Here is a 72,089-nt window from a genome sequence, read left to right on the forward strand (position 1 = left end):
TCGCTGGCATTAAGTGCATTACAAATGAACAATTACATAAACAAATACAAAATTAGTCTAGTAGCATCTATCAGCATTGATTATGCTGGCAACAGATGATGGGAGTTGTAGTCCAAAACATCTGGAGAGCCAAAGGTGGCAGACCCTTGGGTGGTGGAATTTTCGGCCCGCCTTATGAAGGGGGACAAAGCTCACTAATTATTGACTTGACTGTGTTTTTTAAATAATTGTTTGTTGTAATATCTGGACCTAAGTCTTAGGTTGATTCATGTATGTAAATATGACATTGGTTGTTTATGCTTTCATGTTCATATGCTGTGAAAGGTTTGATTAAAACCAAATATCTTTAACTCTGCAATCAGAATCTATAGGTTCACACGCGTTCACCAAGGAGTAGTCATGTTTTAGCTTTAGGAATGAAAAGCAAAATCTGAAAATGGTTCTCCTAATCCAAACCTTACTTTTTCAGGCAGTCAGGTGGGTGTTCGAACCTGAGATCTCAGTCTAGCAAAGTTTGATAGTCCGAGTCCTCGACAAGTAAAGTCTTGGTGCCAGAAACACTTACACAAGGAGGGTATCCTAGTCCGAGGCCTTGAGACTTTGAGTGCCGTCCCAGCCCCCAAGATCAGAGAGTGCACAAGTAATCAAAGTTGAAGGATCTTATTGTGAGTACCCCTCAGACTAAGATGGTCTCTGGGACAGAACTTTACTGGCACTGAGGGTCCCAGTGCCAAAGGCTCCCAGAAAAAGAGGGTGTCAAAATCAGAGCCACCCAGACTAAAAACGCATTGCAGTCGAACAAGTTACTTACCAACTGTAAAGTTCTTTCGACTGGATGTTCCTCCCACGTATTCCGTATCTTTGATAAATACACTTCCACCTTGCTGGCCTCTGAAAAAAAATTCCACAGTAAAGGGTGCTGCACATCGATGTCCCTGGAGTCGGTGTCCCTTCAGGGCCTCCGTATAGGCGCCGATGTCACCATAGGTATAAATAGTCTCGCGCAGCATCCATTGCTCAGTTCCACTTTGGGGTGTTGTGTTTGCCCAGTATGAGATGGTTAGTACCTTTGAAGGAGAGTAGGCTGCAACTACAAGGGAAGTTTTGCTGCAGGGAAGGATGGGAGGGGCGGTAAGGAATACCTGGGAGGAACATCCAGTCGAAAGAACATTACAGTTGGTAAGTAACTTGTTCTTCGAATGGATTGTGTCCTCCCACGTATTCCTTATCTTTGATAGACTCCCAAAGCAGTAATGTGTAATTGGAGGCGGGAGTAAAACATAATGATTTCTTTAAAGATGACAGAGTGCAACACAGCTTTCCCAAATTTAGTCTCCTGGCTAGTGGATGAATCTAGACTGTAGAATTTGGTGAAAGCATGTGCAGACGACCATGTGGCAGTCGCACATATGTCTTTAATTGCAACTCCTTTTTGGAGAGCTGATGAGGTTGCAATACCCCTGGTTGAATGAGCCCTGAGGTATTGAAGAGGACCCTTTCCTGCCAATTTATAGCACTCTATGATAGTCAGTATTATCCATCTTAAGATGGTCTGTTTCGTGATAGGTAAACCTAGTTTATGTCTGCATACCCCACAAACAACTGATCTGCTTGTCTAATCCTAGCAAGTCTGTTAATGTAAAAACTCAAGGCATGCCTTGGATCCAGCCTGTGCAATCTCTCTTCCTCTTTCCCTGGGTGAGGAGGAGGGTAAAATGAAGACAAGGTTATTTTTTTGTGTGATATGGAATTCTGAGACAACCTTTGGGAGGAAATTTGGCTTCACTTGAAGAGCTACTTTATCTTTGTGAAATACTGTATGTGGAGGCTTGCAAGATAAAACTTGTAGTTCACTCACTCTTCTGGCAGAAGTTAAAGCCACTAGGAAGACTGTTTTCAGAGTGAGGAACCTTAATGGACAGGAATGAAGAGGTTCAAATGGAGTACCCGTTAGAAATGTTAAGGCTAAATTTAAATCCCACAGGGGAACCTGAAAAGGAGTTGGGGGGAAGACATTAGTCAGCCCTTTCAGAAATTGAATGACTATGGGCAACTTGAAATATGAAGGTTCCTCAGCCGTGCGTTTAAAGATTGATAGCGCGGCGAGGTACCCCTTGATTGTGCCAACTTGAAGGCCTGAATTTGCCAAATATAGTAGAAAAGATAACACCATTGGTGTACTAGATGAGAAAGGGTCAATATCATCATCTCTACACCAGCTGCAGAATTAGTTCCAACTGCAGCGGTATAAAGATTTAGTTGCTGGACCTCTGGCTGAAATTGAGAACAAGTAACAGATTGACTACCCCTTCCTGTATGTACAACAGGGAAAGGTGTAGAGGGGCTACCTTATTGGTAGGTAGAACCTAGGACATATTTTCCCTATGTCATCTATGCATATATAACCAACTGTTATGCTTGAAGAAGATTTAAATTCTGATTTACCCTGCTATTGTATGAATTTTTGGTATGAATGGTGATCAAATGATCCAATGTTGAAATGTTTTTAAACATGTTTTTATGAAGAATTATTTAAGAGAAATGTATTTTGATAAAAACTCAGTGCTCAAATAATTGCCTTGACTGAGGTGCTGGTTCTACCTACCAATAAGGTAGCCCCTCTACACCTTTCCCTGTTGTACATACAGGACATTTAGAGAGGGGTAGTCAATCTGTTACTTGTTCTCAATATATGCCTAAACTCTCCCTCACCAAAAGATTGTCCCCCTGTCAACAAAAATTAGGGAGTACCCAATAATGTTTCCTTCTGGCTGAAAGCAACACCTCCATCACGTCATCCGTAAAGGTCCCAATCTTTGCATCTCAACCTTTCAGAAACCAAGCGTGAACGTTGAGAGTCTTTTTTAAAACATTTTTTAAATCTTTATTTATTTGACTTGACAACGCACAAATAAGTCGAGATACTCACAGTGTAACAATAAGGCATATCTCTACACAGGCATACTTCACAGTACAGATTTGGCATTTTGTGTACAGTTAGGACGAGTGGGATTTAGGCAGTGACACAGTTGCATGATACCATTTAGACAAATCGTGGGATAAGAAATGGAGGGGGAGAGGCGGAGACAGAGGATGCAGTGTCCGAGCTTGAGGTACTGGCGGACATATAGCTGCGAAATTTCCGCCAAATGTCTCTCGGTCTAGAATGTGGATGCAGCAGACCACCACAGGCTTCCTCAGTATCATGTGCCCATGTGACTGCTCTGAGCCACTGCGCATGCGTAGGTGCTCTAGCCCAAAACCAGTTCATTAAGATGCAGCGTACTGCTAGTAGCATACAGGGACCCAACTGGTGGAACTCGTGGAAGAGGCATCACAGCGGGGACGGATCTATGACGTGATCTAGTATAGCAGATAATATGGAACATATTTTGAACCAAAATTGTGACAGGCGTGGGCAGCTCCAGATCATGTGGATGTAGGAGGCATGGTCTGCACCACATCTGGGGCAGCTGGAGGGGAGTTTGTTGAACATATGATGAAGTCTGTTCGAGGTGTGATGAAATCTGTGTAATACCTTAAATTATATTAATTTAAACCTAGAGTTGTATGATACATTGTGGGTGCGAGCACACATTCGGGACCAGCGTTCATCAGCAATCTCAACTCTGAGATCCTCCTCCCACCTGCGTCTCAGTTCAGTGCAGGGGAGGGCAGTTCTAGCCTGAAGTAGAGCGAAAAGCCTTGATACCTTTCCCCTAAAGGAGTCGAAGGAGCACAGCTCTGCAAATATGGGCTCGTCAGATGGAATTGTAGGGAAGTCAGGGTATCTGGCTCTAAGATTTCTCCGGAGAGAGGAGTATTGCAGCCAGGCGGACGATTTCCACCTGAGGGGGGGTAGAAGGTCTGCCCATTTGAGGAAGTTGCCCTGTTCATAAACATCACGAAGCACCAGGAAGCCAGCATCAGCCCAACGGGACACAGTAGATTGCGGAATGTGAGGGACATCAGGGAAAAAGTTCCAAAGCGGGAGGTCGCCGTGAAAGGGGCACGGTGTGTCTACTAGTTTCCAAATCTTAGAGAGAGGCAGGGATGTGCTTGGAACCGGGTCCGTTGAATCAAGGTCAGTGGAAGCGGGTTTGAGAATAAGGGAGCCGATTACTCGATCACTGACCGTAAGTTTCTCTAAGTGGACAGGGGCGGGGGTGTCGGCGGTGTTGAACCAGGAGGAGGCGAATTGGGACTGAGCCACCAACCAATACTTGGTGAAGTCGGGAGCACCAAAGCCGCCATATTCCATCAGAGTTGTCAAAGTTGCCAATTTGAGTCGGACTGCACCGGAGCGCCATAGGAAGGAGTTCGTTATTTGGCGCAGTGTCCGTAAGAAATCATTGCCCGGCCACAGCGGTAAATTAGTGAATTGGTAGAGGAGTTGGGGTAGTAAAACCATTTTAAGTATACCAATCCGACTAGCCAAGGAAATAGGGAGTTTAGCCCAGCCATTAGTTTTGGTGGCCAGATATGTAAGGTAATTACTATAGTTGTCCTCGCGTAGTTCCGCCGTGTGTCGGGAGACCACCACACCCAGGTACGTGAAGTTAGATTGGGCCCATGAGAATCCCATGAGGTCAGAAGGGGGGAGTGTGCAGTCTGTAAGCGGGAATAGGATAGATTTAGAGCAGTTTACCCTACGCCCAGAGATGTATCCAAACCGAACCACATCCTCTAGAATCGGGGCTAAATTATTTTCAGGGGAACGGACATAAAGAAGGGCATCGTCGGCGTATAGGGAGATAATGTTGGATTGGCCTGCAGTACCTAAGCCTCTGTGGGAATGTAACTGGAGCATCATGTCAGCAAAGGGTTCCATGGCTAGGCGAATATTAGTGGGGAAAAAGGGCAGCCCTGTCTTGTTCTTCTGGCAATCTGAAAGGGAGTGGAGCACCTATCCTCCGTGCGGACTCTGGCCGACGGGCCGGTATAGAGCAGCTTAACTCAGGCTTGAAAGTTGGGGCCAAATTTACATTTCACTAGGACACATCACAAGTATTCCCACGACACTGAGTGAAATGCCTTCTGCATATCCAGGGAGGCAGCCACTGCCTGCACCTCAGGGCCGATCCTACTTATCACATTTAAGAGTCTGTGCAGATTGAGGGAGGTGGATCTACCTGGGATAAATCCCACTTGATCAGAGTGGATGATGTGTGGCATGAATGAGGATAGCGGAGTAGCTAATAGTTTAGTACATCTTTTAACGTTGCAGTTGATTCGCGAAAGGGGTTTGGGGGATGGTAAGAGCCACATTGAGTAGGGGGTTTGCCAGGTTTGAGGAGGACCGTTATCATTGCCTCACGAAGTGTAGGGGGGAGTATGCCTCTCTCACAGGACTCCTTCCATAGGGCTAGAAGATGTGGAACCAAGAGGGATTTGTACCGCTTATAAAAGACGATAGGAAGACAGTCCGGTTCAGGTGCCTTGCCCGACGCCAATGATTCAATGGCCACAGGGGTGAATGGCCTTTCAAGAGTAACGCAGGTGCCGGCGAAGAGGACCGAGAGGGGGAGGCTTTCTAAATAGGAATCTATTTCAGGTATCTGGGCGCCCTCGGTTTTTTAATTTAGGGGCGTATAAAATGCAAGAAATTCAGCATTGATGTCTTGTGGTGATGTCGCCAGTGTTCCATTGGGTCTCTCTATCGCTGGTATGTTGGGGGCTCCAAACTCTCGGCGTATCAACCTGGCTAACAAGCGGCCTGGCCGCTCACCCTCCTCATATTTCCTTACTGAGTGAGGGCTATCCAGGAATTTAACCTCACACTCGGCTAGAGTGCGGAATGTGTCTAGTTCTGTCCCTATGTGCGCTAATGTTTCAGGGGATTGATCTAGGGATTGGCTCTCAAGGGTAGCTAGGGTCGATTCACTGCTAGCAATATCCGAACGGATGCCCTTCAGTATACCGCACCCTTTGGATCTGGCAATGCCCCTAATGTGTGCCTTAAAGGACTCCCAGAGAATGGCCTGTGATGGTGCAGAGATGGTGTTAACCTCAAAAAATTCCTCGATGGAGGATTCAAATTCAGATGCAAAGACCTGGTCAAGTAGGGCATGAGGCCTCATTTTCCACTGTCTTTCACCCTTGTAGTATTGACCCCAATTCAAGGAGATGGTTACCGGCGAGTGGTCGGATAGAGTTCAAGGGAGGATCGCTAGATGAGTAAGGCATCTGATCAAAATATCTGATATGAGCCACCTATCTATTCTCGAGTGCGAGTCGTGCACTGAGGAATAATAGGAGTACGTGCGGGAGGTTGGGTACAAGAGCCGCCAAGCGTCGACAATACCGAAATGAGGGAGAGTTTTCAGGATAGTGTATGCCGCACTGGACAGCCGGCGGGGTCTGGAGCCTGACCTGTCCAGGTTGATGTCTAGTATAGTATGGAAGTCTCCACCCCATATAATCGGAATAAGGGGATAAGTCTCCAGCAAAGAGGCAGGATGTAGTCATGCTCTGGGTCATCTATGTTCCGGCCGTAGATATTCAACATAGCTACGTCTTGGTTTTGTAGCCTGCCCAGGATTAGCACATACCTCCCCTGCGGGTCTATATGCGAGTGGTCGCAGGTAAATTTAAGACTTTTGTGTATCAGGGTGAGGACCCCTCCACTTTGAGTGGAATAGTTAGTATAGAACCTCTGAGGACCCCACTGTTTAGCGAATATTTCGCATTGTTCAGAGCGGGCGTGAGTCTCCTGTAAGCATAAGATCTTAACACCATGACGTTCAGCGTAAAGTTGTATCTGCCGCATCTTTTTGTGATTGCCCAGACCCCTCACATTCCAGCTCATGAATGTCAAGTTACTATCCATCGTCTGTGTGGGGATGGTGGCTGAGTTCCGGTCTATGGAGTATCAGTGGCCAGTCCCACCCCAACTGGGCGGACATGTCAAAATACCAGCACGCCTGTGATCAAATAATGTGGTATGTGTAGCATCTCTTGTGGTTGTCAAGCCTCTTTTAACATAACGCCCGTACCACCTGCCCCCACCCACATCCCTCCCCCAAACAGAGGAATGATAGACCAACTTAACCATAACAACAACCATCTCATTGGCAACAATGCCTGGGGGCTTGTTAGTTGGCTTGGCGGCGTTGCCCCAGACCGAGGAAAAACAAGGAGATTTTCAATACCGAACAATTCAGCCTTATAATTGGATTGAAACTGGTAAGTGAAGGATCAACCATTCAGTAAAAGAACATTATCAAACTGTTAATGAGAACCCGTGGGACATTCCTACATCTGAAGATGCTGGCTTTGAAGGGCCTGTTCACAGGCAAGGACTTAGTGGGAAATGACTGGGCCGGCGTGGTTCCAACGTAAAGGGAGAAGATCAGCCAGGGAAGTGTTTGTCAATGAAATTTGAAGCCTCCTCCGGCATCGTAAAGAAAAAGGTCTGATTTGAGTGTTCAATCTGTAGCTTGGCGGGAAATAACATGGAGTATTTAACCCCCAGGTCTTGGAATCTTTTTTTAACTGATGAGAAGACCTTGCACTCCTGTTGCACCGCCACAGAGAAATCAGGGTAAAGGTGGATTCTAGCCGCACCCAGGCGCAGCTCACCCTTGACTCTGGCTGCTCTGAGGAGAGCCCTGCGGTCCCGGAAATTTAAGATTCTAGCTATGATGGGACGTGGGGGTGCGCCAGGTCTAGGCTTTGCAATCAGGGAGCGATGGGCTCTTTCAACTGCGAACTGTGGAGAGAGTTTCGGTGAATCTAGCACTGTCAACAACATATGTTCCACAAAGTCTTCCATGGGCTTGTTGATGTCATCCTCAGGTACTCCGATTATGCGCAGGTTGTTGCGCGAACGCGATTCTAGGTCGTCATTCCTCTTTTCAATCGCCAGCACCCGAGTGGAAAGCGAGGAGACCGTGGCACGTAGAGAGCCCAGTTCATCTTTGGTGGCGCCCACCCTTGTTTCAATCTCCGCCACCCGACCCTCCGTCTTCTCGATGTGCGCCTTAATAGAGATGGTGCCATTTATGTCATCAAGTTTGGTGTGTAGGGTGGTGAACCCTTCGCGGATGTACTCTAGCATCTTCTGCAAGTCGTCAGGGGCCAGAGTGGCTGATGTTGTAGGTGCTTCATCCTGCGCATCAGCAGCTGATTTAGCTGGGGTTCTTGTAAACATATTTAAGGAGCTTTGTTTTTTCCCAGCTCCCGCTCCCTTGGTTATGATGTCAGTGGAGAGGGGTTCTGGGAATGTGGGAACGTCCGAGTGAAAGGAAACGTCACAGTTATAATCCTACACTGCAAATAGGAGGCTGTTCAGAAGCGCTCTGGTCGGATTGCCAAGAGCCCTGCTTTGGGTCCACTCGAGCAGCACACACCCCCGGCCACTCAAGGGGGTGAGTGAGAATGCTGTAGCAGGTTTTGAATCTTCCCGCTATCTGCAGAACGATTCGCGCCAGGTGCCAGGGTTTGAGGAGTCCCACCTGACCAGGTGCCGGATAAGCAGTTAATTCAGTATGGCACAGGATCAGTAGGTAGGGCTCAGCCCGGGGCAGACTACCTCAGGGTGCCGGGCCAGGGGTCTCATCCCCAAGATGAGGCAACGGAGAGCCGGGCCCCAGTGCAGTTGTCCACGAGGTCAGCAAATGTTGGGCAGTGGGGGGGGGGCACCCCCAACCAAGTAGCAGGGCTGAACACCAGCGGCGTGTGTAGAGGGCCAAATCAATGGTTGCCAGTAAGGTTGTGGAGCGCCGGCAGCCCCTCGCAATGTCAGGTAGCCCCCCCAGCTCCTTACCGTGACCACAAGGGAGCGGGGCTCCTCCGTCATCTGGGGGGACAGGGATGGTTCGACAATCAGCGCGGCTCCCTCCGTGAGCCGCAACCCCACAGCGGGGCACCAGCAGAGCCGCGTCCCCCCGCCGGGCCAAACGTGAGCGGCTGGATCGAAGTTGGCATATGGGGGGGCAGCGGGCGTCCAACCACTGCCTCCAAGGTTCCGTGGGGCAGCCCTAGACCAGGCAGGTCTCCCCCGCTACCGTCAGCAGTTCCCCGGCAGAATGGCGCGCAGCGGAGGGTGAGCCGCCCCTCCCCCTCACAGGCCATAATGCAGCAGAGCCCAGCAGTAGGGCAGGCCGCACCTCCCGGAGCTGAAGAGCGGAGAGAGACAGGAAGGTCCCTCATCGGAATCGGGATCCGCCGATTCTCACCAGTCTCAGGACTACGGCCACTGTGGTTCAGCAGGGATCTTCTATGGGAGTCTGCCCATCGGCTTCAGGTACAAGATAGAAGATTATTGGTGAAAAGCCGGTGATATAATTGAAAGAGAGACACCACGGTCCAGAGCTCGGCTCTTAGGCAGCCATCACCATCGCACACAACAGCGCCCCCCCCAAGGTTGAGAGTCTTGATATCCGGATGGAGAACCTGACCTCCCTCTTACGAGAGAAGGTCTTCTCTTTGTGGAAGACAAATCGGAGGACAGATGGACATGTCTAGAAGATATGGGTACCACGTTCTCTTGGCCCAATCCGGGACAATTAGAATCATGGGTTTCCGGAATCTCCTCAACCTCCTGATCACTTGAGGAATGACGGAGACTGGAGGAAGTGCATACAGAAGTGGAAACTTCCAGTCCACCACAAACGCGTCCCCTAGAGCTCCTCTCGGGGGAAATTCCCTTGAGCAATACTGATTGCACTTCCAGTTAACACTGGTGGCGAACAGATTCACCTGAGGGGTTCCCCAAAGGGTGAAGATCTCTTGAAGGACTTCCTGAGGTAGTTACCTCTCGTGGGAGACTGTGTTCTGCCTGCTCAGAGGGTCCGCCATCAAGTTCTTCTCTCCGGCTAGGTGAACTGCTGATAGAGAGATGCCTTCTTGAATTGCCCAAAACCAGAGATGCATTGCCTCTCTGCACGGTGGCAGTGACCCTACGCCTCCTCTTTTGTTGAGGTAGTGCATGGCCACTGTGTTGTCCGTCATTATCAGGGACATTCTTTCCCTGTACTGATGGCAGGAAAGCCTTCAGCGCTAGTATGATCGCTCTCAGCTCTAATAGGTTGATGTGTAGTCTGGACTCCGATGGAGACCAACGACTGCTGATGGTCAAGTCGTTGGCATGGCTCCCCACCCCGTGAGTGAAGCATCCGTGACTACAGTTATCTCCGGCCATGGTTGCCAAAACTGTTCTCCTTTCAAGATGTTCTCCCGACAGGCCCACCACTGAAGGTCTCGAGCCACTCTGTCCGGGACTTGTAGGAGATCTGACATCCTCCCTGACAATTGTGACCACTGGGTCCTTAGCAACCACTGGAGGGATCTCATCCTCAGGCGAGCCTCTCGCACTAGGAAAATGCAGGATGCCAAGAGGCCGAGCAACCTCAAAAAGACGAAAGCTGGTAGACGTTGGGCATTTTGAAACCTGGTGCCCATCTGTAGAATATCTTGAGCCCTCACCTCTGGTGGCAAGGCTTTTCCCAGGGATGTGTCCAGGACTGCTCCAATGAACTGGAGTCTCTGTGATGGTATCATCTGTGACTTCTTTAAGTTGAGGGAGAAGCTCTGCTTGTGGAGGAAGTGGCAAACATAATCTAGATGAATCTGTGCTTGTTCTGGGGACACTGCTCTGATCAACCAGTCGTCCAGGTAGGGGTAGACATGAATCCCTTCCCACTTGCAGCCACATCCACCATTAGCTTGGTGAAGACCCTCGGGTGGAGGTCAGCCCAAATGGCAGAACCCGAAATTGATAGTGAGAACTGCCAATGACAAACCTCAGGTACTTCCTGTGCTTGTTATGGATTAGCACATGAAAATAAGCATCCTGAAGGACCAGAGATACCAACCAGTCCTGAAGCTGGAGGGCCTGAAGGATCTGAGAAAGAGGGACCATCTTGAACTTGTCCTTCCTGAGGAATTTGTTTAATTCTCTCAAGTCCAAGATGGGTCTCAATCCTCCGTCCTTCTTTGGTACTAGGACGTAGGGGGAATACCAACCCTTTTTCCTCTCTGCTACGGGTACCGGTTCTATGGCACCTTTCTCTAGAAGGTCTAAAATCTCCTGCATGAGGAGTGGGTCTGGAAGCTTCAAAGAGTTGTTCCCTGGTGGATGACTCTCTGACGTAATAGCCTGCCATTCTGTCAGATGTTGAGTTAACCTGCCTCCTACAGGTGTTTTGTGTCGGGAGACCTCAGAGGGGTTTAGAAGCGGCTGACGCAGATGCTGAGGGTATAGCGGCACCTGCTGATGCAGGTTTAACACCTTTGACCCATCCACCACGGGTGAAACGTCTCTGGCCCTTTTGAGCTGGCTACCCTCTGCCTTTCTGAATGTGGAGTAAAAATGAAAGGGCTTCCCCCTCCAGGACGTACCTGTGGGGCGACTTGGAGTTTGACGGATTGCAGCCCCAAGTGATTTTGTTTCCGCTTTGGAGGTTTGCAATTTCTCCAAACTGTCAGCAGCTTTCTTGCCAAATAGTGAGGTGCCATCAAAGGGCATATTCAGAAGTCTGGCTTGTACATCAGGAGCAAAATCAGATTTCCACAACCACGCAAATCTGCGGGTTGTGGTACTCGCCACCATGGCTCTGCTGATGCTGTCAGCAGAGTCGATTCCTGTTTGGAGGGACTCACACATCGCATCATTCCCATCCTTGATGATATTCAAGAATGCGTCTCATTCCTCCCCTTCTGGGAGACAGTCAGCCGCCGATGAAGCACCCTCCCAAAGGGTGTGGCTGAATCTCGCTAGCGTGCAAGTGGCATTAACAGACTTAAGTGCCATGCTGCATGCTGAAAAGATCTTTTTAGACATGGCATCACATTTTTGGTCGTCTCTATCTTGTGGTATAGTGGGGTATTCCGATTTACTACTTGATGACATCGCAGCCTGCACTACTAAACTCTCTGGGGTTGGGTGCTTACTTAAGTATCTGTACTTCGCAGAGAGCTTTTTATTTACTGCAGGGATAACCTCTGGTATTTCCCAGTTTGTAGCTATTTTCCTCTGTAAAGCTGCATAAAAAAGGGACTATAGGGTCTTCTTGAGGCCCTATATCTAAGATGTGTGTTAGGTCATCTTGTTGGAAAGAGGGTGCAGGTGTTGGCCACCCCATAAACTCCATAATTCTTGCCATAAGTGATCTGTGAAACATTTCTGCATGCTCCCCTGGTTCTGGTCTGTCAAAGTCAGCCTCTGGAGAGGTATCTACGCCACTGGCATCTTGTAAAGATTCCTGAAGATCTCTTAATCTAACTTCCTCAGATATTAGTTCCTCTGGAATAGGAACCCTTGTAGTCTGTAAGCCGAAAGACCTCTCATTATCAGAGTCTTCTCCTTCCTCATAGATAGAGGACAAAGCTCTGAATTAGTCAGAGCCTGGGTAAGGGGTAAAACCCATTTCAAGAAATGAGGGAGCCAAACTGGTCGACACTGCTTGAGAAAGGGTTGTAGTTGTCGATGTAGACTTCATAGGTCTCGACAAACTTACAAACGGCATTGATGTACTCGAGTATGATCTCAATGTCGTCGAGAGAATCGGAATTCTACTTGTTGGCATCGATATGATCGACGACTTTGAAAGATCCTTCGACGCCCCAAGTACCGATGGTGCAGTCGGGGCATGAGGCTTAGAAGGCCTCTCTTTCATCGGGTCGACGACGGTGTCAGTGACACAGTCTTGTGAGTCAAAGTCACCTTCGACCGTGGCTTCGATGAGGCCGTTTTATGCGAAGGGTCCTTGTCTTTACTCGAGGGTTCATGACACTCTTGAGGGTTTTTATTTGCTGAGATCGACGTCTCATGGAGTTTTTCTTTTTCGGGTCTTTCACCCGGGGTATCACCTCTAGGCATCTCCGAGGGGGACAAGGCCACGTTCTCGCAGACCCTTAGCATTTTTTTATGAAATTCCTCCCACTTAACTGGAGAGCTGTTTTTAGTAGGGCAGGTGACCCTTTCTGGAGAATTAGAAGATGAGGAAAGGGAAAAATTAAGCCCCGCACCCCCCTCCCCCCCAAAACCCACCTGAAATGACTATGTTTCCTGGCCATGGCGTCACGCATCCCTTTTCCAATCCTGTCTTTCCTTCTGTACCTTGGTCTGACGTGTAGCCGGCGCTAACTGTGAAAACTGTCTCAATGCTGGTGAAAAACACAACATTGGCCAAAATGCTGCACCGGGGCAGGAAGTGCACGCAACATATTCAGATTATGCAACATTACTTTTTGCAAATGGAATGTAGTGTTTCCCGAAAAAAAAAATTGAAATATGTAGAGGAATTCCCCTATATCGCTGTGTGGTGTCCCCCTAGTCCTTCAGCCTTAGAATCTGAACAGTACCTAAAGTTAGCCACCAGAGGGAGACAAACACCATAACATTTGACACTGCTCAGGATATTCCTCTTTATGGAAAACAAGCAGTCATTTCTTGAGTCGCGAGGGACGCAGCAGAACGCTGGAGGTGGCAGGCGAACAGGAAGGCGCAGGGCCATCTTAAGCACTTTGGGGGCCCGGGGCACAGACACCTCTGGGGCCCCCTCCAACAAACCAAAGGAATTAAGGAATATAGAATATCTAGTGCACCGCACCCCGTGTCACAATAACAACCCATAGCTTGATACGCTGCCTCGCAGAGATCAAAATAAGCATGGTAAACTCTGTTTCAGATACCTTAACCTCTTAATTCTGGTTGTAATCAGAGTGATAAACAAGTAGCATTTCAAGGGCAACATTAGCATTCTATGACGAGGGTACTTGTTTTGAAGCATAGGTACAGCAAAGATTTAATCAACAGTAGCCATGTGGAAGGTATTCTGGACATAGTATAATTGCAGGACACTGATTTTATGACAAAGGTACACATAATCCAGAATAGTCAGATGACTCAGATTAGCTGCCACAGAGAGAGTGAAAGTGCTTAAGCATGGATAAAGACGACCAATGGGAAGCAACACTATAACTACACATACCATAGCATAGAGAGTGGGTGACGATTTCAAGATACCAGGAAGGGGTCTGTATCCTATCAGACTGAGATTAGAAGTGGAAAATGGTTTTCAAGCAGTGTTGCCATTCGAGAGCAAAGAAACAGATGGCTGTGCTGTGTAATATATCAATTCTCTCTATTGTTATAGAGGAAACACTATATATAGCCAGTGGAACCATGAGTGAGTCTTTTTTAAAGATCATACCCTTAGAACGAAATCACTCTGAGGGGCTGACAAGGTTTAGGGATTTGCAATTTTGACAGAAAATACAAGATTAAATGATATAGCCAGGATCACGCATTGATTGAGAGGTGAAGCTGGGATTCGTACCACTCTGCAATTTCTGCTCTTTACCAATTTCTTTTCTAGTTTTTACCCTGAATAAAATGATTCAATTTTACAGAACTGATTTGGAAAATATGAAAATCACATAACCCAATATAAACATTTTAAAAAACAAAACGTTACAGAAACATATTATGCAAAATGGGAATGATTCTAGCTTCATTGTCTCCATCATCAAGTATATAAATACCAGCATACTAATGGTTGTGACCTTAAAAGATTTCAGATAGGTTTCTCTTTTATATTTGAAAGCTTTAAATACACCCCAATCACAGGCTTGTGCAATGGTATTTAAAAACGTGCAGGAAAACCTTTGAATTGTCAAGAAAGCAAACTGTTTTGTTGTCACATAAGCATACCTTAACATATGCTTCTAAAAAGCCTGCAATATCTGGCTTGCTCTCTTCTGTCTAGCACTCCTTCCACTCAAATGGCCTACATGATAGGAAAGATCAGGTAATTGGCCAAACAATGCCACCAATATGTGAGAAGCAAACCTTGTCATAGAAGGCACTACAGTACTGTCAGTGATATAAGATTTGTCCAGGATAACAGTATCATCCATGAACGCTTTGGTTCCACAGTCTGGAATTTGAATACATAAACATCTCTAACACTTTATTGTGATCATTGACATTGCCTGCTTGGTTTTACAACTTCCCATCTAAACAAACCAATTTCTAGACCTTCATCATACTGATACTATGGTAGTTTCTATAGCAAGCACTATCTGGTGCAGGTACATTGGTGATGATAACACCTGTAGTGCTATAAAAACAAAGTGCATATACATGCAGGCTTAACAACGGCATACATTCAAAACGCTGAGCCGGCTTTGATGGAATTTGGTATTGTAATCTTGCATATGAACGCATATCTCTGCAATGAGCTATCCTCTCCACTAGGCCGCGGCAGAAGTCTACAGGCCACAATTGCCCTATTTTCCTCCTACAGGTATGGTCTGATTTGCCAGAGCAGTTTGTTCAAGTATGCACATGATGTTTTTACATATGACGTTTGTTTATTAGACGTTAGGTGCGGGTCCAAGTATACTCCCAGCGTTTTGACATGCTGTGCCACTTGGTGATGGGGTTACCTGTAATTTTATGGCGGCTATTTTGTGAGTCCATTTTGTTTAGCCTTGGTGCAGTACCTAGGATGCTAGTTGTTCAGGGCCAGCGAGTTGTGAGCCATTCACGCCTGAATCGCTGAGTATGTTTGTTTTACCCTTTCCACGTCTGTGGAGTAGACCCCTGAGAGTTCAATCAGATTCTGTGTGCCATTCGCATAGTTGGCGAATTGCACATCGAGACTGTCCAGCCGGTCACAGAGTGGCTTGGTGTAGCTATTGAACAGGTGGGGGTAGAGGCATGATCCCTGTGGCACACCGCAGGTAAGTGATACGGCAGCAGATTGGCTGCCATTTTCTGTTACCTTGGTTTGTCTTGGGCCGAGAAACGATCTGAGCCATTTAGCGGCGGGTTGGGTCAATTACCTATTGTGACAAGTCCCTCAGACAGTAGATCATGATCCACCAGGTCCAAGGCGGCTGACCGCTTTTACAATATTAGATTTGAGGTCCACTAGTGCTGTTTCCGTCCCATGTTTAGAGCGAAATCCTGACTGACCCGGACTCGTTAATTGATGTTGTTCAACATACAGTACCGGGTGTAGGCAATTTCTGTCAAGGATTTTCAGCAGAAATGGTATGTTAGTTATGGTCTGAAATTGGATGCCGCTGCAGGGTCTACGTTATCCATTTTCAGAAGAGGAGTGATCATCGCCTCCAGAAAGCAAGTGGGTACCTGGGTTTCAGAGAAAGACATGTTGATTATTTTAAGCCATGATAGGAGTTGGGTAAGACAGGGCCTCATTAGGACCCTGGCGGTACCATAATGAACGGTGCCGGTACGGGACCGGCACTGTTCCTTACGGGCTGCCCTATTATGAGGACTGCTGCGGGTCCCGCTAAGGAACGCCTGGTCAGACCAGGCGTCCTTAGCGAGTCCCGCAAGCAGTCAAGATGCTAACAACGGGCACGTCATTAACGGGGCCGTTGTTAGTACCCTCCCCATTCCCATTTGAACCCTATTGGGGCTCAAATGGGAATGGGGATGTACCGGGTCCGGGTCCTGCGAAAGGGATTTGCCGGGCCTTCCAAGGTCAGAATGGCCCAGTAATTACTCATTTGCGGGATCTGGACCTGGTACCCGATATGGAGGCCCACAGTCTTTGAATAGCGATGCACGGAGGATGTTGCCTTTGCAGGAGACTGGTTTGAGGGATTGCACAATTTATTGAACCTCTAGTTCAGAGAGTTTTTTTTTAACACAAATGGTGTCACAGTGTTGAGGTGTTTACCTCTGGCACACCTTGCTTGTGGGTCAGCGGTTTGCGTCCCTATGGAGGAGACACGTTTGGCAATAGCATGTTGGTGGCAGGCCACCTTTCTTGCATATCTGTTTTGTATGTTTTAGCACCAATCATCAGGAATAAACCCTAAACCCTTCTCACTTCTAATCACTCCCTGCCAGTCACATTTCTAAAGGGGCAAGAGTCCCTGCTATTAGTCCCACTTCCCTCCCATCAGTGCCTAATGGCTCACATTGTAAAACAGAGCAACGTGAGAGCCCCATGCTGGCCAGAGCTCCTTGGACATAGTCCTGGCAGCGGCACACCTCTCCCGTTCTGAAAGGGTAAGGTGCCCTGCTGCCCGGGCAATGAGCGTGCTGAGCAGGGATTGCTCGGCACACATTGTCCTGGTAGCGGGACACCTTTCCCATTGGTCATCCCCATTGAGCGACCGAATGGGAGAAGTCTCCCACTGACAAATGTCCCGTTCTGCCTCTTAAAAGAGCCACAGGGAAGCAGCTTGCCCACCCTGCTCCCCCCTGCTCAGTACGCCACTGAGGGCAACCCAAATACTCAAGCTGCATCGGGGTCCATTGGGTTACCAACCACTGCATTCCCATGAACTGGAGCCCGATATGATTAAAAACAAGTGTCAGCGCCCTCACGGATGGAACCCCACCTGCACGGTAGTCCATGGGTAGGCCTCTGTGCGGGCAGTCTTCCGGCAGTGTCTGAGGACTGATAGAGGGATCGGCAGCAATTTGACCTAAAAACATTTGACCTTTTGACCAAATTGACCTCCATTGTTAAGGATGCAGAGGACCCCCCCCCCCCCCCGCACCTCATGTTCAGGTAAGTAGCTATTTACCTATTTGACCTAAAACAAAAAGGTCCATTTGGACCGGATGCAAAAAAAAGGTCAATTTGGACCACTCAGAAAAGGTCAATTTGGTCAAAAGGTCAAATGTTTTAGGTCAAATACGCAAACCCCTTGCAACGCGGCTCGGGATCTTCCTCTCATCCTGTTGAAAAGGGGGTTGGGCTACCAATGCTCGCATGTCTGACCTGTCTGCTCGCCATGCACGTGCTGAGCCGTTGGAATGGTTTTCGCCGGGCGGGCACACGCTTCCCCCATTGCCACCCTCCACGAGGTGCAGAACTAGATGTTTGCACACAGAAGCCCAATAGCCTGAAGGGTAGAGCATGGTTGCACCATTAGCAAGGTGCTGGGCTCACGCACGCAACGCCATTGAAATGTGAGCTGAGGGGCGGGGCTTCCACACATAGCTTTTTGTTAGTCAGTCAGGGGAGAGAAACCTTTCCTGAAACTGGTGTCTTTAGCAGAAAAATGTATTTGCAAAAATGCAGCAAAACGTTAAAGCTGCTTGTTTCAAGAAAGGCTCCCCTCGCCCCTCTGCCTAACAAAAATCAAATGCATGTATCAGCCAGCCCCTCCCCACGGATGCGAGCGACCATTTAACAATGTTATGTGTCCTTTCACATTCGAGGGGAGGGGGCTGATGTGCGCACGTGCTTCTTTTCTGAAACTAGCAGTGCTAAAGGGTGTTGCATGTTGGCTCATCATCTATGCATGTGTGCAAGGATTGTGCATGCAATGCGTGTGTGAATGAGCGCATAACGCATGCGGGTGCGCATTTAATGAGCAAGTGTATGGTGAATGGGATGTTTATATGAGTGAGTGGATGTGTCATTGTGTGTGTGAGTGCGCTGGCGCGCTTAGGTCTAATGCTGGCCCGCTATCATTTTATACTTGGGCCCGATGCCAGACAACCCTTAGGATAGAACAGAGGGGGGGGGGGAATTGAGTCTCCAGTTTGTCTCACCCGCTTTCTGAAGTGGCCCCTGCCATCACCAGTCAGCCTCCCCAAAGGTAGGTTTCGTTGCGCCCCTGGCTGGGCTCAAACTCAGTGCATGAAGGTCTTCTGGAAGAGGAAATGCAATTTTGCTTCTCGAACGAACTTTGGGTGGACTCTTCTGTCTTTCTACATGGGAGGGATAACGGACTAGAGTTTCTCTGCTCGCAGGGAGGACTCCCCCTTCTATCGCTTGAGCCGTGTTCTGCTCTCTGGGCCTGCGCCTCAGCAAGCTGGTGCTTCTGCGCCTGAGATTGGACCTGACTTCATGGTTGCAGCCTCGAGACTCCACTTGTGCTGATCCTGTCGCTGGTAGTGCCATGGGCAGTTTGTGAGAAACGTGTCCATTGCAGAATGCATCGTTCCCGCCATCCCAGTACTCACCTATGCGAGCTTGCCTCTCCAGGAACTTCCTCTTACCAAGCTTTTTTGCTTCTGGCTCCACCCCGCCCTGGAGATATAACCTCCTACTTACCCACCATTCCCAGTTTTTTGATTCTTCTGGTCCGGGTAACACCTACCTGCTATCCCAGTCTTCCTTCCTTTGCGGGACACAGGAGTGTGTGAGGGCACGGGGGCAATGGTTCCGTCTCCTCGCCTTCTCTACTCCGCTTGCAGGGCTTGGTGTAGATGTTGGCTGGAGGATGTCTGCCATTCCCATGCCTGGCAGAAGTAACACGCCACGCGGAGGATCCGGGAGAGGAATCCTCCAACGCGGCCTGCAGAGGACGCTACCGTGTCAACGCCACATGGATCCTCGGCAGGGCAGAAGGATCCGGTGGTTCGATGTTCCCAAGTGGTACTTGAGGCCACCTTGCTCAGCTCTCTGGGAGACAGGTAAGGAGGGGGGTGGGTCTCCAAGAGTAATGGGAGGCTGTGCCTCTTTTTTACATGAAAGCTGAATTCCCTGCACGGATGCCCCAAGGAGAGGGTCTCTCTGTGCCAGGAACAATAAAGATTGGACATTTAGGTCACGCCTTCCGGGGACGGTTCTTAGGCAACTCTCCTGGAGGGGTAGAAGCTCAGCAGACAATGAGTAAAAGGCCTGAGAAGTGCATGCATCTGTAGGAGATGGAAGTATCCTCCTCCAGAGGCAAACACGAGAAACCAAAAAGATCTTAGGAAAGGGAAAAAGTAAAGGAGGGCGTCTCCAAACAAGAATGAGAAGACCTCATGGTAGAGATACGCGTAGAACAAAGGGTGTCAAAAAGGAAGAGGATCCCTCTCCTTCAACCTCTTCTCAGTCATCTTCTCCATGCTCCTCTGCCCCTACTTCCTTGTCCTCCCAAGAGAAGGAGGAGGCCAAAGGGAAGAATTTTGATAGAGAGAATGTGGACCTGGGTCTTGCAACAAATGCACAACTTGATGGGGTTCACTGAGCTGCCGCGTACACCTTCATCAACTGACCCCAAAATAAAGCCATACAAGCCTGTCCCAAAGGCGTGCTTGCCTATGAACCTGAACATTAAGTATAGTGAGAGAGGGGGCGTGGCTAAGCGCCGTAGAAGATGGCCGCCTGACCGCTCTACTCCGTCTCATAACTTTTTTAAAAAATGCATTAGGCATACTCATATATAAATAAAACTTCCTTTTCCTCTGCAAGTATCCCGCGAAGAAGCTCGGAACACAACCGGGTATTTTTTCGGCAGCACTCCGAACAGCTGGAGGTGCCGCTCGGCTTGCAGCACCGCGCATCGACAAAACTCTGAGAAAGCGTGTGAGGAGCGCCGCCCTGCATGAAGAAAAGCTCGGCGTCGCGCTTCACGTGACGCGCCGGCCTGGGCCTAATACTACGGGTGCCTAAGAAGACGCTGCCACCTGGTGGGCACTTCTAAAAAAAAAAAAAAAAAAAAAATAAAGAATAAAAGAAAAGGAGGAAGCAATATTTAAACCGAACAAAGGATTGCTGAGGACGAAATATAATCAAAAAAGAAGAAACAAAGCGAAAGGAAATAACAAGGTGAGGAGTGGAGGAGGAAGGGATTGTTAAAAGGGGAGAAAGTAATTAGTTGAGAAATATATTTAGAGCATTATTACAAATAAAATCAGATTTCTCGAATTTTTTGCCACAATTACTTCAACAATCCTTATCAGTAAGCACCACAGCCTAGATTAGAGTTCTCCAGCCCCCAAAACTCCTCACCTCCATTACTAAACTGGCAGACTCCTCTTTAAATTATACACTGCACAGAAAGATTGCTTCTGGACTCCCTTATTTTGCCAACTATACCTGTAAAACATATTCAAAAAGTTTCTGTAGTATACGCCTTATTGTTCTTCTGTGTTTCCATTTTGGTCTCTTTACATAAGAGTAACATAGTACAAACAATATGGATGTAATAATTGTATACGACAGGCCGTCTTAAATGATATTCATAAAGAGCTTCTGCTAAATGCCTGCAAGCCTTCAAATCAACAAATCAACAAACCTCTCTATCTTTTTTATAATAAGGAGGAAATATAACTAAGGCAAACTATCCACTGAGCTGACATGTTCAAACTCATCTACAACTCTACGCAGCAATAAAGACTCTAAATACAAAGTCTAATTTACAATCTCCAACTATGGCAGCAAAAAAAGCTAACCAAAAAAACGCACCCTCTACTAAAGACACCACCACCTCCTCCACAACGAACCTGAAAAGACCTAAAAGTGAATCACCACCCCCACTAGGATTTTCCGATCCTGCTATTGAAGTCATCCTAGTGGAAATTAGGGCACTTAAACCCTTCATGGAAAACACCAACACTAAGCTACAGCAACTAGACGAAAAGTGGATGGGTGTTCATAACAGAGTGGAAGAAGTAGAGAAAAGAGTTGGAGTGCTTGAGGATATATCCCCTAAAGTAGCACAGTGGGAAAAATCTACTAAAGACCTCCAAAGGCATAACGAAGACTTGGGAAATCGCAGCAGGCGCAATAATCTACGCATTTCAGGTTTAACAGAAGGAGCTGAGGGATCCGACCCCATTACCTTCCTACAAAAAATTTTACCAGCTATTTTACATTTTGCCCTTGGACACAAAATTCAACATACAGCGGGCCCATAGAATAGGTCAACCTTCAGCTTCCTCCACATCTCGTCAGCTGCCTAGAACAATGATATTCTACCTATTGGAATACTCTCAACTACAACTTATTGTTTCAACTGCAAGGGAGCGTAAATCACTTATCTGGCATGGCAGTAAACTATATATCTCGCAGGATGTAGCCAGAAGCACGGCTCAGAGAAGAAAGACTTTCCTATCCTTCCGTCCCGCTCTAAAACAATTAAATATCCGATATGGCTTATACCACCCATGCTCCTTTAAGATAACACATGAAGGTCGTACAGCTATATTTGATGAACCATCTGACTTGAGATCCTTCATACAATCTCTAAAATGTGACAGAATGGATACATCCAATCCGCCAAGTACCTCAACATCAAGCACTACCTGAAATCTCGGTCTAAATTCTTGATAAAAATGTTTTATTATATGTTTGTTTATACTAGCAATTACCTAATGCAGCTTTTACCAAATTACTCTATATACATGAGGTGGGTACCGTTCAGGTGTCCTTCTTCCACTGATGGTCGCTCATTTCCTTTTGACGACCCAGTTGACGTTACCTATCCCTGGTATCTCTTTTATCCCTAATCCTTCTCCCATCTCCTGTTTGATCTCTATAACCTTTTGTATCACATTGTCTGAATTCTTCCAAAATATGATCAAACCCATTTTTCCCCTTCCTGACCCTCAATGTTCTACCCTTACGTATCAATGCTTGGGTATACATGTTTTTATCTACACTACTAAAGATCTGATTCTATTATCATACCACAGTCATAGGTTGCATGTTTATCATTATATATCTGACTGAATGACCTTCAAGTGCATAACCTGGAATATCAAAGGATGTAAAAATCCTATCAAAAGATGCAAAGTAATATCTCATCTAAACAGATTTAAGCCAACGGTAGCTTGCCTACAAGAAACACACTTGTCTATCAAAGAATCTATGAAACTTAAATCTCTCTGGGTTAAAGAGGTTATTTCCAGTCCTGCTATCTCCAAGAAAAATGGAGTGGCTATACTAATTAGTAAAAAACAACCCTGCAAAATTCTTGATCAAGATGCAGATACAAATGGCAGATGGGTCTGGGTAAAACTGTTAATTGACTCTACACAAGTATCTATTCTTAACGTCTATGGTCCCACACTACCAGATCCTCCCTTCTGGACCGCAATCAAACAAATGATACTCAAAAATAACTTCATCAATTTGATAATGTGCGGAGATGTCAATCAGGTCCTGGATCCGTTTTTAGACCGAAAATCCAACTGCATGTTCATGTCTAATAAAACTCACAAATCCTTTACTAATTGCCTAGCGGAGACAGGATTGACACCTGGAGACTATCTCATCCCACACAACTTGACTATACCTTCCACTCACCTCCACATAATACGTTATCACGACTAGACTATATATTTGCAATCAAAACCCTATCTGGATCTATTATAGACTCTAAAATTGCTAATATAATTATATCAGATCATGCACCGGTTATTACTTCCTTCTGCCTGACAGAGACAAATGAAACTGCTACTAGATGGAAACTCAACAACTTCCTTCTAAACGATCCACAGTTTAATCAATCGGTTCAAGCTTTTGTCCAACAATACTTTGCTAATAATCTTGACAGTGATACCTCGGTTGTCAATAATTGGGATGCACTCAAAGCCGCCTTGAGAGGTCACATAATGGCCCTCTCCCGTAGGAACAAGAACATTAGAAAAAAACACCTAGATGACCTTTATTCCAAACTCACCCTTGCAGAACAATGCTATTATTCGGACACTAACTCAACAAACTTACGACAAGTTATTAAACTACGCTTTGAAATTAATAAAGAAATAACAGAACTTGCAGCAGGAACCATACTTAAATATAAAACAAAAATATACCAAACTTCAAATAAAGCGGGCAAAATGCTGGCTTCATATTTAAAAACCAAAAAAGAAAGAGTTATAATATCACATATTAAAGACTCTCTAGGTATATCTCATCACCGCCCTGACAAAATACTTGAATGCTTCAAAACATTTTATACAGACTTATACACACCAGAAAGATCTATTCCAAAAAATGAAATTGATTCCTTTTTTTTAAATATTAGCTGCACTTCTTACCCCAGATTAGACCTTTCTCACCTTGATAGCGATATTACCTCCTCAGAGATCACGAAAGCTATTCATAGCCTAGGCAAAGGCAAAGCACCCGGGCCAGATGGATTATCAACCGAATTCTACATTAATTTAGCCCAAATATTAACACCTAAACTCAAAACTCTATTTTCATATTTCATATCACAAGAATCCTCCTCTGGATCATTTTCAGATGCTCTACTTATCATTTTCCCTAAACCTGACAAAGACCCTTCTCTCCCCAGCAATTATCGACCCATTTCTCTTATTAATATAGAAAGCAAAATTTTCGCTAAAATACTTGCAAATAGAATTGAATCTTCCCTCCCAAATTTAATAAAAGCGGACCAAACAGGTTATGTAAAAGGACGTAACCTATCCTCATATGCAAGACTCCTACTTAATGCCATTAGTCTAGTAGCCAAGGACAAAAAAGACAGACAAGGATATGCTGCCATCGCTTTGGACGCGGAAAAAGCTTTCGAGCGTGTAGATTGGAATTTTATGTTCCAATCCCTACGCTGGCATGGATTTGGTGAGAAATTTATCTCACTGGTAAAACTTCTATATTCAGCCCCCAAATCCGCTGTTTATTTAAATGGACAAACATCTTCATTCTTTTCCTTACTCAGAGGCACACGCAATGGCTGCCCCTTCTCACCACTACTATATATTCTGTCACTTGAACCACTGCTGGAATCAATAAGATTAAACAAAAATATCCCAGGGATTCTAGCACCTCAATAAGCAAAATTGCTGCTTATACCGACGATATTCTTATCCTAATAAAAAACCCTAAGCTCCACATACCAAACCTCTTAGATACTCTATCTCAGTTCGGCCATGTATCAGGATATAAACTTAACAGACAAAAATCAGAAATGATGCCATTAAATCCCTATCGCTTCAAGCATGACATCGAATTCTTTGGTCTCAAATGGTGTAGTGGATCTATAAAATATCTAGGACTTCGTTTTGCCCCTACAATTCAAGAAACCATCAAGCTCAACACTAAAACACTATTGGATACCCTAAAAGACCATACAGCCAAATGGTCCCCTCTATACCTCTCCTGGTGGGGGCGTTTGGACACAATTAAAATGATGATGTCCCCTATTGTACTTTATTATCTTCAGCTTCTCTCCGTCCCTCTATCCCTTACCTTTTTTAAATCTATATATTCCATATTACTAAATTTTCTATGGGGAATAGGAAAAAGCAGAAGAATTGCGCTAACCAAACTCAAAGCACCTTATGAAATGGGTGGTGTTAAATTCCCTGATTTTAAGCTATACCACTCTGCTTTTCTCATAAACCAATCTCGCCAATGGTACACCGATCCTGAATTTGCCGATATCCCTATATGGTGTACAATAGAGAAACATATAGTTCATCCACACAATATTACTGACGACATATACATCTTTAAATACACGTCTAAGAACAGCTCGGAACCTATCAAAGCATCCGTTTCAGCTCTACAATCCTTTCTTTTCCCCCCTACCAAAAACCCCAATAAATATCTATCCCCTTTACTATGGCATAATAAGAATATAGTTATTAATAAAAAGACCCTCAATCGCAAAGCATGGATTGGGAAAGGAATTAGATTCATCCAACAAATTATAGATGGTCCTTCTCTTCTCTCCTTCCAACTACTCTCTACCATGTTCACCATACCCAAAACTGACTTTCAGTTTTACAATAAATTAATCAACTCATGTCTTGATGCACTAGATCATATTTGCCGATATCCCTATATGGTGTACAATAGAGAAACATATAGTTCATCCACACAATATTACTGACGACATATACATCTTTAAATACACGTCTAAGAACAGCTCGGAACCTATCAAAGCATCCGTTTCAGCTCTACAATCCTTTCTTTTCCCCCCTACCAAAAACCCCAATAAATATCTATCCCCTTTACTATGGCATAATAAGAATATAGTTATTAATAAAAAAGACCCTCAATCGCAAAGCATGGATTGGGAAAGGAATTAGATTCATCCAACAAATTATAGATGGTCCTTCTCTTCTCTCCTTCCAACTACTCTCTACCATGTTCACCATACCCAAAACTGACTTTCAGTTTTACAATAAATTAATCAACTCATGTCTTGATGCACTAGATCATAGCTCCTATAAGATTCTTTCTCCAGACGCCCTGAGAATATTACAGTTAACCATGACAGGGGAGGTTAGAGCCTTAAAAATATATAATATGCTAAATATGCTAAACTTACGACAAGTTATTAAACTACGCTTTGATATAATATGCTAACCACAACATTTAATATGTGCTCAATTCGGTTGAAATGGGAACTTGATTTAGGATATAAGTGTGAAGACCACATATGGCTCCGCCTGTTTTCTAGAATCAAACAAGTATCTGTCTCAGCCAACATTACACAACACTACTATTTCTTTATTCACAGAGCATTCATTACTCCGGCCAAATTAGCGAAGGGCAACCAGAACAATGACGCCAAATGTTGGTCTATCTCCTGCCACTTATATGCATATGTTCTTTGAATGTTCATATATTGTCAAATTTTGGTATGAAACTTGGAAATGTATTCAGCGCATCTTCTCCGTAAATGTACCGTTTTCTCCTGTAAGTATATTTTTAGGAAGTGTGGCCATTACAACATAAATTCCACCGAACTCTGCTAGATTATATGACCTACTCATCTGCTTAGCCTTAAAATGTATAACAGCAAACTGGAAAGACTTTCGATTGCTCTCTACCAGAGCATGGTGGAACGCTATATGTCAAACTCACAAATTGGAAATGTGCATGGCTCAAAATCTTAATTCAATTCCTAAATGTAACGTTAAATGGTACTATTTCACATGTTATCTCAACTGTTTCAATGCAACTGCTCATGGCTCCTGCTTACGCATTCCTATACTTACGTTACTAACCGAATGACCATATGTATATACAAATGCATGTTTTTAATTATTACAGCAATCGAAAAATCAGCTTTATGAAAGAACCTATTATACCCATCTTCCCCCTATCACCCTGCTCCCTTCTGTATCCAGTATGTATGCTGTCTGTTTCCCTGTTATGTCTCCCCATTTCTCTACCCATATCTCCATAATAGTTACTAATTACAGATATGCATTATATTAATCCAGGTTTAACTAGTACTATCTCTAATTTCTACTTCATTCTTGTGCAACTTCACACATCAAACTAATTCAATGTTTATAAATCTTGGATACAGCTAATATCCTCCCATGTTAAAAACTGTTCTCTCTGTTTTATTCTGTATGGTTACCAGTTCTACTCAAAGTCTGTAATGTGCTAACACATGTAATTATATCGTTACCTTGAACAATAAAAATTATTAAAATAAAAAAAAGTATAGTGAGAGAGTGGAAGGACTTGGAGAACATCTCCATGTCCAGGTCCGTGATAAAACTGTACCCCCTAAAAGGAGAAGAAGAAACTTCTGCATTGAGGTTGTCTACCACTGTATTCTCTGTACATTTTCTATGTTGTAACCAAGCTTTAAGTATCCTTGTATCTGCTGCGCCCAGTTACCTAAGGGTTCGGTGTGCATTACCAAATCAATAAACAAACAAACGAGATCCACGCTAACCTGGTGGGAGGTCTTCAATATCTGCAGAGGAGGCAGCTGTCAGAGACTCCGTGGATAAGAAGATTGACGCAATAATCCTACTCAGGATCCCATCTCGACTTAAGGGCGAATACGTATGTGTCATATTACGGGGAAACAGTGCTGGCGGGATTCCCGAAAATAAAGAATGCTCTGGATGACAGGCCTGGTAGTGGTACAATGTTGTCTGATATGCAAAAGCAGGTGGAATTCATGTTGGATCTGTGCTACGATGGTGCGAGGGGTACAGCTATGGCGATGGGCTCCATAAATTCTGGACCTCGTCACATTCATCTTTGGGACTGGAAGCCAGAGGAATCCAAAAGATCTAGCTTCTCTTTGAAGGAGCCAAATTATTTGGGGACTTGCTAGAAAAAAAAAGTTCATAAGGTATTTAAAGTCGACAAGCATGCAGCGCAGATAAACTAAGAAAGAACAGTGCTTCCAGGCCAGGCTCGACAGGATGGAGGAGCCACAAGAAAACCCAAGAATCAAGAGGAGTTCCTAAGAGACCTAGATTTCAGAAGACTTTCAGAAAGACGGGTGCCCTCACCGCCCCCAAGACTCAGAAACCCAGACAATTACAGATAGTGGCGATTGATATACTTTTTCATTTGGATCGTCTCATCATCCTTGTATTAAATATCAACTGTTTCCACCTTATCCCACGTTGGTTTAGACCTGGCCAATAAATATTTTCCCAATTAGTATCTTTTTCAAACTTTACACCCATCAAACCAATCTCCTCCCAATGATATTATTCCTTGCTGACCTGACTTGGGAAATTATTTGCCTCCAGCAGTTTGGGGTGTTGAAGACGGCAAATTAAAAAACCCCTGTATCCCCAACACACCTCTTATGAATTCAAGATGGCGTCATGTTACGTTACATAACGCGATGCATGATATCATTCGTGCGACCCGCACGTGTCATGGTTGCTCACAATTGTAGTTCTTCTCATGTTCCATACTGATCCATTGTTATTGTCTTAAACAACATCCATAACGATCTAGGCCTCATCACGAGTTGGGCGGTAACGCCAGCGCTAATAGCGCTGGTGCTATCTGCCCTAACGCCAAACCCACTGGCGCTATTAGCACCGGATCACGGGTTTGGCGGATTTGGAAATCCCTATTCCCCATTGAGCCCATTCGGGAATGCCCTATTCCCCATTGGGCTCAATGGGGAAATTTTGCGCTCATACCGCCGGCGGATTTCCGGCCGGCGGTATGAGCGTGAATTATCAGCGGATTTCCCCCCAGCTCAGAGCTGGGGAGAAATCCGCCGAAGCCCTGATTTGGCAGACCCTTAAATCCGGCGGTAACAGCGCTACTGCCGGATTTAAGGGTTACCGCCAAACTTGTGATGATTCTATCAGATGGAATTCTCATCTCTTTAAATCATTTAGACCTCAGTACCAAGAGACAAGGCAAGGAAGACGGCAATGCCAATGGCAATTAAAGGGTTGCTGGCAAAGAGAGCGACTATCAAGGTTCTGAGGTCACAGAAGGGACACAGCTTCTATGCATGGATCTTCCTGCTCCCAGAACCCAACCGCAAACTTTGTCTAATAATAGACCTGAAGGCTCTAAAGAGTTTGTCAGGACTCGTTCCTTCAAGATGGTGACGCTTCAAAAAATAATTCCAGCCGTCCAGAAGGGGGACTGGATGGCATCAATCGAGCTTCAGGATGCATATTATAACATTCTGGTTCTGAAGATCCACCAGAAGCACCAGTGTGTCACAATGGGATTGGATCATTTCCGGTTCAGAGTACTACTATTTGGACTGAAGTCGGCCCTGAGGGTCTTTTCCAAGCTCTTTGCCCTCCTACTGGCTACTCCCCATTTAGGAGGAATCCAAGTCTATCCCTATCTGGACAATTGGTTGGTCAAAGCGGCATCAAGGACATTGAAAACCCGACATCTACACAGAGTTTGTCTAATGCTGTCCAGACTGGGGTTTTCTGATAAACAAAACAAGTCACACCAGCCCTGGCTACAGACCTGCAATAGATAGGAGCAGAGTTCTGCATAGTGGAAGGCATCTCCTGCCTAGGGACAGGGCGGCCATGCTGAATCACCTTCTAATGACAGTGTTGAAAAGACAGAGTGTTGGCCAGAAACACTGCTGACACTCCTGGGACTCTTGTGTTTTTGTGGTCCCATAGGCACGGCTACATCTGAAGCTCCTGTTTTATTTTTTATTTTATTGTGCATTTGTAAGGTGCTTATACATCAAGTAAATTGTGTTTCAAAGCGCCCACAGGGTGACAGGTGGGGAACATGGAGGTGAAAGGCAAATATAACAATGCAAGAGAGAGGCAGCCCTACTACGCCTTGTGAGCATTCAGAACGTGCAAGTGCAGAGAGAGAGAGAGGAGGGATGAGGGGGGTAAGTGCTAGGAATAACACTGAGCGAAGTGCTATGGAGTAAATTGCAAGCAGCTGTTAAGTGACTGGCAGAGATCACTAGGTATGGGTGGTCAACTGCCAGTAAATAAGTGCAGGCCTGTGATAGCACAGGTCAGTGAGTGCCTGAGGCAAGTGCTGGGAGTTTATGGAGGCTGAAGGCGATTCGGGGTGGGAGGCCGGAGCCCAGGAGGATACATAAGGGCCCTGGTCACTAATCTCAGCAACTGTAGGGTTTAGCAAAGGAGGGAGGGGGGAAGGAGGTGGTGAAAAGGAAAGTCTTGAGGAGCTTCCGGAATTTGAGGAGATCCCGCTCAAGACGAAGAGGGAGGGGGAGGCTGTTCCAAAGGAGGGAGCCGGCCGCGGAAAGAGATCGGCCACCAGCTCGCTCTTTGGCTAATCGCTTGACACGCAGAGAGTTGGTGCCCGAGGCACATAAAGATCTGGAAGGAGAGTATTTAATGAGAGTAAGTTGCAGAAGGCTTGGTTCCCGGCCCCAGACAGCCTTATGAATGATGCAGAGGGATTTGAATTTGATCCTTGCAGCAACTGGGAGCCAGTGGAGAATTTTTAGGGTTGGAGAGATGTGGTCCCTGGGCTTGAGGCCAAGGATAAGTCTCCCAGCCCTATTCTGGATTAGCTGGAGGGGACGTAGAGAGGAAGAGGGTAGATTAAGGGAGAGGCTATTGCAGTAGTCTACCCTAGAGAGAACTAGAGCTCGAGAGACATTGAGCTTCTGGGGGAAAGTGAGGAAAGGAAGGATTCCTTTGAGGAGGTGGAGTTGAAAGTGAATCTTCTTGGCAAGGTCCTGGATGTGAGGGAGGAAGGAAGGAAAGAGAGGAGTCGAAGATGACTCCAAGGTTTTTGGCTTCAGATGACATAGAAGGGGGGAACCCATAGAGGGTGACCAGAGTGAGGGGAAGAAAGAGGGAGCAGGAGTCCCAAAGGGAAGGATCTCAGTCTTACTGGCATTGGGGCAGAGATCATTGGAGGCACACCAGGACTGGATGGCAGATAGGCAGGAAGTAAGGAGAGGATCAGAGGGAAGTTTGAAGAAGAGTTGTGTGTCATCAGCATAACACTGGAAGTTGGGGGAGAAGTGGAAATGAGGTGTGCAAGATAGATGTTAAAGAGCCAGGGAGGTAGGTTGGAGTCCTGGGGGACGCCACAGGTGGAGGTAGAGGTGAGAGAAGAGAAAGAGTCCTGGATAACCCGGAGGGACCGTCATTGAGGAAGGAGGTCAGCCAGTCAAGTGCCTGCTCCGAAATATCTAGGGTATTGTGGAGCCGTTTTATGAGGATGCAGTGGTTGACCGTGTCAAATGCAGAGGTGAGATCAAGTAGAATCAGAACAGCAGGAGAGTTAAAATCAAGAGATGCAAGCTGTGGGTGTTCAGAAGAGCAGTTTCCATGACTCTGGATGCTCAGAATCCAGATTGATGGTCGTGTAGGCAACCAACCAGCCCAGTATGCTGGGTCAGTTGGCGGAAGACCAGCTTATCGAAGAGTTTACCAAGGAAGGGGTGATAGAGATGGGGCAGTAGTTAGCCGGATATTTCCTGACATATTGGGAATCCGCGATCTTTGATCAACTCATCCCAATAGCCAGACCTTTACAGAAGAACCTCACTACCGACACCAGTGGCATAAGTTGGGGAGCCACCATAGGCAGACTAGCTCACCAGGAAAAGTGGACGCACCTGGACCACCAAAGATCTAGAAGCGATAGGAAGGGCCTTCCAAAATGTTCTGACAAATCGATCAGTGATAGTAAGGACAGGCAACTCCACAGCCATGCCATACATAAACCTCCAGGGGGGGCATACATGTCAAACCGTACATCTCTTAGCTATGGAGGTCTATGGACAGGAAAGATTTGGCTATCCCTGGAGGCAGTTCACTTCTGGGGAGTGAAAAACATGACTGCGGACAGGCTCAGCGGGCAGTTCTCGGGACAAGAGAGAAACTATTAAGGAATCAGATTTTCTTGTAGATCTGTCAGAGATTTGGGCCTCCTAGATAGATTTGTTCTCCTCCCCTGAGAATGTTCAGACATCCAGGTTTCTTTCGCGGTCCCACTCCCTGGGAGCCTCTTGGTAGAATGCAATGTTGTTAGATTGGCCCAAAGGTTGCTGTACGTCTCCCCCATTCCTCTTATACCAAGGGTGCTAAGGAAGATCAAAGACAGCAACGCCATGGTGATCTTGGTAGTCTCCTTCTGGCCAAGGCAGGCATGTTTTCCAACCCTGATAGAGATGCTCCTGGAACCAAGGTGGTTTATCCCCAAAGGACCCTAACCTCTAGAGAGACCCCCAGAACCAGAACAGTTGCCATCTAATTCAGTGGCAGGTAAGGAAATTGAAATGAGGGTTCTCCAACAGCTGAGCATATCAGATCAAGTGGCCCAGACTCTGAAAGGGGACAGGAGATCTTCTACCGCAGGGCATACGATCGCCATTGTGCACATTTTGTGGCCTTGTGCAGAAGGACCAATCGTCCGCCACAGGAATGTGGACTTTCAGCCATTCTACAGTTCCTGTAGGAGGGACCTTTAACAAGCTTGGCAGTCACTTCCCAGAGGGCATAAGGGTCAGCCATTAAGGCCTTTAGAGAACATTGATGCCAGAGTCCTAAGAGAGACCATATATTATCAAAATTCCATAACAGGCTTACCAATTACAGACCCTATCATTCCCTCTGGCGATCCTCCGTAGGACCTTACGATGGTTCTGGTGGTGATGCAAAAAGAATCCTTTAAACGTCTGGAGTCGGGTAGATTTACGACTGCTTACTCTCAATGCCACCTTAATCATTGACATCACGCCTGCCAGAAGGCTAGAGGAAATTGACGCTCTATTTTGAAGACCTCTGTTGCTTAGAGTTAGGCGGGACACGATTTTCCTCAAGTGTGACCCGGCATTTGTACCCAAAGTGGTTTCCAAATTTCATACATCCTAGGAGGTAGTGCTCCTGGCTTATTTCCTGGGCCCAACCTCTCCGGAGGAAAGAGATCGGCATTGCCTGGATATCAAGAGGGCTGTCCTAGAGTATCTCAGATGCACCGGCTCCTTCAGGCAGGCTGCTAACCTGCTGGTCACTTTTGGGCCTGTCATGCAGGCAAAAAGGCCTCCACAGTGACTATCAGCAGGTGGATTAAGAAGGTCATTTTGATGGCTTACAGTATGAAGGACTTGCAACAGAGGGGTCCAATCCAGGTATGGTCTACCTGGGGCATGGCTACTTCTTGCGCTAGGATTGAGGGGTGGTTCTTCAGGAGATCTGTTCAGCAACCGCCTGGCTTGGGCTACTCCCAGCACCTCCATTGGTACATTACAAACTGCATACAGATGTTCCCGAGTCCACTTCATTTGTTGTGGGTGTGCCTAGACTGGAACTCAAAAACTTGGCGAAGGATGCACTACAAGCACAGGTGTGTCTGAGTGGTTTTATCATTTATCCTTCCCAATTAATATTGCTTAGGGAATTCTCATAGGTAAGTACTGGGACGAAGCAGAGGTATGTGGAGGTAATCGTCTGATTATTTACTAGTAATCTTCATTACTCCAAGCCTTACTCTTCCTCGTCACAGTACTGACATCACTCTCCCCCCCTCAGTTGGGAAAGGGGCCATGGCTCAGCTAAGGTATAATAAAATCGAGAATGATGGGCAAGTAGTAGGTTATATCTTCAGGGGAGGGCCACGAGGCTAGAAGGAAAAAAGATTGGGAAATGGAAGTTCCTGGAGAGGTGAGCTTGCATAGGTAAATACTGTGAGGAGGAAGAGTAGGACTAATAGCAATGAAGATAACCGATATGCAATCCGGCTACTTCACTTAAGGAGGTGCAGGGTTTCTCCTCTATGGTGTTGTAGTCTCATTAAGAGAATATTACATGGGGTTGTAATGCTTTAGTAGTAGGTCATTCCCATCATGTCATTTACTTTATTTGAAATGTCTTTGTAATTCCGGTTGAGAAAGCAGACTACGGTTCCCACAATGCAATTGAAAAGTCTCATCTGCTCACCCTGAGCCTCTGCCCTATCAGTCTATGACTCTGTTTCTCTGGTGTGTTGGGTGGGTTTTTCCTGCATGTCTTCTCCTTCTTGCTGTTTCTTCACTCCATGGGCTCCTGGACACTGGCCCTCGATATCTCCTCTGCTTCACAGGACAGCTCTTTCACCCTGAGCAGCCATCACAGGACAGCTCTTTCACCCAGAGCAGCTGTCACAGGACAGCTCTTTCACCCTGAGCAGCCGTCACAGGACAGCTCTTTCACCCTGAGCAGCCATCACAGGACAGCTCTTTCACCCTGAGCAGCCATCACAGGACAGCTCTTTCACCCTGAGCAGCTGCCACAGGACAGCTCTTTCTCCCTGAGCAGCTGTCACAGGACAGCTCTTTCACCCTGAGCAGCCATCAGAGGACAGCTCTTTCAGCCTGAGCAGCCGTCACAGGACAACTCTTTTAGCCTGAGCAGCTTGCTACCTTTCACAAATATGAAGCCTCCCTGTCTTGGTTCCTTCCCCCAAAGTACACCTGGAGGCACAAGGCTATTTATGCATGTATGTATTTATCTAGGGCAGGGGGCCGGGGGTGCATCTCTGAAGGGGCCGTGAGAGCCCAGCATGAAATGTAAGAAAAGAAAAAAGTTTTTTTTTCTACATTTGAAGAAATGGGCAGGGGCGGCTCACATGGTTGGACTGAAGCATGAAACTGTCTCAGGCACCAATGAAAAAGTGGCCCGCAGTTGCAAATGGATATTCATTCCTTTAGTCACAAACTATTTCAATAGTACCCAAGGGGGTGGGTGCTTTGTGTTAAAGTGTAAGTAAATTGTTATATTTAAACAATATTTATTCAGCAACAATGGTCAAAATTACCAACTGCATAGTGAAGTAACCCATCAAATTGGCCCACACTGGTGGCTCATCCATAATGGCGAGAGGGCGCCCACCCAGTGCCCCCCTCACCCATTATGGAGGATCTAAGGAACCAGCCCAGTGAAACAGTGAGCACTCCCTCAGCTGCTTTTTCCAGCTGAGGGAGTGCTCCTGGGCTGGCTAAACTGTCACTGTTTCACTTTGACAGTTCAGTTCAGTTCCCCAGCCGCACATGCTCACTGAGCCATGCAAGGCTGGTGAGTTTTGCTTTGTCAGCATGCATTGCTCATTGGAAATGCTGGCTGGGACACTGCATGTCTGTATGTGCGAAAGGGAGCTCCTGCGCCTTCTCGCACATACGGACAGAGCAGCCTGGAGCAGGGTGTTTGAGCACCAGCACGCAGGCCAATGTAGACGGTACGTTTATGTTCATTTTTTTTTTATTTAAACATGTGTATGGGTGCATGTATGCTTGTGTTATGAGTGTAAGGTGATGGATGCTTGTGTGAATGATAGAGTGACTGCTGTATGAATGTGTGTGTGTGTTAGTTTGTTTTGGTCCGTTGAGCTGATTTTGGCAAGTGGTGGATAGATGGGGAAGGAGGGTTGTACAACAAAGGCATTTTAAAAATGCTTAAATGCCTTTGTTGCACAACCCCCCACCCACCTGCCAAAATCAGCTCTCGTTCTGAGGAGCTGTGGAGCCCAGGGGACAGGGATTGTATTTATTTTCTTTACTGGTTTTCTATCATAGAGGTCCAGTCAAAAATACCATGCTCCCCCCCTTGGCACCACAGTGCCTTGCATACACACATAATCATGTTGATTGTGTTAGGCCCAGTGGGGCCCAGGGGACAGGGATGGTACCTTTTTACTGGACATCTGTCATAGATGTCCAGTAAAAAAATGTTGTGCCTGCCGCTATGGCATTTTTGGGGGAAATAGTTATGCCCCTCCACTTCAAAAATTCACCAGCCACCACTGGCCCTCAGACTGTGTTGGGAACGGGATGGGGGGAGCCCAGGGACTGTGGTGGGAGCAGGATGGGTGGGCACCATGGGATAGTGGTGGGAGCAGGGTGGGGAGAGCCCAGGGTGTGTGATGGGGTGGGGAGAGCCCAGGGACTGGGTAGGAGTGGGATGAGGGAGCCTAGCCACTGTGATGGGTGCAGGTGACGGCGCACAATACATACTGTCCATTTGGCATTTTCGGGGGGGCTCGGCCTGCCCAGATTTTTGCTCATGGGGGGCCCAGGCCAAAAAGGTTTGAAGACCACTGATCTAGGGCGTTGTAAAGCTCCACATGTAGTGGGGAGCCACTTCAGAGCACTACCAGGGGAATAAGGGGGAGAAAGGAGGGAGCAGGTAAGGTATGCAACACTTAAGAGGATTGGTGGCCGCCTTCAGGAAGCGCTGAGGATAACTGGGAAAGCGCTCAGTCCTCTAGGCACACTCAGAGCCACAATCCTTGTAGCTCAGTGTCGCGAGGAGGCTCAGTTACAATCCGGGCAGTTTAGTGCAGGTAGGGTGCTCAAAGCGGCACTCCTTGCGGCCTAGCTCCAGGAGGGGGCTCAGAGCGGCAATTCTTGCAGTTTAGTGCAGGTAGCAGGGGCACAGACAGTGTAGGCCTGAGCAGGTCAGCCCTACCCCAAATCTGTTAATGCCCACTCTGTGCTGCGCACTGAGTGGGCATTTACAGATTTCACCCTGCAGGCCGAGCAGCAGGGGTCACTTTCCGGCTCCCTCGCTCCACGCATTTCAGGAACCAGGAAACTCTCCCTGCTTCCTGGGTTCTGTCTGTGTGGTGCGCGTTAGCCTGGAGGCCTATGGAGAAGCTGGCGAGCCAGCAGCGAGTCTGCAGGGAAACAGCAGGTAAGGGAAAAAAATGGTTTTGTTTGTGTGCAAGGATTTTATGTATGCATGAATGTATGTGAGCATGCGTGTATGTAGATGCATATATTTATGCACGCATGCATGGATGGGTGGTCCTGTAAGTGCACGCCAATGAATGCAGTGTGAATGGAGTACATGGGTACAAGCATGTGTATGAATGTTCTGTGTGCCCGTGTGCATGATAGAGAAGCTGTAGGGGTGCATGACTGCTGGGTGAATGTGTATGACTCTGTGCATGCTTTGTGTGTATATGTGTATGTTTGTGTATATTTCTGTGTGTATGTATCAGTGTGTGTATATTTATGTGTGTGCATATCTGTCTGTGTGTGTATATATCTGTGTGTATGTGTGTTTGTGTATCTGTGTGCATTTGTTTGTGTACCTGTGTGTGTATATATCTGTGTGTGTATCTGTGTGTGTTTATATCGTTGTGTTCATATATCTCTCTGTATGTATCTCTGTGTGTGTGCATGTGTGTGTGTATCTCTGTGTGTATGAGAGCATGTGTGTATCAAAGTGTGTGTGTGTATATCTGTTATCTGTGTGTGCCTATGTGTGTGTATCTGTGTGCATGCGTATCTGTATATCTGTGTGTGCGCGTATCATTGTGTGTATCTCGGTGGGTGTCTCTGTGTGTTTTTTCGCTCTATATGTGTATCTGTGCGTGCATCTCTGTGTTTATCTGTATGTATGTGTATCTTTGTGCATGTGTGTGCATATCTCCATGTGTGTATACCTCTGTGTGTATGTGTATATTTCTGTGTATGCGTGTATGTGTATATCTCTGTATGTGTGTATTTGCAATCTCTGAATGTGTGTGTGTATATCTCTATGTATGTGTGTCTGTATCTATGTTTGTGTATCAATGTGTGTGTGAGTGTGCATGTGTGTATCTGTGTGTGTGTATATCTCTGTGTGTGTAAGTATCCCTATAAATCTGTGTGTGTATCTGTGTGTATATCTGTGTGTGGATATCTCTGGGTGTATCTGGGTGTGTGTATCTGTGCATGTGTGTATCTCTATGTGTGCGTATCTGTATACCTGTGTGTGTGTGTGTGTATCTGTGTGTGTGTATATGTGTGTATATCTCTAAGTCTGTGTGCATTTGTGTGTATATATCTGTGTGTGTGTCTGTGTGTGTGTGTATCTGTGCATGTGTGTATCTCTGTGTGTATGTATCTCTGTATATCTGTTTGTGTGTACCTCTGTTTATTTATTTATTAACATTAATAGAGCGCACAGCAGCCCTGGGGCACCGTGGCGCTGTTACATGTGCATAAAATCTGGTTACAAGGAGCATAACTGTTACAAACAGACAGGCAGAGACACTTGATTGTGTGTGACTGTTTGTTAGCTATACATACAAAATTACATACTTAGTTACAGGTAGTACAGAGATTTGAGCTAGCAGAGGCAGCGGTATGAGTGTCAAAAGTTAAAGAGCGTGGTTTTGAGGCCTTTGTGGAATGCCCAGAGGGAGGTCTCAGCACGGAGGGCCTTGGGAAGGGCATTCCAGAGTTTAGGGGCTATGTGAGGAAAGCCTAACCCCCCTGCTTTGGCCCTTTTGATGGGTGGGATGCGTAGTTGGTTAGTGTGGTGTGTTCTCCGCGGGCGTGTGGAGGAATCTCTGTGGATGGATTCTGATAGGTATGCGGGGGCGGAAAAGCTAAGACATTTATGTGTTAGGGTGAGGGTCTTGGAAGTAATTCTCTCTTTGACCGGGAGCCAGTGGGCATCACGTCTGGCCTGTGTAATGTGCTCTCTTTGGGGATCTTAAGTGCTGCTCTGAGCGCATTGTTCTGTACCACTTGAAGCCAGTTGAGGTTTTTAGCAGAGGTGCCAGCCAGGAGGACGTTACAGTAGTCTAACTTGGCACCTATGGTTGCTCTAGCAATGGAAAGGCAGTTTTGGCGGGAGAGGAAGGGTTTGATGCCATTTATTAGTGTGGTGGTGTGAGCTGAGGCTGAGGTAAAGGCAATGACTTGTTTATTCATGGATATGTTGGAGTCTAGGTGGACAGCAAGGGTCTTGACTGAGGAAGAGACTGGGATGGTGGTGTTGTCAAGGGTAAAGTTGCTGTACTTTTTGTTGAGTTTGAGCAGTATTTCCTGGGGACCTATGAGGACGATCTCTGTCTCGTCTCCGTTCAGGCAGAGCCAATTAGATGCCATCCATGCTTGTATGGGGGAGTAGATTTAGAGAAGAGCTGCTGAGTCATAGGATGTTCATAGGAGCCAGTCAGGGGGAGGAGGACTTGGGTATCGTCGGCATTGTTTGTCTATGCTATGCCTAGGGAGTCCAATTTATTAAAGAGGGGTTTGGTGAACAGATTGTAGAGGGGCGGTGCGGTAAAGGATCCCTGTGGCACACCACAGTGAATGGTGGTGGGAGCAGCGTTGGCCGTGTCTGAGAAGACTTCCATAGCCATGCCTTCAAGGAATGATGTAATCCAAGTGGATGCCTGCTTAGAGAAGTGTGCAGCATTAGTGAGGTGAGAGGTGAGGCTTTTATAATCGACAATTTTGGTTATTTGGTTCTTTAGGTCCAAGAGGGCGGTTTCGGTGCTGTGGCCTTTGCGGAATCCTGATTGTCTTTTACCTAGGATGGAGTTGGTTTCAATGAAGTGCTGGATTTGGTCATGGGCGGCTTTATCGAGGATTTTTAGCAGGAATGGGACTGTGGTGATGGGATGGTAGTTGTTGGGGCATGAGGGGTCGAGGGATGGCTTTTTGAGAAGGGGGCAGACTCACGCTAATTTTAGATTACGGGGGACAATGCCTGAGTTGAACGAAGCATTGATGAACGCAGTGATGATGGGGATGAGGGAGTCGGCATAGTCTTTAATGATGTTAGGAGGACAGATGTCACCTTTACACGTGGATGGTTTAAGGTGATGGGGGAGAGCTGTGACCTCTGCTTCAGAGACATCTCTGAAGTAGAAGGGCTCAGGAGGAGGCTTCGATGTGGGGGCGGTGGGGGTGGTGGGGGCGTCGTGCTTGGGTAGTGCGTTGTGTTGCACTTGAATTCTGGCTTGAAGGAGAGTGATTTTGTTTAAGAGTGCAGCCTGTATACTGGCGCACTATGCTTCGTCTTTGGTGATTTCATCAGGGCTGGTGGAGGGAGTGGTGAGCTCTTTGATAATTGAAAATAACTCTTTGGAGTTGGCTTTTGTGATCTGGAGATAGATTGCGTTGGATTTGGCAAGGATGATAGCTTTTTTATATTGTGACGTTGTGACGAGATTTTTTTGAATTCCGTATTGGTCTGGTCACAGGGGTTAGACTGCCAGTTGGTAAGGGCAGTGGATTTGTCTGAGCGGACGATCATAAGGTCTTCCGTAAACCAGGAGTTGGTTTTCATGGATTCTTTTTCTTTTTTTGCTTCTAAAGGTGCTATGGTATTGATGGCACTAGTTAGGGTAGAGGCGTATATGTCGGCCAGGATGTTGGGATCTTTGGCGAAGGGGTTTTCAGTGCTTTAACATCTCTTTTGGAGCTTTTTACCATGGCTGGTGGAGCACGGGAGAGGGGCTTGGGGTTGGTGGGGATGGAGAACTGGATGCAGTTGTGGTCTGTCCACGGGTGAGCCAGGTTGGAGGTTACGGTGGAGGAGCAGTTGTGGTCTGCGACCCTGTCAAGGGTGTGGCCTTTAGAATGCGTCAGGAGAGTGACTTTTTGTGCGAACCCAAGGTCTTTTAGATCTCTAGCAAGGGCTGTGTCGCTGTGTGTGTGTATAAGTTTGTGAGTGTATCCATATGTCTGTGGGTGTGTGTATCTGGGTGTGTGTATCTCTGTGTGTGTTCGTTTATATCTCTGTATGTGCAATCTCTGGGAATGTGTGTGTGTGTATCTATCTATGTGTGTGTGTATTTGTGAGTGTCCATGTGTGTATATGTATCTATTTGTGCATGTATGTGTGTGTGTGTTTGTGTATCTTTGCATATCTGTGTGTATCTCAGTATGTGTGTGCGCATCAGTGTGTGTGTACCTATTTGTGCATGTATAGGTGTGTGGATATCTGTGTGTTTGCGTTTCTTGTAGTATGTCTGTGTGTATGCATTTCCGTGTGTGTGTATTTCTCTGTGTACGTATCTCTCTGTGTGTATATCTGCATGTGTGTATCTTTGTATGTGCATGTGTATGTGTGTGTATATCTGTGTGTGTGTATATCTGTGTGTGTGTATATATCTATTTGTGCGTATATCTACTGTGGCATCGAATGTGGTACTTGCATTAAGGGCAAAGACAACATGGTGAGTGTTCTTACATAGGGGAGGGGATGGTATGCTTCCTTACTGTGGCATGGCATTGTTTTACTGGTCTTAGTTTCAAAGGCAACATGATAAGGGTTCTTACATGGGGAGGGCCTTTGTGCATCCTGCAAGTCAATGTTTTGTTACTGCGTCATGACATTTCTTATTGGTGTTAGGGGGCCAATTCGACATGATGTGTGTGCTTACATGGGGGCATTTGTGCAGCCTGCAAGTCAATGTGTTCTTATTGTGCCATGACATTGTTTACTGGCACTAGGGGGCAAATAAGTTGCAATCCTTGCAGCTTAGTGCGGGTAGTTTAGTGTGGGGCTGTAGCTCAGGGCCGTCATCTGCAGCCTAGTGCAGGTAGGGGGCTCAGGGCCACAATCCTCTTGGCCTAGCCCTTGGAAGGGGATCAGAGTTGCATTCCTTGTGTCCTGGAAGCAGGGAGTGGGCTGGGTGGCAACATCCTTCAGGGGGCTCAGGGCCACAATCCTTCCAGTTTAGTGTCGGGCTGGGGCTCAGGGACGCCATCTTTGCAGCCTAGTGCAGGTAGGGGGCCCAGGGCCACAATCCTTCCAGTTTAGTGTGGGGCTGGGGCTCAGGGACGCCATATTTGCAGCCTAGTACAGGAAGGGGGCCCAGGGCCACAATCCGTCCAGTTTAGTGTCGGGCTGGGACTCAGGGACGCCATCTTTGCAGCCTAGTGCAGGTAGGGGCTCAGGGCCACAATTCTTCCAGTTTAGTGTGGGGCTGGGGCTCAGGGACGCCATTGTTGCCGCCTAGTGCAGGTAGGGGGCTCAGGGCCACAATCCTTCCAGTTTAGTGTCGGGCTGTGGCTCAGGAACGCCATCGTTGCAGCCTAATGCAGGTAGGGGGCCCAGGGCCACAATCCTTCCAGTTTAGTGTGGGGCTGGTGCTCAGGGACGCCATATTTGCAGCCTAGTGCAGGAAGGGGGCCCAGGGCCACAATCCTTCCAGTTGGTGTGGGGCTGGTGTTCAGGGACGCCATCTTTGCAGCCTAGTGCAGGTAGGGGGCCCAGGGCTACAATCCTTCCAGTTTAGTGTCGGGCTGGGGCTCAGGGACGCCATCTTTGCAGCCTAGTGAAGGTAGAGGGCCCAAGGCCACAATCCTTCCAGTTTAGTGTGGGGTTGGGGCTCAGGGACGGCAGGCCACAATCCTTCCAGTTTAGTGTGGGGTTGGGGCTCAGGGACGCCGTCTTTGCAGCCTCGTGCAGGTAGTTTAGTGTAGGGCTGGGGCTAAGGGCTGCCATCTTTGCAGTCTAGTGCAGGTAGGGGGCTCAGGGCCACAATCTTCTCGGCCTAGCACTGGGAAGGGGACCAGAGTTACATTCCTTGTGTCCTAGAGCAGGGAGTGGGCTGGGTGCCAACATCCTTCAGGGGGCTCAGGGCCACAATCCTTCCAGTTTAGTGTCGGGCTGGGGCTCAGGGACGCCACCTTTGCAGCCTAGTGCAGGTAGGGGGCCCAGGGCCACAAGGGCTCAGGGACGCCATCGTTGCAGCCTAGTGCAGGTAGGGGGCCCAGGGCTACAATCCTTCCAGTTTAGTGTCGGGCTGGGGCTCAGGGACGCCATCTTTGCAGCCTAGTGAAGGTAGAGGGCCCAGGGCCACAATCCTTCCAGTTTAGTGTGGGGTTGGGGCTCAGGGACGCCGTCTTTGCAGCCTTGTGCAGGTAGTTTAGTGTGGGGCTGGGGCTAAGGGCTGCCATCTTTGCAGTCTAGTGAAGGTAGGGGGCTCAGGGCCACAATCCTCTCGCCCTAGCACAGGGAAGGGGACCAGAGTTGCATTCCTTGTGTCCTAGAGCAGGGAGTGGGCTGGGTTTCAACATCCTTCAGGGGACTCAGGGCCACAATCCTTCCAGTTTAGTGTCGGCTGGGGCTTAGGGACGCCATCTTTGAAGCTTAGTGCAGGTAGGTGGCTAAAATGGCGTCCCTGAGCCCCAGCATACTTACCAACCCTACAGATTTAGGCAGTAGGCTACTGCTTTTTAAGCAGTCCTACCGCCTACAGATTTCAGTGACAGATCCTACTGCTTTTTATAGTGTCAAGTAATAAAAATTACCCCTGCTAACTGCGCAGGGAGTATTAATTCTATTAAAGACTAGGAGGCGAGCATTATGCTTCAACTTCATTTATTACTGCTCTTCAACAGTTTCAACAACTATAACTAAACAACAACATTTTAACATTCAAATGTCCCAAGTGACTTTTCCACTTTCGAACTACATACCCCATAGTCTCTGTAGTCCTTCATACTCCAGCTCAGCTATGACCACTACCTGTCCCTGAGCTCCTCCTCTCTTTTACGCTCTCAATGAACTTTAACCATTAACTTTTCGTCTTGCCAACTGAACGAAGACTTCTTCTGCACCAACTGGGCGCTAACTCTTCCACTGCGTTGACGCCTTTTCCTCAGCAGCCACTTTGCTCAACTATTCTTCTGTTCTTCCGCTACGAGAAACAAATAGCAATGTCAGGGTGGTGTCCACGTTAGTTATCATATCCTCACGACAATATATATATATACATACAGCAAATATGATCAACAAACATTGGGTGGGATCTAATGCTCGCCTCCTAGTCTTTAAGAGAATTAATACTCCCTGCGCAGTTAGCAGGGTACATTTTTATTCTATTGCAAGACTGGAGGCGAGCATTATGCTTGTTTAAAGCTGTCCCAACACAGACGCTGCTACACTCTCAGCAGGCTTAAAGCAGAATTCCCTAAAGGTACGGTCATTCGCCCAGTCTGCTGCTGCCATAATATCCTGTAAGGGTACCCCCGCTGCATATGCTTTGGACGCCATTGCTCCTCGTACAGAGTGTGCCCCGTATTTCTGCAGATCAATCCCCGCTGCTTGCATTATCTCCCTGACCCATGTCGCGATGGTAGCTGTCTTTATAGCATGGAAGGGCTTCCTACGCGCTATTAGCAATTGATTTGTACTCGCTGCTCTGTTCTCTGCTGTTCTAACCTCATACTCCTTAATGCAACTAGCAAAACACCATTTAGTGTTATTCGGAAAATACGGGTAGTGCCTTGTGGCAGTGCCTGTCTTGGTCCTTTGTACTATTAGAAAGGTCACTCCTTCCGGCCCGAATGTCCTCCTATTAACCTCTAGTGCTTTGATATCTGATACTCTTTTACAAGATATGAGACATAGCAGCATCGCCAGTTTACCTGACAGATGCTTGAGAGATAGATATCTGTTTGCCGGCCAGCTCTCTAATAATCGCAGCACTCGAGCTCCTCTAATGAGCCTACAAACCGCCGGGTGTTCCCCTGCTGGGACTCCCTCGATTGGTAAATGGCCCGCAGAGATTGCTGATCTGTACACACCAATGGTGCAGAATGCTTTCCCGTCATGCAAAAGCTGCGCTAGGAAATTCAGAATCGCTACTACAGGTGCTGAAATGGGATGAATATCTCGCCTTCTGCACATACTAGTCCACTTGACCCAAGCTGCGTCGTAGCTCCTTCTAGTCGATGGAGCCCAGGATTCTGCAATGAGACTTGCAGCTTGCCTCGAAATGCCTGGCAGTTCCCAACGCTTCCTGATATCCTGCACGCGATGAGCGGGAGTGTCCCCTTCACTCTCAGAGGATGACACTGCCCAGTTGGGTCCGTGAGCAGTTGCTCTCCTTCTGGGAGGACTCTCAGCAGGTCTATCAAAAGTTCCATCAGCGTCGGGAACCATACTTGAGACTTCCACAAGGATGCCACTAACACTAGCTCTGCTTTCTCCCTCCAACATTTCGCTAGCACTCTGCTCAGCATCATGAACAGGGGAAACGCGTAATGGGTCCCTGTTGTCCAGTCCTGGAGAAATGCGTCTGTACCGCTGGCATCTGGGTCTAACCTCCAGCTGAAGTAACTGGGCCTCTGCGCGTTGAGACGCGACGCAAAAATATCTGTATGAATCGGGCCCCACCTCTGTTCCAGTCTCTGGAACACTGCCGGATCCATCCTCCAGTCGCTGGAGTCTGTGAGGTACCGGGAATTCCAATCTGCTACTACGTTCAGTTTTCCAAGCATATATTCAGCTGACATTGACGTCCCTGTTTGCAGCCAATAATGCCAAAAATCCTTCGCTAGCTCCACTAGCATTCTGATCTTGTTCCGCCTAGGTGGTTTATGTAACGAACTGCCGAGATGTTGTCCATCTTCAGCAGAACGCACAACTTCACTTTCTCTCTCGTGAAAGTCGTTATCGCAAAGGAGCCTGCCAAAAGTTCCAGGCAGTTTATGCGGAATTTCAGCTCCTCTTCGCTTCATTTCCCACCTGTTTGTAATTCTCTGCATCGGGCTCCCCAGCCTAGACGACTGGCGTCTAACTCTATGATCAGGTCTGGGCGATCCCTGAATATGGCACGACCATTCCAGGTGTCCATATTCTGCAACCACCATTCCAGTTCTACCACTGATTCTTGATCTAATGGTACTTCCTGATGCTATCTCAGTCCTTGCTGAAGATGTTTTATCTTCAATCTTTGTAATGCTCGATAGTGTTAAGGACCTGGAAAAATGGCCTGTATGGACGCTGATAGCCGGCCCACTATTCTCGCTAGGACTCTCAGAGAAATCACTCTCTTCCTCAGGCACATCCTGATCTCCCTTTTTATGTCTCGGATCTTCCTCGCCGGAAGCTCCAGCGTGGCTTCCCTTGTGGCTAGCACGAAGCCGAGGAAATCTAGCCTTTGAGCTGGCTTGGTATCCGACTTCTCTATGTTCACTAAGAAACCTAGGGATTGTAACAGCTCTAGGACCCACTTTGTCTGGTACTTCAACGTTTCTGGCCCCTCTGCTAAAAGCAGGAGGTTGTACAGGTATATTATCAATCTTATGCCTTTCTCTCAAATGGCTGCTGCTACGGGTTTCATCAATTTGGTGAAAGCCCAAGGAGCTGACACAAGCCCGAATGGCATTGTCTTGAATTGCCAGAGCTGTTTCTTCCAGTGAAAAGCTAAGAAGGTCCTGAACTGCCTCTGTACAGGGATTGTCAGGTAGGCATCCTTCAAATCTAGCCTGGTCAGCCAGTCTCCCTCCCTCCCTCAGGGAGTCTCTGAGTTGGTGGATCCCTTCTATTTTGAAATGATGGTATAATATCCATCCGTTCAACTCTTTCAAGTTTATAACAGGGCGTTCCTTCTCCTTCCTGTGAACGAGAAACATGTTGCTTATAAAGCTCGGTGCAACTGGGCACCTTTCTATGGCTCCTTTCTTCGCTAGGAGTGTTAATTCGGTATTCAGGGCTTTCTGCTCTGCTATGGCGTTTGCACGAATTCTATCTGCAGACCTCTGACAGTTTGCAAAATCCAAGCATCGCTGGAAAACGTGCGCCAGTTTTGCCAGAACATACTTGTTCTCCCTCCTACTGGAGGATAGGTTGTCGCCCTTACCTGGTGTAAATCCTTGCCCCCGTCCAAAACCTCTACTCCTGCGCCCTCTGGTGTTACGACCTCTGGCTGGGAAGAATGTACCCTGCTGCCTGTTCTCCCAGTATTAGGCCCTCTGATTCGGGGGGTCTCCTTCCTCCTTGCTGGCGACCGGTCAAACGACCCCTGTAACGACCGGTCCCGGCAAAAACTCTATGCGGGAAGATCTTCCGAATAGATGCCTGGGCTTTCTCCAACAAAGTGTATGTGCCCACAAAGCAGCCCATTTCTTTGCCGAAAGTCTCTCCGAACAGGAGACCCTGCGCAGCTTCTCCTGCTTCGTAAGATGCTAAACCGCTAAGCTTAGCGTCAATTTTCAGCAGTAACCCTCTCCTTCTCTCCGACGCAATTGTGCAATTAGCGTTTCCCAAAATGCAAACGGCTCTTTGGGCCCAACCTGCTAGAGCATACGGATCCACTTCTTCCCCCGTGTCTCTCGCTCTTTCTGCCAAGTCCATGATTTTTTCGAGAGGGCCCGCTAGATCCAGGACCTTCTGCTGGCAGCTTTTCCATGACTTGTCTATGCCTTTCCGGGGGTCCTTGCTAGTCTTGGAGACAAATGTCAGCATCTTTGGGTCAAGTTCGGGTGCTTCCGCCACCATTCCCGGCAGGTCTGGACGAGGGCATTCCGCCCTGAGGCCTTGTCTAACCTCATTGTCTAGCGCTTTTCGCAGCCTGGCAGTCATATATTGTGCTACCCTTGGAGACGGCTGCCAGTCGGAAGATCTCGGGTTGCGAATGCTCTCTGGATCAAACATATCGTCTTGCTCCTCCTCAAGGTGCTTTTCCTTACAGGTTCTCTTTCCCCCGCTGGGCTTCGCCCAATCCTCTTCTCCTATCTCTTCTGACTCCTTAGGGGAGGTATCCCCTTCGGGTGGCTCCTCTTCTGAGCCTAGGTCTTCCTCTCCTTCATTATCTTCCCCAGGAGTGGGGGTCGTGAGGTCCGGCACTGCCATACACTGCAAATATGCCTCTTTCAGCTTTTTGAAGGTGTCGGGGACCTCCGGGGCCTTGTCTTTCGCCCCTTCCATAGGGCCCTGGGGGTCTGCAGAGGCTTTTCTCTTGCAAGCCTGAATACTCCCCTTAGACCCTGATCCAGAGGGTTCGATGGGCAAGCTGTTTTTCCTTGTGGTGCTCCCTTTAGGCTGATTGAGCATCGCCTCTAAAGTCTCCAGCCTTTCTTGAAGGGCTTTTACCCCTAAAGCCACTGCATCTACTAGGGCATTCCCCCGCACCTCCTTGAAGTTGGCGGCCAAGTCAAGCGACTGTTCCTCCTCGCTCCATTCAAATTCCGACATGATCAGGGTGTGCTGTGTGCCTTAAAATACCTGGTGTCAGGTGTCTTTGCTGCCCACTTCCTAGTAGATGTCTGATATAATCTTATATATATATATATATATATATATATTTTTTTTTCAGTGGCTGCACCGGACTTTAGGTAACTTCTTCTGCCTGTGGTGGCTTATGAATCTCCCTTCTTTTCTGCTGCTCTGCAGCAGTCTGTTTGTTGGCAGGGAATGGCTCTCTGCTTTAGCAGGTCCCTTCTTATCCTCTGCCTGTTAATCTAGAACGAATCCTCTACGCGACACGTGACGAGAACAGCCTGAACGCCTCGGTGTTTCTTCAGTCCCCACTGAATACAGTGAACGTATTATGTAACACGGTACCATTCCAAGTACGTGCAAAGTTGTACTCTGTACATGCCTGACGTGGCAAACATTACATTATATTCATACCGAATAGCCTAGGCTAACGCTCTGTAACCACTGCGCGTGCATGCTCTAAGCTTACTAGTGAGTTAATCCCCTTAATAATATATCATTTCTTTGAAAATCATGGAGAGTAAGAAAACGTTACTTATCTGCTTGAAGAGCAGTAAAAGAAGAGGAGGAGCTCAGGGACAGGAAGTGGTCATAGCTGAGCTGGAGTATGAAGGACTACAGAGACTATGGGATATATAGTTCAAAAGTGGAAAAGTCACTTGGGAAATTTAAATGTTAAAATGTTGTTTAGTTATAGTTGTTGAAACTGCTGAAGAGTAGTAATAAATGAAGTTGAAGCATAATGCTCGCCTCCAGTCTTGCAATAGAATGTATGTGACTATAAGGCAAGCTCCAGGACAAAGCATGCAATACATTATTAGTCTGTCTGTACAGTGGACTGGTAGGCGATCACTTTGATTTGGCTCAGACCAATCCACTGACCTGACAGCTACGTGACTGTCCTGCACTCTTGCCGGGAGAACCCTTAGGTGAACCACCAGCGAAGGCAAGTGGCAGAGCGTAACACCATCACACAGCATCTGCCTATCAGACAGCGTGGGGTATCAGTCGCCATGCCATTCAGTGTTCAACTTGCAATAAATATGTACTGCCTGGACTGCTGCTACAGAGCAGTGGCAAACGTTGCCCACCAGCTCTGTGTAATTACCTTCTGTGAAGTTAGGTAATTGAATTTGGTGTTAAAAATGTATAATTCTGAATGGTAACTTAACATTTGAACATCTTTCCATATTGTGCTGTTTGATGGGTTGTGTATTTTAGAATGCGTCAATGGTGCCAACAATGTATGTTATGTATTTTCCCGTGATGTCATTGTTATGGGAATTATTATTTTTTGAAACTTCAAAAATCCTATATCATTTTGGTCACAGAATGTTGGCAAGTATGCCCCAGCCCCACACTAAACTGGAAGGATTGTGGCCCTGCAAAGATGGCGCCCTGAGCCCCAGCCCCACACTAAACTACCTGCACTAGGCTGCAAAAATGGCGTCCCTGAGCCACAGCCGAGCACTAAACTAGAAGGATTGTGGCCCTGGGCCCCCTACCTGCACTGGGCTGCAATGATGGCGGCCCTGAGCCCCAGCCCCACACTAAAATGGAAGGATTGTGGCCCTGGGCCCCCTACCTGCACTAGGCTGCAAGGATGGCGGCCCTGAGTCCCAGCCCCACACTAATCTACCTGCACTAGGCTGCAAAAATGGCGTACCTGAGCCACAGCCGAGCACTAAACTAGAAGGATTGTGGCCCTGGGCCCCCTACCTGCACTAGGCTGCAATGATGGCGGCCCTGAGCCCCAGCCCCACACTAAAATGGAAGGATTGTGGCCCTGGGCCCCCTACCTGCACTGGGCTGCAATGATGGCGGCCCTGAGCCCCAGCCCCACACTAAAATGGGAGGATTGTGGCCCTGGGCCCCCTACCTGCACTGGGCTGCAATGATGGCGGCCCTGAGCCCCAGCCCCACACTAAAATGGAAGGATTGTGGCCCTGGGCCCCCTACCTGCACTAGGCTGCAAGGATGGCGGCCCTGAGTCCCAGCCCCACACTAATCTACCTGCACTAGGCTGCAAAAATGGCGTACCTGAGCCACAGCCGAGCACTAAACTAGAAGGATTGTGGCCCTGGGCCCCCTACCTGCACTAGGCTGCAAAGATGGCGGCCCTGAGTCCCAGCCCCACACTAATCTACCTGCACTAGGCTGCAAAGATGGCGTCCCTGAGCCCCAGCCCGACACTAAACTGGAAGGATTGTGGCCATGAGCCCCCTACCTGCACTAGGCTGCAAAGATGGCGGCCCTGAGCCCCAGCCCCACACTAATCTACCTGCACTAGGCTGCAAGGATGGCGTCCCTGAGCTCCAGCCCGACATTAAACTGGAAGGATAGTATCGGGCTGGGGCTCAGGGACGCCATCGTTGCAGCCTAGTGCAGGTAGGGGGCCCAGGTCCACACTCCTTCCAGTTTAGTGTGGGGCTGAGGCTCAGGGATGCCATCTTTGCAGCCTAGTGCAGGTAGGGGGCCCAGGGCCACAATCCTTCTAGTTTAGTGTGGGGCTGGGGCTCAGGGCGCCATCTTTGCAGCCTAGTGCAGGTAGGGGGTTCAGGGCCACAATCCTTCCAGTTTAGTGCGGGGCTGGGGCTCAGGGACGCCATCTATGCAGCCTAGTGCAGGTAGTTTAGTGCAGGGCTGGGACTCAGGGCCGCCATCTTTGCAGCTTAGTGCAGGTAGGGGGCCCAGGGCCACAATCCTTCCAGTTTAGTGTGGGGCTGGGGCTCAGGGCGCCATCTTTGCAGCCTAGTGCAGGTAGGGGGCCCAGGGCCACAATCCTTCCAGTTTAGTGTGGGGCTGGGGCTCAGGGCGCCATCTTTGCAGCCTAGTGCAGGTAGGGGGCCCAGGGCCACAATCCTTCCAGTTTAGTGTGGGGCTGGGGCTCAGGGCGCCATCTTTGCAGCCTAGTGCAGGTAGGGGGCTCAGACAATCCTTCCAGTTTAGTGCGGGGCTGGGGCTCAGGGACGCCATCTTTGCAGCCTTGTGCAGGGCTGGGGCGCAGGGCCGCCATTTTTGCAGTTTAGTGCAGGTAGGGTGCTCAGGGCCACAATCCTCTCGGCCTAGCACTGGGAAGGGGACCAGTGTTGCATTCCTTGTGTCCTAGAGCAGGGAGTGGGTTGGGTGCCAACATCCTTCAGGGGGCTCAGGGCCACAATCCTTCCATTTTAGTGTGGGGCTGGGGCTCAGGGACGCCATTGTTGCAGCCTAGTGCAGGTAGGGGGCCCAGGGCCACAATCCTTCCAGTTTAGTGCGGGGCTCGGGCTCAGGGACGCCATCTTTGCAGCCTAGTGCAGGTAGTTTAGTGTGGGTCTGGGGCTCAGGGCCGCCATCTGTGCAGTCTAGTGCAGGTAGGGCGCTTGGGGCCACAATCCTCTCGGCCTAGCCCCTGGAATATTTGCAGTCTAGTGCAGGTATGGGGCTCAGGGCCACAATCCTTCCAGTTTAGTGTGGGGCTGGGGCTCAGGGACGCCATCTTTGCAGCCTAGTGCAGGTAGTTTAGTGTGGGGCTGGGGCTCAGGGCCGCCATCTTTGCAGTCTAGTGCAGGTAGGGCGCTCAGGGCCACAATCCTCTCGTATTCCTTGTTTTAGAGCAGGGAGTGGGCTGGGTGCCAACATCCTTCCAGTTTAGTGTTGGTACCCATCTTTGCAGCTCAGAGCAGAGAGGAATGCCTGCAAGGAGGTACAGGGACCTGGGGGCATGACCTCTCTGATTAGGCCTCTAGGTTAATTCCCTTCACCTCTGGATAACTGGGTCTGTTTTTCATGTTGGCAAAGAACTAAATAGCAATACATGCCCCGATGACGTGTATTTATGGTTGAACGAGACCTTTTCTACTTTGAAGGGACTCCAATCTGAGATCCTGCTTCTGGGAGTGGCAAAGCCCATCCCAATCCCACTCGCCTGGGCTGTCAGCCTTGCGCCACTGCAGCTACATCACAAAATGCTACAAATGTAGGGGCCCTCTTCAGGTGCATGCCATGGGGCAGGTTGGCAACTTGCAGGTATCCATTCACCTGGACATCTTCCCACTGCCCTGACCAACGCGCAGAGGAGCGTACCAGAGCACCACGACCAGGACACCTACAGACACAGCACGCACACGTCCACGCCATCACCAAACACCAATCCGGTGTTTCCAGGGGCGAAGCTTTGGGTGTTCTGGGTCCAAGACTCTGGTCATGCTCTGCACTGAAATCCACGCCAGAACCCAACCAGGAAACCCCTGAAAGCTGGGTTGCTCAGGCGGTCTTTTATCTCAGAGCCAGATACCAAGGACGTGGCGTTTGAAGAATACTGCCTATGGTACACCCGGCACCCTGAAGTGACTGCAAGGTGATATGTTGCGCTCTCCAAAAATCATAAATGAATACGTTTATGGATTGAAGCCAAAAGGGAATGCCAGATCCAGTGTGTAAACACAGGGACTGAGGCCACGAGGAAATGCTAGAGCCAGCGTGTAAACACAGGGATTGAATCCAAAAAAGGAATCCCAGATCCAGTGTGTAAACACAGGGACTGAGGCCACGAAGACATGCCAGAGGCAGCATGTAAACACAGGGATTGAATCCAAAAAAGGAATCCCAGATCCAGTGTGTAAACATAGGGACTGAGGCCACGAAGACATGCCAGAGGCAGAGTGTAAATACAGGGATTGAATCCAAAAAAGGAATCCCAGATCCAGTGTGTAAACACAGGGACTGAGGCCACGAAGACATGCCATAGGCAACGTGTAAACACAGGGATTGAATCTAAAAAAGGAATCCCAGATCCAGTGTGTGAACATAGGGACTGAGGCCACGAAGACATGCCAGAGGCAGTGTGTAAACACAGGGATTGAAGCCAAAAAAAGAATCCCAGATCCAGTGTGTAAACACAGGAACTGAGGCCAAGAGGGAATGCCAGAGCCAGCGTGTAAACATAGGGACTGTGGCCAAGAGGGAACATCAGAGTCAGTGTGTAAACACAGGGATTTCAAGCCAAAAAAGGAATGCAAGATCCAGTGAGTAAAGACAGGGACTGTGGCCAAGAGAGAATGCCAGAACCAGTGCAACAGAGCGGCTGACAAAATGAGGGACCATCAGGGCCAGTGAGTAAACACATTGGCAGAGTTTAAGAGGGCATGCCAGAGTCAGTGCGTAAACACAGGGACTGGGAACAGCAGGCAACGTCAGAGCCAGTGCCTAAACTGGGACTTGTTCCAAGAAGGAATGCTTGACCAAGTGCATAAATACAGGGTCTGGGGTGAAGTAGGAAAATAATAGATAGAAACACTGAGCACACCTATAGTGTAACTAAGATAAAGGTATTGTAATAATGAGATCTAACAACATTTTAGAGTAATTTTGGAGTGCGGGGGAGATAGTCTCAACCTTGGCATCTAGGTTGGCAATTGAAAAAAGAAAGGAAGTTGTTCCCAAAATTTTGGGAACTCCCGCCCCCTGCACACTATCCAATATCAGTATAGACAGATTAATCACTTAAACAAGGGTAATATTGGATTGTGAGCAAGTGAGATTAGTATCCATTACTCCCAGTCACAAATTTTGAAAAATGTTTAAAACTATTTTTATATATAAACATTTTCTAGAAACCAAATTTAAACCATTGAAAAGTTTAAACATGTTATACTTAAGGTAAAAATAACCATTCAACAAAGGTATTTGTATCACAAGATATCTTCAGAATTTATTGTATACAAGTTGGCCCAACATGTTTCGAGAATTCACTCTTCATCAGGGGCATATAACATCATTCCATAATAATTCTACAAAAAAGAAAATACATATATACATTTTTAGTGCCCAGTTAACAGTATAATCAATAGTTAGTACAGTATATGCATAATATCCTGCCGTCATCAAATCGTATTCTTAAAGATCAAGACCTGATTTAGTTTGTTCATAATTATCAATAGAGATAAATGAGGACTTCATAAGTGGTGAGTACCAAACAGATACATTGAATTAAATGTGAACCAACCTTGTGAAAGCTCAAAGCAAAAAAGAGGGTCTCTTCAAGAGGACAAGATTCTGGTCAATAACATCAGAACGATTTCGGGCAGATCAAGATGGTCCAGTAACATATATTCAAGGATCTGTAGATATGGTAAAGTGGGAGGCTAAAAATCACCTAGCGCAATAAGACATATACCCAAGGGTAAACAGAGATATCTACACTGTATTATTGTGGGGGACACTTAGTAGGACTGCAAGACTGAAAGTCTGAAATACCCAAAGGCAGGGACTATCCAGCAAATGGTAAGCTAGTGGTTTCCTACGCTGAGTACTAGACTGATTGACATCCCAATAATTGCAGAAATGCTAGAAATAGTGTTTCTAAATTGCTTCAAATAGTACACTAAAAAAAAGGGGTACACTTATAATGCCTATTAGTCAGGTGTATTAGTAAGGTGGAGAAACACACCTATGGTGCTGGTAGAGATAAACCTGTGAACTAGATATAATAACAGTAGCTAAAAAGGCTTGCGATGGTACATTTACTTTTTAAAAATGTTGGGAACATCTTCCTTTCTTTCGTGAAGTAAGAAAATGTCAGACCTACTGTGTAAACACAGGGACTGAGGCCAAGAGGGAATGCCAGAGCCAGCATGTAAATAAAGGGACTAAGGCCAAGAGGGAATGCCAGAGCCAGCATGTACATAAAGGGACTAAGGACAAGAGGGAATGCCAGAGCCAGCATGTAAATAAAGGGACTAAGGCCAAGAGGGAATGCCAGAGCCAGCATGTACATAAAGGGACTAAGGACAAGAGGGAATGCCAGAGCCAGCATGTACATAAAGGGACTAAGGACAAGAGGGAATGCCAGAGCCAGCATGTAAATAAAGGGACTAAGGCCAAGATGGAATGCCAGAGCCAGCATGTAAATAAAGGGACTAAGGACAAGAGCGAAAGCCAGAGCCAGCATGTAAATAAAGGGACTAAGGCCAAGAGGGAATGCCAGAGCCAGCATGTAAATAAAGGGACTAAGGCCAAGAGGGAATGCCAGAGCCAGCATGTGCATAAAGGGACTAAGGACAAGAGGGAATGCCAGAGCCAGCATGTACATAAAGGGACTAAGGACAAGAGGGAATGCCAGAGCCAGCATGTCAATAAAGGGACTAAGGACAAGAGGGAATGCCAGAGCCAGCATGTACATAAAGGGACTAAGGACAAGAGCGAAAGCCAGAGCCAGCATGTAAATAAAGGGACTAAGGCCAAGAGGGAATGCCAGAGCCAGCATGTCAACAAAGGGACTAAGGCCAAGAGGGAATGCCAGAGCCAGCATGTACATAAAGGGATTAAGGACAAGAGGGAATGCCAGAGACAGCATGTAAATAAAGGGACTAAGGACAAGAGGGAATTCCAGAGCCAGCATGTAAATAAAGGGACTAAAGGCCTAGAGGGAATGCCAGAGCCAGCATGTAAATAAAGGGACTAAGGACAAGAGCGAAAGCCAGAGCCAGCATGTAAATAAAGGGACTGAGGCCAAGAGGGAATGCCAGAGCCAGCATGTAAATAAAGGGACTGATGTCAAGAGGGAATGCGAAAGCCAGCATGTAAACACAGGGACTGAGGCCAAGAGGGAATGCCAGAGCCAGCATGTACATAAAGGGACTAAGGACAAGAGGGAATGCCAGAGTCAGCATGTACATAAAGGGACTAAGGACAAGAGGGAATGCCAGAGCCAGCATGTAAACACAGGGACTGAGGCCAAGAGGGAATGCCAGAGCCAGCATGTAAACACAGGGACTGAGGGCAAGAGGGAATGCCAAAGCCAGCATATAAATAAAGGGACTAAGGACAAGAGCGAATGCCAGAGCCAGCATGTAAATAAAGGGACTAAGGCCAAGAGGGAATGCCAGAGCCAGCATGTAAATAAAGGGACTAAGGCCAAGAGGGAATGCCAGAGCCAGCATGTAAATAAAGGGACTAAGGACAAGAGGGAATGCCAGAGCCAGCATGTAAATAAAGGGACTAAGGTCAAGAGGGAATGGCAGAGCCAGCATGTAAATAAAGGGACTAAGGCCAAGAGGGAATGCCAGAGCCAGCATGTAAATAAAGGGACTAAGGACAAGCAGGCATGCCAGAGACAGCTTGTAAATAAAGGGACTAAGGCCAAGAGGGAATGCCAGAGCCAGCATATAAATAAAGGGACTAAGGACAAGCGGTAATGCCAGAGACAGGGGCAAAAGGGGCATTTCTGAGCTACTGTCTGAAGACAGGGACTTGGGACAAGAGGCGATGTCGGAGCCAGGATGGTGGCTCCTGAAAGCATTCCCCCCTCAGCACCACATCACAGGAATTTGCTCTACTGCCACCAGGAAGACTCATCTGCCCCAGGGTTCATCCTTCCCTGGGGGCCTGCACACCCACCGAGACGGGCACCCTTTCTGTCTGAACACTTCCAGATGCCAGTTTCTGCCTTCTTTGGCCTTTTCCCTAAGCTGCCCCAAAATCCCTGTCAACCATGGCCTCCTCTCTTCCTTGTACATGGACGACACCCCCCTCTGCCTAAAACTCAACCGCTCCTAATAGCAATGGTCTCTGCATCACCCTTACCCCAGTGCCCATGCCAAGCCATGCCATCAATCCAGCCTCATAGGCTGAAGACTAGAATCTGTTTTCCACTTGGTCGTGACACTCCATGGCCAGGTCAGAGGTCAGCACCCCTAAGAAATTGACATTACCTCCAGACTCAACTATGCAAATTCCCTCACCCGCCACCTGCGTTCGGGTTGTGCAGTTCAGGTTGTGCAGAACAACACAGCGATACCAAACTTTGCAACGCACCCCTGGATCCCCCCAAACTGAGGACATTCCTGAACGCCCCATGATATGAGACCCCAAAAAACATCCCTGTAATTCTCAACCATGATTTACCAGGTCCCCCACTTTCACCACACACTCTTTGATCTCAACAGAGTAGAGCGAGCTTCACCACAGAAGCCCTGCTTTTCTGCAGGACAGGATCACCCACAATACCCCCTTTATCATAGGCAAGAGCCTTCATCTAACTGGGCTGTGTGTGCATCTATTGGTGGCAGTTACTCCTTTCAGGGGGGGGTAGGCAGTCTGTGGCTGTACCCAGGGCTGATGCCTAATGACCCCCCACTAGAATCCAGGTGGCTCAAACAGCCAGGCCGTGTTTTCCAGCATACTATGTATTGCAGAACCCTGAGCTGGCCAACCTTCCTTCTCAGGAAACTAGCTGTGGCCAACCCAGGGCTTGTATTCCTCTGTCCAGCTTCCTTCCAGCTATGTGCATGTGGGGAAGTCCATGGGCTCCTTCGCATTTACCCACAAAGCCCGAGTGGAGTGTACTTACCCCCGAGAGGCCGTGACCTTCGAGCTCAGACGCATCCGCACATGTGATTCAGGCTGAGCCTAGCACCCCAGACCCAGTTCCCTGTATCTGAGAGGCTGCAATGGACATCACTGGGGAGCTGCTTGGACGATGGCAGAGAACAGAGACCTTCTGGGGGGTTAACCATTGGATCAGACTCCCTTGACACTTATACCCCGCGTCTGCTTCAGCAGCTGAAATCTACTCTACACCTGATATAAATGGGTCCCTACTTCTCGTGCCTAACATCAAGGTGTGAAATGCGCTCCTTGCCCATATCTGCTCTGGGGCGAGTCACTCGGCCACCAGAAAGAACCTGGAACTGGGTAACTTTCAGCATCCCTGATTCTTGAGACAGTGGGGCGCCTACAAGAGATACGGCTTGTGTGTTGTGCCATAAAGGTCTCCCCACCTGCTCATACCATGCACCTGGCTGGCTGCTTATGACAAAGAGGACAGTGACATGGCGGGGGCCATGCGAGAGGTCATGCACAAAGATGCCCACAACTGGTGGGACCATGGTCCATGCTGCTTAAGGCATGGCTCTCTGGGCACGCCAAGGCTTGCGCAGGGGCATCAGACGACGATCAGGCCTAGTGCACTGATATATTTGCATAGCCATCCTGCAGTGACTGGAAGAGAACGCTCGAGACCGAGAGTGAGGTCTAGAGGGGGAGTGAGGTCTAGAGGGGGTGCTAGTGACTTCAAGCCACATGAACCATCACCCAACACATGTGATGCCTTGTAAAGCGCCTCTGTATTTTAATTGCAAACATCACTTCACTAACTTCCAATGAAGTTTAACCACGATTTTCCTGCAAGAGCAATGATCGCACTTCTGTCTACTGAACATGAGTGCAATGTACAGTTTAATATGTAAATTGCAGGGCCTGCAACTGCAATCAGTCGCTTCAGGGATGGCTGCGTCGATACACGGTGCTCATGTTTGATTTATCCATTTTATTTTTAAAAAATGTATAACACGCCTAATACCATGCCTGAGTTCGGGTTTCTAAGCACTGATCCGGGATTTCCGAGATTCGAACCTCTGTTGCGCTGCATGTTCTTGCTTGCAAGACAAGCGCGTTGCCCCAGTGCTATCCTCCGTTCACTTTTTAGTGCAGCATTCCTAAATTAGTTGTCAGGGTCCAAAGCCCAAATGCACTTCTCAAAATCTTAATTCACTGACATAGTAAAACTGAAAGCAGCCAACACTCAACCCATCGACAATTCTAAATATAACGTTACAGTATAAGTTATCGCTGGAAACTAAATTTCCTGCAATATGTTGTGTCCAGTCATCATGTAATGTCCTTCTCCTGCAATGCACTTTACTGCCTTCGCATGCAATGTTGAGATTTCGCTAAAGGCCTTTGCAGACATGATAGATACCTGTAGTGACGTGATGAATGTTCTCCTGTCTTGCTGGCCACCTGTGAATGCTGATGGACTGTTGGAGCATGGTGAAACTGACCGCTCAGGAGAATGTTGAGTGCTTGGGTGGGAATGTTCTGAATGTGGCCTGAACTGGAGTGCATGAGGGTGGCCGGTGGGTGGTCTCTATGTATATAACTTAAGAGTAACTGCATATGTGTACAACAAAATCTTTCCTGGACCTTATAACCACAAGGCTCACAGTGGGTCTGTGTCTGGACTACAATGAATGCCTTCAGGTCACAACATCATGCACTATACACGGCATGAATTCGTTTTCAAAAATTGTTTAGCAGAGTTTGCTAATTAAAATGTTTTTGATTAGCAAGCAGACCCATTTTATTAGCAATTCTGTACTAATAGTGTTAATGATACTGAGTGTTATTTGTACCCAAGACATGAAATGAGCAACAATACAGACGTTTGGCTTACTGCTGAAATAAGACATTTGTGAGAGGAGTCAGGCCTGGCAAATTCTTTAAGCTTCAACTAGATCTGCAGGTCGGGTAACTTAGTTAACATATTCAACCTAAGAGAAATGCACTTGATCCATAGCAACAGAGGACAAGAAATGTATAATGTGATTTCTGTAAAATGGTGCATGTCACTACAAACCCACTTTATGTTTGGCACACTGCTGCCACCCAAAGTAAAGCCATGCACAGTGAAACATTTATTGACATTTACTGCAAACAAAGTAGATGTTAAATAAAAGTTTGAAACATCTCTTGTAAATGCTAGTTTCCCTTCATAAAATCTACTCGACTGTGTGTGCGAAACGACTTTTCTAGCCATAGCTGAGTGTCTGTAAAATGTCAGCTGCATGAATGGACACAAATAAATCGATATGATAAAAAATCTGGCCAGCTGTCTCCTGCAGGTGGTAATATATAATACAATCATAAAGCAAAGCGAGCTCTGGAGGCTAACTACAGTGTTTGGTATTGCAGTAGGTCTGTAGATCTACAGACTGGATGGAACTATTGATCACTACTTTGTATAAGCATTTAGCACGTTTTGTATATTTATTATGTGAGAGGAAAGAAAGAGACTACGCAGAACTAGCTGGAATATGGTAGTTTGTGGTCATCTCACTTTTAGGGTACCTGGTATAAAGTAACAGGGTGATAATTTAGAATGTCAAAGAGTATGGGTTAGATCATGGGTTGAGTACCAGTTGCAAAATGCATGCAACCTGCAGGTTACAGAACTAGGTGTGCCATCAAAAGCATTTGATCATGTGATAATGTACATTTTCAAAAGTTCACTAGTCAACATGATGCATCTTCCCCAAAATGAAATATAGTTAAAACTATGAAATACAGAAACCTACTGTAAAGCGTGGATCGATGCAAGGTTTTACAGTCTCAATGTTGTAATCATGTATTATTTAACAACTTACATTTTAGGAATGGAATTGCATGACTGTTTTTTTTTAAAGATATAATATTGACACATACTTGCCTTTGTCAGACATGATATAAAAAACTTAATAAAAGTATCATCACAATTACTTCTGGTTTGCAATTACTTGAAAAACAAATTCTTGCACTCCTGCACATGCATTTGGCACTTAGGAGTAGAGGAAAGGATTACTGCGGCACTTTCCCTACATTAGCACTTGAAGTGAACAGAGAAAAGAGGGTGAAGAGAGCATTGACGGCAAGAGAGGAATGCAGGGAGAGCTGTGCTTTCATTGAAAAAGGCAACTTAAATAGCGAACTTTGCTACACAAGTGTTCATTTGATAAGCAAAACTACAGAATTGCATAGCAAATTGTTATGTGAAAATGCTTATTTTATGCCTTGCTATACAAACGTCACATAGCACAACATGAAGCACTATAATACTGCCCATCAATACAGCATACACTACAAACTGTTCGTAGTTTAGCATAATGGGGTGGCCGATTCCAGTGCTAGCACGTGCCACCCTAGGCCACTCCTCTGCTCTGCAATCCACCATGGCATTCAGGATGCCCCGTGCTCAACACATCCTAGTATATAAGTCTTCTACTTTCCAGTACTCGCCCATGCCATCTCCCCCCCGATCTCCTCGCCACACCGCCCACGGCTTGCACTTTATAGGTGAACTTCCACAGCCGACTAAAGCACTAGCAATTCATTCATCGGCGGCCCGGTGAAACCTTTGGAATATTCGCAATGCTTGGGCTCAGCTCACTTACCATTTTACCGAAACCTTGATCTGAACTCTGGTACTCAGCTCTCTCGAGTCCTGCTCTGGACTTCACCTTGGGTCTTCCTCTCAACTTTGCAAATTGCACTCTCTGCAGCCTCCCACGCTCCTCCCCTACATCTGCCCACTGACTTCACGCAGCAAAGGTTCCTCTTCGACTCTTTCTCCAAGTAAATAAGCTCAGTCATGCAATGCCCGCTCCATACCGAGCCAACGCCATAATTATAATTGTTCTTTTATAACGCGCTTAATACCAGTCAGTGGTTTCTAAGCATGTGATCGGGATGCGAACCTGTGTTGCGCTGTGTTGTCTCACTTTCAAGTCAAATGAATTGCCTCTGAGCTATCCATCCTCGTGTCCCTTTACGTCCCTGCTCACACCCTGTGGTCCCAAGCCCAACTCAATCTGGCAGCTCCTCACCGCCCTTGCCCTGCTTTCCACTTCCAATGTGTCACACTCTTTGTGCCCCAACGCTGCTGGAATTCAAAAACTCAGCCACTCGCCAGGCCTTCAAAACTGCCCTCAAAACACTTATATCCAAGGAAAGAGTACCAGGAGGGTGTAGGAGAGTCAAATGGATGGTAACAACCACAGCGCACAATCCTACACCACCCGCCGGTATTTCTGTCATGCACCGTGGGAATGCAAAGAAGTGCAGTCATTATTAGTACACAACACACATTACTTTCCCTGTTACTCGGTGTTGTCCCCATTCAATTTTTCCACACGAGTTACTTTGCTCCTACACCAGACCCTGCTCACATTCCATCGCCCCCTTTCTCTGGGTGGGCTTACCTTACTCCACTCTCTGTTATTTTACTTTGTACAGCGTTTCTGGTCGATTCACTCACGCGACTGCTCAACTTATACACACTACAACGCACATATAAAAGTGGATCAATCCTGGCGGTGGCTTGTGACCCCCGTGTGTGATCCTGCACTTCTCTGCATGTGCCTCAGACCCCACATTGTCACGTATGGACTGCTTTTGCCACTCTCTCTGATGCCTTGAGCAATCCTCGGAGGGTGAGGCAGAGGGTGTATTCAGAATTTAGACCTGTTTGCAGAATGTAACCATGTAAAGCGGCCACCAGAGTTGGCAGTACCACCGACTGGCGCTGGAGGGCGCCAAAGACCAAACGTACGCTGCAGCTGTTCCTCGTGCATATACTAAGATACATGTTGGCATAGGGCCACGTGACCACTCCCTTAAGCACCCCCTCCCCCAGAAAGCGCCGCCCATAGATTGCTGAGGCCGGGAGAAGGCGAGTGGGGCGCTCAGCAGAACCTGGAGCACAGCAGGCCCAGCCTTTGGGCAGCACCTGGCACTGCCAGGCTGGCAGGCATTGTGCAGAAGCAGCAGGTGCACCGGAGCCTGTAATCACAGCGGCCTGAAGCCATCAAACAAATCAGAAAGTGCCCGGCTGCCGAAGGCCGCGTATCCCCATCAACTCTCGCGAGAATATCGGCCTTCCGCATCACGTGGCTCTAGCTTTGAAGAGACTGGTGGGCACGACGCCTTCATCTCCAGTTATTAAAACAATGCCAAAGTTTGTATCTGAAAACACAAGTCATCACTGGTATGGTCCTAGAACTGGAACCGACACCTGTGCGTGGCCTGGCGCCCCACATAACATCTCTCCCTCAAAAAAAGGAAGAAATGGCGTGTGTTAGGCAAGAATTAATGCAATAACCCTGTGAGCGACTACACTACACATGTCTTCTTGGTATTGGGTAACGCACCTTTGGTATAACTTAACATAACAGGTGTATTTGTAAAGCCCAGGTTCACCCACCAAGAGGCATCTTGGCGCTAATAACTTGTTTATTGTTACCCAATTTTATCAACCTCAGAAGGATGAACGGCTGAGTGAACCTGCCGGGATTCGACCCTGTGACTACAAGGTGAAACACAGGCACCTGTAGTGGACACATTAGTCCACTGAGCCACAGACCCGTTTTATAAGCCTGTACTACACGATTTGGTAATGTGACTGAGCAGCCAGGCTTATCTCAAGAGGGGTAAATGTCAGCTGTTCACTGTACCAATGAAATCCACAAATACAAGTACTCAAGTAACACTTATACTCAAGGTCATTATAAATAATTATTTATTTAACAGCCATTTTTAAATAAATTCTTTAAAAAGGGATAATATATGTAACAAATAAAATGAAATGAAAAATCTTCCATCGCATTCCGCAAACAGCTGAAAACCATTCTGTTCAACGAACAAACCCCTCACTCCTCCTTTACATATTCACTGCATGCAACATAATGAATGCAATGTAATGAATGTACTTACCTGCTTTAATGTATTAATGTACCAAGTGAGCTTACTGTAACAGCGCCACAATGCCCCTGGGCCGATGTGCGCTAAACAAATACAAATAAATAAACAAAATAAACAACCAGATATATTTTAAAATACTTTCTCCAGAATCAACACAAAGCTAATAGATACTCGTTAGAGATGCTTTTTACACACTACCTAAGCCCTGAGGTGACTTCACTAACTAGGACAGTAATGGCATTAATTTATCACTAGTACACTTTGTAGATTCTGAGGTTTGTAGAAAGGAAAGGCTAAGGGAAGGAACAAGGTTGAACAGGTTCTCACAGCATGTGAGCACTTACATCTTCCAATAAAGTCTAGATAAAAACCTTTCCCAGCAATAATAGTTACAAACCAATGTATCACCTATGAGGGACAGTAAGAATCAAAGTCAAATGGACTAGAAGAGTCTGCAAGGAGACAGGACAGCCAATGTCAATTGAAGCACAGTCTATGGAACTGAGGCACTTCTTAGATAGCAAAGTCTTGCACAAAGTTAGAGAGTTTCATGAAGAAAAATCACTGTAGTGTCACAAGCTGTTACACTTGTGAAGGTTAGAGCTGAAATCAACTCTAGCAAAGTAGCTTCTGCAAGTCTCAACTGAGAAGAGCAAGCTAAAGACACTGAGGTAAGTACCCCAAGTCGGAACAGTACCATTGGTTAGAAGAAGAATGGTCCAGATGGCTTCTGTCTGGTTGTAGTGATGCAGATACTGTGTTCCTGGGCCTCAGTCATGGGGACAAGAGGGAGGACATCTGGAGGACTCCTGCGGCAGCAATTTGGAGGTTGGCAGCAATTATGGGCTCTTTTCAGAACAGCGGCACTTTGCGGTTTCAGCACTCAGTAAACAGCATCACTGTGGATCTTGGACACCGGTTGGGCTTCCTTCACTCCTTGAGTCCTGCACTCTGGTGAGAGGACTCAAACTCTGGTTGGACTCTGGGTGGACTCCTGGAGCTTCTGGCCAGATTGCAGATGTTGCACTCGACTATGGATTTCTCAACCCCTAGCACTCGGTTCCGGCAGCAGCAAAGAAGTACAGCCAGTCGGGGAAGATGGTCCAGTGAAGTTCGTCCCGGGGTTAGTTGGTCCCACTATCCCAAGGGAAGAAGTCGTCCCTTCCGGAGCTTCTCTTGTCGATCAGAAAAAGGAGTTTCAGCACAGCAGCAGGGCTTCACCGGGCAAGTCAAAGGTCCAGGAGGATGCAGAAACCTTCGTTCACGATTTGTTCGTCAGGTTGTTCTTCCCAGTGGTCGACTCTGTCTTCAGTCCCAAAACCCTTGCCTTTTAAGCAGGTTTCTCCCATTCATGCACAGCCTATAGTTGTCACTAAAACAGCAGGGTGGCTGTCCTGAAAGGACAGCCAGCCAGCCAATCAGGACTGGGTGCATTCAGGCATTCCTAAAGACAAAGGACAGGGGAGTTTTAGGAACCTCCCTCACTTCCTGCCCTTCCAGACACAGTGGAGCCAGGGGCGCGTTTCAGTACTGTAGCCTGCCAAAGGCAAAATGAACAAAGGGCTCAAACCTGGCTTGGCACACAGAGTAAAACCCAAGAAAGACCACCAAACAGAAAATGGTGAAAAAAGAAGACCGGGGCCATTTTGATAAAATGGTCAACCACGGGTGCTATACTGCGGCAGAGGATTCTGCCTGCGGTAGAAAAGCACAATGGTAGGAAAATTAAACCACTGCCACCAGCCATTTAAAGTAGTGAGGATATCATACCATTTTTTACATGAGTATGTTGGATAAGGGGCTACTAAGTAGCCCCCAGCACTCCACATAAAATGGTGTGTGCTGGAGGGACAAAGCGAAAAGGTAAGTAAAGTCAATTTCACTTTACTATTCTTGGGAACAGTAGTTCACACAAGAAATGGTATTTCAACCTTATGAAAAATCTAAAGGATTTCTCTGACACTGCACTGAAGGTGCTGCGTGTCACCTACACAAAGTAGATGCCCATGAAGTTTGTCAGACTCCAAAAACAAAGGAAACACGTATCGGAAGGTTCGTAGAACCACACTGACATGGAGCTCTCAGTTAGTTCAAAGCAGGTACATGGTTTTTAAAGAAAGAAATTGTCACTCATGACATGGACAATATACAGTGTTATCCCACCACCCTCATTGGCTACCACCTATATACATACTTCCAGTCCCCTAAAGTCCCTTGACCGATTGGCCACATCCAAATCTACCCTGACCCTCTAACACATTGTCCCCCCTAGTTCATCACCTGGGTTCCCAGTTACCGGATTGGCGAGTTACGTGGAATGTTACCAGCCCCATCGTCCGAGTCACATGGTGTGCACCTGGTCATTAGCATGAGCTCAGTGGACAAGTCTGAAGTCAAATTGTCTCTTTGAAATAAAAAATACACTCCTCTTGATACCAGACACACAGGCGCCCTAACCATGCTTCCCCAGTACTGAACTAGATTTGTTGGAATCACCTCCTGCTCTTCGTATCACAAATCACGGGATGTTCTGATCCTCGTTCCCACCATATCAGTTGCCCAACCACGATACACCTCGCTGCTTTCTCGAGGAACACATTAATTAGCCTAATTTTTATGAATGTATGTACTCTATTCCCCAGCCTCCTGGTATTTCAAATAGGACGCCCATCTTCTTGGTGGGGGCTAGTGTCCTAAATCTCGACCTGCATATTGGCAGCTCGAGACCTCTAACCTGACTCCCATGAATTTGTCCTTTGGGATGGCACCAGCCCTATCCTCGCTCTGCCGTTCGCATTTCAATCTTATTCCGCCAAAGGGCCTGCAGCTGGATACCATGCAAGTCTATGCAAAAAGGAAAAGCATACTCGTGCTTGGCACTTAAGGGGTTAAACCATTATCTACCAGGCATGAATGCCACTGTTCTCATGTTCACTGCTGGGGCTTTGGAAAGGGTAATAATTCAGAATCTTCATTGTGCCCTACTACTGCGCTTACAACAGGGAATACAAAATGCTATACCTCACGTCCAATATGGCGGTGCTTCAGTAGTTCCCTCATTCCGGATCCGTGTCCACACCACCATTGTCCCGTATTATCACTTCTTACCAGAACTATAATTTCACTACCGCTACACAATACCACCTGTGCCCTATATATCTGGGCTTAGCTACATCTATATAACTACGATAAAGATGCATGTGTTGACTTTTCCATATTTTCATATGCAAACCTATCATGTGGCCAGCTCCCAACTGCAATCCCCACACGCCTGCTGCCATGCACGTTCACTTTCTCATACGCTAACAGATATTCCTTAGTCTAAATCTTTTAGCCGTGCTTGGATGCTGGAGGTGCATCCCAACATTCCGCCCTTTAGTTAATATTCCCTTAAATAACCCAGCTACTTCCCTTCTTCTATAATCATCATCTTTGGGCACCCATACTCTGCACACATGATGTAAACTGCCCCCGTCTTGGGCATATCTTTCTGGGGTACAGATGAGGTAACAAGTATCGCTATCCTCAGCTAAGTCAACCCAGTGTTCCACATCATTTTCAAGATCTGGTGGGGGCTCAGTTAATGCCCCTGGGGGATCTTAAGGACATTCTGTTCTCACCATACATGGTTTGTCACCTTTGGGCAGTCCTCTGTTTGAGTATACTGGTGTTTTGTGATAGGAGGAGCCCCACCTGCCCTTATCGACACCATCATCATGTCACTGTTTGGAAGAGTCTTTGTGCAACATCAAAGGACCATCTGGCACGTGCAAAAAATGTGTAGCAGGAACACTACAATGAGAATCAATATCTTCACTGCTATTCCTAGCCAGGTTGGGGCCTAGGAAATCATGCTGTTGAACCAACCATCAGCTTGTGCTACCACTTCTGTCTCCATTCCTGTCTTCAACTTGTCTGGAGCCCCTATTACATGGATCAAGGACCCATTGTCAGCATCATTTTGGGGGTGGATGTACAGCATAATAACCCAATCTTCTTGCAGACCCCACCTTCCATGGCCGGCAATAAGTCCAAGGCATATCTTTTCTGCAGGGTCATCAGCCATATTGTTTGCATCTCACTTTTTATTGAATTCAGACCCTGCTCTGTGTCGTTTGCCAACTGGATAATTTCCTATGGCCCCATCTGCAACCATTTGGTGTTGGCTGCAGCCTGGATACCTGGCACCACGAGGGAAGTGAAACGTTTTTCTGTTTTGGTATGTAGCCAATACTTGTCTGGAATGGCCTTCAAGAGTTTGGAAGGATGGAGGATAGCTCAGGGGCACCACGTTTGTCTTGGAAGCAAGACAACACAGTGCAACACAGATTCGTATACCGATCCCGTGCTTAGAACCCACTTGTTGGTATTAAGCACATTATAAAAGAACACAAAGAAAGAAAGAAGAGTCTTTGGACAAGTAATTAAATAATTTCTGACAGTGTCTCCAAATTGAGCGTGTCTTGCAGGGTTTGGGATGGTTGTGATCCTGGCATATTTACTAGACACAGGTGTGGGTCAGGAACCACTAAGACAGCTGAATGCAGGGTAGCTAGTGAGCAAGTGTCTCTCCATGATGGTGGGAAATGCATGTAGGCTTGCTGACCACAAACCCAGAATATGTCCTTAAGACGGCTGTTACTTTGTTAAAATCAGGGATAAATAATGTTTTGTTGCATTTGTTGTTCGCTCCCACAGGTATGGTGCCATTTCCTCAGAAGCAAAAAGCATATTCTACTGCTGTCTGTATCTTCACTGGAGTCTCTTTTTTTCCGATCCACATTAGCTTTGGCACATATGTACCCCATATGCCAACACAATTCTTGTTCACGTTCAGTATTACTTCTTCATCAAATCCCACTAAACCCCCTGCTGCACAGCTTACTACTGCTGCCTCCCATTTGTTGGCAACAAACACTACTCCTTCCATCATTACTGCACCGTGGGTCCTTTCCTTTCTGTGCACATTCTTCATCATCTCTGTCCATCAGAACAGCTTGCACTTCGTGTCCTGGGAACATGCTTCGTACCCAACACTGTGCTGAATGGACTAAAAACTGGGCTACCAGAAGCGGCATCTCTTGGGGTACTAACAGCTTGGGGCCCCTGACACATCAGTGATGAGGGAGTAAACATAAAAGCTCCCATTTGACCTCTCCTTCCTCACTGAGCGCATGTGATGGTAGCATAGAGTAATGAATGCTGAATGGAGCACGTCAGCCACTGTATCAAACACCACCCCTTTGTATTGTTCATATTCCCTGTCTTCTTCAGCCCCCTGCCTAATACGTTGTTTCCTAAAGCAAGTATTGTTGTTTATTACTCTAGTCCTTTTTATACTGGTAACATCATTTAGAAAAATATCAATTTGTCCACACCCTCTACACCCCCCTTTATTTGTCCCCACCTGATAAACTGACCCAAAGAGTATGAGCAATAACCTATAACAAAACCTAAACATATGTACAATACTGACAATATTACACAAAGCTTGAAGTGTGAAACCTGCAGAGAGAAATAAGAAAGAAACAAACATTCAGTGACCGCAGTATTCCTCTGGTTCCTTATCACTAAAACTAATGTACAGTACAACTGAATTAACACATAAAAAGAAGCATGCAGTATACTTCAGAACATTTTCTTTAAAACATCAATTACTGTCAATTGCACTTAAACACTTGTGTTTCTACTCTGGAAGTTGCTGTGAATCTGGCAAAGGGAGATGTATGAGTTGCCTTCCAGACATCAGAAAGGTGAATCCAATACTGCAACTCCTTGACCTTAACGGCAAATGGTGTAGCATACACAATGGTGTAGGGTCCCTTAAAACTTGGTTGGCTCTACTGATAGACAAAGTTCCTTACATAGATGGTATCTCCTGGCAGGAGGTGCAGTGGTGGTAAGTTTACTTCGCTGGGTGCCCCGCCAGCCTCTGAATCATCTCTTTTTGGTGTTATCTGTTGAGAGAGAACTTTTATGCATCTGGTTAACTGATGGAAATATCTTGTAAACTCCTTCCCCAAAATGCTTGCAGACCTGTGAGCATCAGATGCACTGCCTGTAGGTGAAAGTGGTGTGTGCATTCTCCTCTCCATCACAATTCCGTGAGGCGGGAGGTGATGGTCTTTGAAGGGTTGAGTTCTCAAACTGATAAAGGCCAGTGGCAAACAGTGGACCTGTTCCTTTTGAGGGTCACACATTAACTTTGACAGTTTCCCTATAAATGTCGAATCCCTTAGACAAAAGTGCAGGGGCTGCTTCCAACATGATGTTATGTACAATTTTTGAGTCAGTGTGCAAGATTACTTTGTCGTTTTGCAGTCCTTGCACAAACTCTACAGTTTTAATAACATTGGATTCAATGGTTCTAAGACTTGGCACACGATGAAACAGGCAAAGGACGTTGTTGCGATGCAAAATTAGATCATCGCCACTCATGGTGATACGTTCCAGCCCAAGCCTATAAGAGACCTGCCTTTTCCTGATAGCCTTTATTTCAGGTGGTTTAATATGAGCCGAAGTCCGTCTTTGCTCGTCTCTTTCCCAAGCTCTATCTGAGCTATCAGGTTTTGTTATCAAACACTCACGCCTATTCAAGGATCTGGGTCCGGCTGTAAGACTTAGGGCTTTGATTGTTTTTGTGCCAATGTGAGCAGTATCCAGTTCTATGCGCCCTTTACTCATTTTCATTTTCAGCTGCCCACCTGCCAATCTTTCCAATTTTTCATTCAGTGTAGTGAAAGTAGGGCTCGAGGTTTGAAGCGTTCCCGTGTCCACTATTTTCGTCGGTTGGAGCAGTATACAAGTTCTTCCTGGATTCACTTTTTCCGGCTCGTGAGCCGTGCCCGCAGACTCATTTTCGGAGGTTCCTCTATTATCTGTCAGATTTATGACATTGGGCTGCAATTGTGCGTCCTCAGGACCATCTTCGTAGGTTGACATATCCATGAGGCTGATAGATGTCTCATCAATGCACGCTGTCTCCAACTGTGTGTTTGCTTGTATCCTAGGGTTTTCATTCATCGCATCTGTTTTTTAAATTTTTTCCGCTATGTGCCTGTTGCTATTATACTTTACAGTGACATTTACTGTCTTAATGTTGCGCATTCTTGAACTATTGCACCGCCAAGGTTTTTTCGTACTTTGGTTTTGGTTATTTCCCAACCGTCATCTTTGCCATTTAGCTAGTAATGCTATTTTTTTTGTTAAATGTGGCAAACAACCCGTTTCTGTTTTCCTTATCATGGGTACAGTCAACAGATCCCCCATTGAGTTTAACACAAGTCCTTCAATATTGGCAGAGGTAACCAAAAGCCGTTATAAGTGGTAAGGCCTTTCCTGACGTTTCCTTCGTTGTTTTTGGTGTGTTGGGCTCTTTATCATTGTTGTGTTTCACACTCATTTCTTTAATACTTTCTTTTGAAGTTATGTTCGGTCTATCGAAGTTCACCACACTTGCTGGTGTTGCCCGCGATGCAAGGATCATCGTTCCATGTTCCAAGTCACTAGTCAAGTGATTATTGGAGCTACAAGATTCACCTTGAAGATCGCGATCCATGTGGTTTTCATCATTGTTTGAGATGTTGGGACCCTCTTGAGTCAACAGTTCTCCTTTCCTCTGCAAACAGTGACATGCTCTACTGTCTTGTTTACTCATAAGGCTCGATGTTGATTTTTGAATTTTGAGCAGGCCCAACACCTCCTTTGCAACTTCGGCGAACAATTTTTTGTCTGTGCTACCGTTTTTCTTTTGGTCAGTCAGTGTGTTTAATGAAGCGTCAATCCTTTTGTTCAATTCATAGTGAGTTTGTTTAAACAACGTGTTATCGCCTTCCAGGTTCGTTATTTTTGAGTTTATTAACGCAACTAACGTTGTTAAGTCCTTGATGTTGTCATTTAGTTGCTCATATAATTTAGTGAACGGGGCAATAGCTATTGACAATGTAGACATCAGTATGGGTTGTAGATCTTGTAGATCTTGTAGAGGTCTTTCCACATACCGTTTCCAGACATTCCCGCCTTCTGTGGGTTCTGGTCTGTAAACGCCTTATTTTTGGGTATTCACGCTCCATTATGGACGAATCGGTTGTGGACAACTCTGATGACGAGATTGTTCCAACCTTCCGTGTTTGTCAGGATTTCTTATTTGATTTTGAGTATCTTCTCATTCTTCTGTTGAGAACAGCTAATACTTTGTAACACACTAGTTTCCACTCTTCTTCGTTTTTGTTGCCCACTTTGCCACCTCTTAATAAATGAAGTCTCAGGCGAAAGAGCATTTTTACTCTTATCGCGCTTGGCTTGTGATCTTGGTTCTACTCGGTCCTCTTAGTTTTTCGCGCTGCGTGCTCTATTTAGTTCTGTTAAGTCGTAAAGTAATGTATTAATGACTTCCATTGAATTTCGCCTATCTCCGCTCAGCCCTGAAGGGAGTACTGAAGCCACTATGCCATTGTCAGGAAACTCTATATCAGCTGGAAGAGCACGAAAGACATCATCTTCATCATTGTTTACAGGTGTTTTCTCCAAACAGCTTTTCCAGTTATTCAGTTCCACGCTCTCCGCCTGCCGCTCTTTGAGGGAAACTGCGGCAGTCAAGTGAGGTTTAGGACCTGACTCTCCATCCAAGGTAAGGTCAATACTCAGGCTTTCCGGAAATGAATTAATCAGGTGGTTGCCTGATCCATAAGTCCATTGATCACGGACGTGACAGACGTAATTTCTTAGCTCCTGGTGAATGTGCAATTAAAGCCGGTTTTCCCGACTTATCTCTGGGTCCTACTAGCCACTCCTCAGGAGCGCATCCGTCAGCCTGGTACGCGTCGTTACAACAAGCAGCCGTGCTGTCTCTGTAAGAATTGTTGTCTGCCGGGTGATTTTTGATTTCTAAAATGATTGCCTCGTGCGCATGCTCGTGAGTCAGCATGTCGCTCGTAACTACACAGCCATGCAGTGACAAAGAATCAACTAGGGCCGCATTTAAAGTCGTTGGCACAGAGGATGGGGGTGAGCTACTAGTCACAGAGCGTAGACTTACTTGACTTAGTTGCTGCAATATGTCTTCCGGCTGTAGATCTAGCGTCCCCAGGCGCAACTGCGGTCTTGGCTTTGGTGGTTGGAGAAACCTGCTTCTCTCTCGCGTTGCAGCGAGGCTCATTTTCTCAGTTTTCTCCATGGTCAGGAGAGCCTCTGATGTGACGGCGGAAGCCTCCCACTCCGCTTCATGGAGCTCCAAGGACTCCGAAGACTA

The sequence above is a fragment of the Ambystoma mexicanum genome, chromosome 5q (genome assembly GCF_040938575.1).
Source record: "Ambystoma mexicanum isolate Mex_15411 chromosome 5q, UKY_AmexF1_1, whole genome shotgun sequence".
Classification (NCBI taxonomy): domain Eukaryota; kingdom Metazoa; phylum Chordata; class Amphibia; order Caudata; family Ambystomatidae; genus Ambystoma; species Ambystoma mexicanum.